This window comes from Zophobas morio, unplaced genomic scaffold (genome assembly GCF_036711695.1).
Source record: "Zophobas morio isolate AGI-343-1 ecotype UQ-CSIRO unplaced genomic scaffold, CSIRO_AGI_Zmor_V1 ptg000046l, whole genome shotgun sequence".
NCBI classification, from domain to species: Eukaryota; Metazoa; Arthropoda; class Insecta; order Coleoptera; family Tenebrionidae; genus Zophobas; species Zophobas morio.
In genome coordinates this window covers 7201726-7273151 of record NW_026972151.1, presented here as the reverse complement: position 1 = coordinate 7273151, position 71426 = coordinate 7201726, and the positions used below count along the sequence as shown (strand labels likewise).

The 71426-nt window shown below is 33.6% G+C and overlaps 8 protein-coding genes and 1 non-coding gene across 9 annotated transcripts; 3 read left to right on the top strand and 6 right to left on the bottom strand.

Annotated features, from left to right (window-relative positions):
• Nucleotides 1–2618: 2618 nt before the first annotated feature.
• Nucleotides 2619–4707, bottom strand: LOC135142259 (uncharacterized). Its single transcript, XM_064073941.1, has 2 exons — nucleotides 4097–4707; nucleotides 2619–4031 (listed from the first exon to the last, which is right to left on the bottom strand). Exons 1-2 carry the CDS (start codon nucleotides 4203–4205, stop codon nucleotides 3727–3729), a joined length of 414 nt encoding a protein of 137 aa, XP_063930011.1. The 5' UTR covers nucleotides 4206–4707; the 3' UTR covers nucleotides 2619–3726.
• A 1903-nt stretch (nucleotides 4708–6610) lies between these two features.
• Nucleotides 6611–8266, top strand: LOC135142196 (uncharacterized). Its single transcript, XM_064073868.1, has one exon. It carries the CDS (start codon nucleotides 6611–6613, stop codon nucleotides 8264–8266), a length of 1656 nt encoding a protein of 551 aa, XP_063929938.1.
• Nucleotides 8267–11792: 3526 nt separating this feature from the next.
• Nucleotides 11793–11876, bottom strand: Trnal-uaa (transfer RNA leucine (anticodon UAA)). The gene has a single exon. It is a non-coding gene; the product is annotated as a tRNA-Leu (tRNA).
• Nucleotides 11877–28901: 17025 nt separating this feature from the next.
• LOC135142237 (uncharacterized) lies at nucleotides 28902–30990 on the bottom strand. The gene is made up of 2 exons (XM_064073916.1): nucleotides 30380–30990; nucleotides 28902–30314 (listed from the first exon to the last, which is right to left on the bottom strand). Exons 1-2 carry the CDS (start codon nucleotides 30486–30488, stop codon nucleotides 30010–30012), a joined length of 414 nt encoding a protein of 137 aa, XP_063929986.1. The 5' UTR covers nucleotides 30489–30990; the 3' UTR covers nucleotides 28902–30009.
• A 1904-nt stretch (nucleotides 30991–32894) lies between these two features.
• LOC135142195 (uncharacterized) lies at nucleotides 32895–34130 on the top strand. The gene has a single exon (XM_064073867.1). The coding sequence runs from the start codon at nucleotides 32895–32897 to the stop codon at nucleotides 34128–34130; it is 1236 nt and encodes a 411-aa protein (XP_063929937.1).
• An 8819-nt stretch (nucleotides 34131–42949) lies between these two features.
• On the bottom strand, nucleotides 42950–44141 carry LOC135142194 (ras guanine nucleotide exchange factor P-like). Its single transcript, XM_064073866.1, has 3 exons — nucleotides 44079–44141; nucleotides 43538–43986; nucleotides 42950–43010 (listed from the first exon to the last, which is right to left on the bottom strand). The coding sequence occupies exons 1-3, from the start codon at nucleotides 44139–44141 to the stop codon at nucleotides 42950–42952; spliced, it is 573 nt and encodes a 190-aa protein (XP_063929936.1).
• A 6956-nt stretch (nucleotides 44142–51097) lies between these two features.
• Nucleotides 51098–52289, top strand: LOC135142193 (ras guanine nucleotide exchange factor P-like). The gene is made up of 3 exons (XM_064073865.1): nucleotides 51098–51160; nucleotides 51253–51701; nucleotides 52229–52289. The coding sequence occupies exons 1-3, from the start codon at nucleotides 51098–51100 to the stop codon at nucleotides 52287–52289; spliced, it is 573 nt and encodes a 190-aa protein (XP_063929935.1).
• Nucleotides 52290–58285: 5996 nt separating this feature from the next.
• Nucleotides 58286–60706, bottom strand: LOC135141996 (cytochrome P450 6j1-like). Its single transcript, XM_064073628.1, has 4 exons — nucleotides 59768–60706; nucleotides 59499–59711; nucleotides 59195–59446; nucleotides 58286–59141 (listed from the first exon to the last, which is right to left on the bottom strand). The coding sequence occupies exons 1-4, from the start codon at nucleotides 60615–60617 to the stop codon at nucleotides 58978–58980; spliced, it is 1479 nt and encodes a 492-aa protein (XP_063929698.1). The 5' UTR covers nucleotides 60618–60706; the 3' UTR covers nucleotides 58286–58977.
• A 7269-nt stretch (nucleotides 60707–67975) lies between these two features.
• On the bottom strand, nucleotides 67976–69622 carry LOC135141998 (uncharacterized). Its single transcript, XM_064073629.1, has 7 exons — nucleotides 69594–69622; nucleotides 69353–69543; nucleotides 68817–69301; nucleotides 68665–68764; nucleotides 68514–68621; nucleotides 68221–68376; nucleotides 67976–68165 (listed from the first exon to the last, which is right to left on the bottom strand). The coding sequence occupies exons 1-7, from the start codon at nucleotides 69598–69600 to the stop codon at nucleotides 68094–68096; spliced, it is 1119 nt and encodes a 372-aa protein (XP_063929699.1). The 5' UTR covers nucleotides 69601–69622; the 3' UTR covers nucleotides 67976–68093.
• Between the last annotated feature and the right edge of the window lie 1804 nt (nucleotides 69623–71426).

Below are 71426 nucleotides of genomic sequence, written 5' to 3'. Positions count from 1 at the left end.
TGAAATTGAGGGAGAAAAGGGCAAAAGTTTCTAGTGCCCAAACGGTAAGAGATACGGTATCGGTTGTATACATCAAAACCTTCTTATGGAACGAACGGATAAGTTTGCTCAAAAAAATCGATTCTGTCCACGTCAACCTTGATACAGGAGCCATTTTTAGTTTTTTCGAGGTCGCTACGTAAAAATTTTTTCAGGTCGAAAAAAAGACCATCGAAAAAGGATTCGAATAAGCCCAACATGCAACACTTAAAAAAAAAAAAAAAAAAAAAAAGCGAAATAGGTTATTGTCTTTATATTTATTGTCACATGACTACTACCATCACAACTAAGTACACTAAGACATTAAAGAAAAAATTTCAAGTTTCAAAAACCAACAAAAAAACATCAAAAACCATCAAAAAGCACTATTAAAAAAAGAGATATATGTATATATTTGCTGCTTCCACTACTTCTATCACTACAACAATTTGCTACCACTACAACAATTTGCTACCACTACAACACTAAACACTACTATATATACTATACCCTATACACTATACACTATACACTATATACACTATTCACTGTACAAAATTAATCCTATTTAATAAGTTTTTTACTTCTTCAGCACTGCTTTCACAATTTTTCAAGTTTTTGTTGAGATCATCGAGTTCTTTTTTGGCTTCCGCAAGAAGTCTTTGATAATCACACACTTTTTTCTCATATTGTTTGACGTTTTTTTCACACCTCGTCTTTTTTTTCAGGAGGTCGAACCTTTTCTTTTTATGGGTTCGTTCGGCCTCCCGACACTTCGAACGGAAAGACGCCAGAAGTTCCGGTGCCGTGGATGGCGACTGGAACTCATCCTCGCTGTCCACAGTTCGAGGTGTCGGGGGTGGTGTCCGGCGGATCGGTTGCCCTTCCTCCTCTTCCTGCTGTTGCTGCTGATGGTGCACTGATGGGGAGCGTACATCAGCATCAGGAACAGGAAGAGTTGCATTCGTCTCTTGTTGTTGTTGTTGCTGTTGCTCCTCAGGGGTTGCCTGCATGTTCTCACACAACGCCCTCAATAACTTCATGTTCTTTCCACCATTTTCCTCTTCGCCATCGAACATAGATGGCGTCAAGTCGATATCGAGAGGAGACGGCTGCTGGTAGGAACATGAGGGCTGTGGAGAACTGGGCTCTGGAGATCTTAATCGACTCATCTCCTCCTCCGAGAGCTCAGAGATAAGTCTCATAGGGGGTGGTGGTGATGATGGACGGCAATTATTATTATTGGGTGGCTACAAAATATATAAACATTACTTAGTTATTATTAAAAAGAGAAAAAGCAATCGCAATAATAATGCAAATATATAATAGATAAAAATAAAAAAAAAACCTACCTGAATGACGATATTTTCCAGAATATTAATTTTTGGTTTTTTTAAACTCAGGGAAAATTTCATTTTTATTGCAGGGACACTGTACACACACACAGAGAGAGAGAATAAAAATAACTAATGACAATTATAAGTAACTACTCTAAATATATAGGAAAAATAATGCAGAATATACAAAAAAATAAACAATGTAGAGGGGTTAAATGCCGAATCAGCAGTTTTTCATGTCCATATATGGACATTTTAAAGATTGATCCAAATCAGAGAAATGCAATTCAGCAATTTTTGAAGACGTGCTTTTCTCGGAAATTAAGAGTTCAAGGTTATGAAAAAACCTATTTCTGTGAGAAATGCAATTCGGCAATTCCATAAACACGTGCTCTTCACGGAACTTAAGAGTTCAAGGTCATGAAAAAACTATTTCCGTGAGAACTGCAATTCAGCAATCCAAGCCTCACTGTGATGAAGCACATGTATATAAGACGTATTGGTGTTCTATAAATTTGTCAGTTCAGTTCACACATCAGATATGTTTCCACTGAAAGAGAGTCTTTTGGTTTCTCGCGATCTTGATATAGATTCATTGAATGAAGAGAAACGTTGTATCATTCAAGCAATCGAAAGTTTGTTACGACAAAAATTTCCATTGTGCAGAAAATTCATGGCTGGTGGATGTGCCGCATTTCTATTGAACCGAACCTCTTCATATACGGACATTGATATTTATATAGAAAAAAATGAAAATATAGAAGAATGGGCTAAGGATAACTGCCAAGCTAACCGAATCTCTATTTACGTTTATCAATCCAAATGGCCTTGCTGTTATTTGAATTTTGAAGGTTTTCTATTTAACCTTATTTTTATTGAACCTCGTCCTCAAATTTCCTTGGAAGCCAGAATACTAAGAATTCTCAAATCTTTCGATTTAACGATATGCAAAGTGGCAATGTATTTTTCAAGTGGAGTAAATCCAGTACTTGTTGAATGGAAATTAACAGATGTGAATTTCGACAATGTTGAAAAAAAAGATCGCATCACCAAATATAAGAAAAGAATTGCGAAAAAGGAAGTACGATTTGAACCAAACAATTTAGCTATGTCAGCATATACTGTAGTGGTAGATCACGATGATTCCTGTGTTGCTGCTAATAATTTGAAAAATATTAAATAATTTATTGTTGTGTTAAATCGTAGTGCTGATGCTGTTAGAAAAAAAAAATTATAGAATATATGTGAAATAAAACTAATAAATGTAAATAATTGTTTTATTGAATCCGTACATTCATACATTTTCAAACATTTGTTGGATTATTGGGTTTGCTACAATGAGTGAAACATATTAACACTAAATAAAGTAACACACAAAATATAATTACAAAAATAATTGCTCCTGCAGAAGTAAATATCCAGATCCAGGGTTTTGCCAAACAATATTGTGTAGCATTTTCACCGCTAGAACTTTTGTATCCACTATAATCGTTAATAGTGGTGATATTTGGTGACTTGCATCGGCTTCTGTTTTTGAAGACAAATTCTAGTTGATACTGCAGTTGGCTGGAAACGGATACATTTTTTGAATAAAACATAACTAACTGATCATGTCCATCTTTAATTTCTATCATTTTTCTACAAGTACATTCTTTATTTCTAACCAGAGTTTGTAAATGTACATCTGTAACATTGCTATCAGTGAATAAATACAAATCTTTCTGTATTAAAATGGTCGATAAAATAAGTGTGCAGTTTAAGCCTAACATTGTTTGGATAGAATGAGTACTTTGTTGTTGCGAAGTAACCTATATATGTATTCAACAGCACCACCACCACCACCACCACAATTAGCACTAACGGCTCGCCAAATCCCAGCATGCTACTATTACGGTCATTATCGAGAATATGAGAAAAAGTGAAGCAGACCACACATGATCGTTTCTTAAACAAAAATCAAAGATTTCCTTTGAATTGTTACTACTGTTAATATTTTCGATTATTAACCATTGAGAAAATTGTCGATTTCCTTGTTCTGTTTTTATCTTGTAAGCCAAATAATTTTGCGTTGTGATATTTTTCGCATAGAAGAGATGATAACTGGTTTCGATTATATTGATCGGAGTCATTTTTTCCCAACATTCCTTTTCATACGTCTGAGTATACAGAAGAGTTATGTTTGGCGTGGTATAGATATATAAGTTGTTTTCAACAAGCGCACTTAATAGTACCATCACGTTGATAGGCAGAAACATTTTAGACTAGTTATGTTCTTGTATACACACACTCGAATAGCAAGCTTGTAGAGGTGGTAAGTCATGGTAGGGTGGTAGCGATAAACGGACCGAAACAAATTACTATAATTATTTTATTATTTTCTTCTAAAAACTGACTTATAATTATTGATTGCCGTTCTGTCCAGAAGCAGCTCCCTACTCATGGAGGGGACGTACGTTTGACTAATTTCATTATCCCAGTTGTCTGGGCATTCTATTATTGGCGGTGGTGGTGGTGCTCGTGGTGGTGGTGATGGTGGCGTATGGGATGCTCTGGAAGCAGCCTCACGAAGACATCTCTCCCGCTCCCAGGCCTCACGATGACAATTAAAAATATGGCGCTTCAATCGGCTCTCAAGAAGCCTATGGCTTCTGTCAAACGGGCATATGACAAATTGCTCTAAATAAAAAAAAAAAGAAAAAACAATTAGGATTTTTATTTAATAGTAATAAAGACAAGCTTACCCATTTTGTTGTTTATATATATTTTTCTTAAGTGTTGAGGACTGACTGTGATCTTCAATTTGTTGAGGACTGTTATAACTCTTGCGGGTGATCTCCCATTTATACACATTATCAATCCCCACTCTTGCTATTTTCCTCCACTTTTACTACAGATTACATTTTCTTAATTACGCTGAAGTTGATAATTTAGTTGTTTTTCTGAGCTTGCAAAAATACGCGTCTCATTTTTCGCTGATTTTTATTAAATTTGTTGAGTTGTGAGTTACAATCGGAAATTTCGTTCACATATAAATAAGAAGGTATTCCACAGAAAAATAAAGAAAAATAATAGTGCTCTTCTTTCTACTGTGATAAACAAGTTCGACAGCAAAAAAAAAAAAAAGAAATGCATCCGCAGGAAACAGTGACGGCTATATGTAAAGGCTCGCTTAAGCTAATTCATGAATATATTAGTAAAATCAAAACAATCGAAGAAATTAAAAATTTTTTAGTATATATAAATACCAGCATTAGAATAATTAGAAAAGCACTTAGATGTAAAATACATCGAGAAAATATTTTAGAAAATGCTAATTCCTTAGAAACAAGTCTAGCTTATTTAAAATTTTACCGCTTCAAGCTTTTAAATAAAAAAAAACAATTGTCTCTAAAAATTGGAGAAGGTTATTTTAAAAGAGACAAATTTAAACCTACGGCAAACGTAACCTGGCAAGACATAGAATCTTGTTTTGAACAAAGAATTCGTACAGGATTTATAATTAATCATCACATTAAAGATCCTCTTCAGTTTTTTCGACAATCTTTTAAATGTTTTATGTTTAGAATTAGAAAAGAGCTAAAAAACACGATGCTAAAAGTAAATGTAATTTTTTCGGCAAATTTTATTAAACCGCACTCTGGTGAAACAGACGTTAAAACATTCTCCACAAAAAATCAGCACATTGATGCATATACAGATTTAAAGCAATGGTACGAAGAGAACGTTGTTGATAAGATAATGAAGAAATTAGAAGAATTTGCGGAAAAGGACTCCGGTTGGGCGTTGTATGAGATTTTAGGATTGAAAATTAACATAAATAAATATGATCCAATCAAATTTGGTTACTCAACTTTCGTGTCCACACCAGCTTGCATTAAAAAAAACATGCAATAATTAATGTTCAAAATGATGATGAATATTGTTTTCTATGGGCAATAGTTTCAGCTTTATTCCCTACCGATAAAAATTCACATCGAAAATCGTCGTATCCACACTTCAAAAATGTGTTGAAATATGATAATTTAGACTTTCCAATCACAATTAAAGACATTCAAAAATTTGAAGAACTCAACAATCTTGCAATTAATTTGTACTGCATCGAGGAGAAAAAAGTTTTACCTTGTCGTTTAAGCACAAGGTTTTTAAATTCTAATAAAGTAATTAATTTGCTTATGCTACCTGCTGAAACACAAATACAAAATACAAAAAACGACAATGATCACTTTGAAGATCGTCAATTGCTCTATCATTTCGTATGGATCAAAAATTTGTCAGCTCTTTTAGCTAAGCAACTTTCCCTCCATAAATGTAAATTTTATATATGCGAAAGATGTTTAAATCATTTCACTACAGAGGAGTTACTCCAAAAACATAAAACTACATGTCAGAGTATTAATAAATATTCCATAAGATTGCCATCAGAAAACGAAAATTATTTGTATTTTCAAAATTATAGATATCAAGAGAAAGTACCTTTTACTATATACGCAGATCTCGAGAGTATTCTTCTTGATTATTCAAAAGACCACATGTCCACTACTTGTAAAACCAATCCTTATCAAAAACATGTTGCATACAGTGTTGCATACTATTTTCACTGTTCATATGATAATTCTCTTTCCAGATTTCGTTTGTATCGAGGTAAAGATTGCATCCAATGGTTTGTTCAAGAGTTAAATCAATTGTCTCATTTTTGTAACAACAAATTTCAAAACATTATATCTATGGAAAAATTAACTACACAAGAACGTGAGCAGTTTGAATCCTCACAAATATGTCATATATGTAAAAAAACATTTTCAGAAAATAACGTTAAAGTGCGCGATCATAATCACTTAACTGGAATGTATAGGGGCGCTGCACATCAGAATTGTAATTTAAATTATAAAGATATTTGTGTTATACCTGTGGTGTTTCATAATATGAGTGGATATGACGCACATTTTTTTATTAAAGAACTTTCAAATTCAATAAAAGGTGACATTAAATTGCTTCCCATCAATAAAGAAAGATATATTTCATTTACTAAATTTGTCGATGATACAAAAGTTAGTTTACGATTTATTGATTCTTTCAGATTTATGCCCTACAGTTTAGACAAGCTTTCTTCCAATTTAGATAATTCACAAAAAATTATTACTCAGACAAATTGTAATAATATGGAAGAATTTTATTTGTTAAACAGAAAAGGAGTGTTCCCTTATGATTATATAAATTCCTGGGAGAAACTCCTTGAAACAAAACTTCCCGAAAAAATGGATTTTTATAGCCGCTTATACGAACAAGATATTAAAGATGAAGATTATTCTCACGCTATCAAAGTTTGGAATACTTTCAATATTCGTACATTAGGAGAATATTCCGATTTATATTTAAAAACAGATGTGCTTCTTCTATCCGACGTATTCGAAGCATTTCGAACTACGTGTTTAAATACTTATCAACTTGATCCCTTACATTATTATACTGCACCAGGCTTAACATTTGATGCCATGTTAAAAACGACAAAAATTAAACTAGAACTCTTAACGGATATAGATAAAGTCCTTTTTGTCGAGAGAGGTATTAGAGGTGGAGTTTCCCAGTGTTCTAATAGATACGGTAAAGCCAATAATAAGTACATGAATAAAGACGAATATGATCCTTCACAAGATAGTACCTATTTAATGTATTTTGATGTTAATAACCTTTACGGAGCGGCAATGTCTCAATGTTTACCGTATGGGAAATTTGAATTTGTAGAAAATTTCAATATTTCAGATATCTTAGATACTTCTGATAATTCCACAACTGGTTATATTATTGAATGCGATTTGGATTATCCAGTAGATTTGCATGAAATACATAGCGATTTACCTTTAGCTCCAGAGCACATGATACCTCCCATTTCAAGGTCTAAACTTAAAAAGTTGTTATTGACTTTATATCCTAAGAAAAATTATATTATACATTATAGGAATTTAAAAATGTATATAAAATTTGGTATGAAAATAAAATGTGTACATCGTGTTCTTAAATTCGAACAGTCTGCGTGGTTAAAGGAATATATAGACTTAAATACAAGGCTTAGACAGCAAGCGAAGAACGATTTTGAAAAAGATTTTTTTAAATTAATGATTAACGCTATTTATGGTAAATGCATGGAAAATGTTCGAAAACATAGGGATATTCGATTGGTCAGTAAATGGGAGGGACGATGGGGAGTTCGTTCTCTTATTTCTAAACCAAATTTTCACAGTTCCGTTGTATTTGATGATGATTCAGCTATCATCGAAATGAGTAAATTAGAGGTGTTTTTAAATAAACCAATTTATCTCGGTTTTTGTATTTTAGATATTTCTAAAACTTTTCTCTATGAATTCCACTATGGTTATATTAAGGAAACATTTAACAATAATGCAAAGTTGCTTTACACCGACACTGACAGTCTAATTTACGAATTTCATGTAGGTGATATATACGAATATATTAAGAAAGATTCTCATCGGTTTGATACTTCAGACTATGATTTGTATAATGTTTATGGTATAGAACAAAAAAATAAAAAAGTGCCAGGTTTGATGAAAGATGAAAATAACGGTAAGATTATGTTAGAATTTGTGGGTCTCAGATCGAAAATGTATGCATATAGAGTTGCAAAGGATGATTTTAATAAAAAAGTAATTAAGAAATCCAAAGGTAGTACGAAAGCTTCACTTAAAACAATAACGTTCGAAAATTATAAAGAATGCTTATTTAATAGCCGAAATTACGAAAAGTCCCAAAATCTCATCAAATCAAAACATCATATTGTTTACACAATAAAACAGGAGAAAATAGTTCTCAGCCATAATGATGATAAGAGAATTGTTGCAAGATCTGCAACGGATACGCGACCTTGGGGATATCATATTTCGCCACCAGAAATGTGAAGAGTGGGGAATTATAATATAAAAGCAGTTTAAGTTAGCTGATGATTTATTCGATGTTGGTGATTTCACATTACTACAATGTCTGACTTGAGACAATTTGTTGATTTGCAAGCATTTTGTGCATCCGAAAATGTGTATAAAATTTATCTTCGCGCCGCTGCGAATGATAGGACAAAATTAAATTTGTTCCTTTACATTATTGAAAAAGCAGAATTTATTGTACCGGATGAAGTATTTAAATGGATTGCTGAAAATGAAGTTGGTTTTTTTACTCTTGACATATGTGTACTCCTACAAAAGAAACAATCTCTTGACAGTTATATTGATGCATTTCTAAATATATGTGAAAGAGACAACATTGAAAATTTAAATTATGCTTCTTTGGAGTTTTTAATGACCACCAACTACCTTGATAATTCACTAGTTTATAAATCTTTTATTTATAAATTGTTAAGTGATCATCGCTGGCAGAATCTGGGGGATATCTTCTATCCTGTTGAAAATATCCAGAAAAATTACCGACGGATCGAGCAATGTGTTGACGAATTTATGTGTCGAGCTGCATATTTGGCAAATCACAAAGCACTCACTACATTCTTTGAGGCTCTAACGATAATCAATTACGATTCCTTCACATTTAAGCCCTCTGAAAATCAGGAGCACAAAAGAATTTTCACCTGGCTCAAAAAGAACATTGTCAAAGGCGAAGCTAATCCTGAATTACCATTAGGATGGACCGAAGGACCAGATGCAGCAAGATGGCCCTCAATTAAATTAGAGGATTATAAGAAAACTTTAGATGTAATTTTTGGTTGTCATAAATAAAATACACAAAAATGGTTGTAAATTATTTTTAATGGAATCGAAACTTCAAAAGTTCCATTTTCTTTAATTATATTCGAATCTTTTTTAGGAAACCATCCAGCATTCTCTAGAGCTACGCTTTCATTACTGTTATACGTTACATATCCTTTCATGGTGGACGCTAACCCTGGGTTTCTAATACTATCCACAACGACTCCAGCAATTTCATATCTTATTTGATTAAACAACAAAAGAACGCCATTATTTACAAATTTGATTTCTGGTTTCTGTACAATTTCATCGATTTCATTTTTCACAATAATCTTACCCTCTATATGCAATGTACTCAAATGAGGAAAAGTGTATAAATCTTGATGTTCAATTGGAATTCTTATTTCATCATCATAGTTATATGAACTGTTAGAATAAGGCAAGTGTGTATGTCTTTCTCCATAATAAATTGAATGATCATATGCAGCTTTTTCGTTTACGTTTAATATTTCAAAATTCATTGCTGTTTTTTATACTGGATAAAAATATTATTTCAAAACCGTTAATCCTAGAGATTCAAGAAATCTACGATTCCCTAATGTTAAACGTTTGATCCTTGTAGAAGGACTGACTGATTTTCTTTTCATCGTCCTATTTATATATACCGAATTTCGGTTTTTTAGATTTTCATTAAAAATAATACCCATCACGTGAGCTTCTTAAGATGCAAACGTACACCCACCTCTTCACCTCTAAAACTAACAATATTTCCTTCTTGATCTGTTATTTTAACGATTATCTCATCTATTTGTTTCGTATTAATTGGTAGATATATAACATTTAATGGTCGCTCCACTATTTTGTAACCGGGAGGTACTGTTGGAAAAAATTGATGTATTACGTGAACGGGATTTCCGTTCTTATATGAACCAGTTACTATATTACAATAAACGCAAAGAGCATTCACTTTTAAAATTTTTGCTGGAAAATCTGATATATGAGTTTTATGCGCTTTCAGAATGTTGTTCTTAAATCCTAATAAACTTCCTAAGGAATCCTTTCTTGAAAAATTTATATCAAGGGTACATTTAAGTTCCGATTTTAATGTATTATTATTTCCTCTGATTATTAAGTTTGGTGTTGACATTTTAAATTTCTTTATTCTATTTCCGTATTCGTCAGTTTGGTATTGAAAATAATGTTCCATATAGTTTTTGATTTCTTTATTTAAATACGACTCAATGTCTTCTATTTCATAAGAACCCTCGGGAATTTCTATATAATGCTCTTTTTTGTCTGGTGTAAAAAAATAAAATTTGTTATTATTGTTATCGATATTTGGAAAAGAATTCCAAGTAACCAAACTTTCTAATCCTAAAGCATAGTTATAATCTTCCAAGATAATTGGTGGATAGTATCTGCTCGAAAGTACAGAACTGTTTCCATCCAATGAAAATACGTTCGACATCGTAGTACTTGCTTCAACGACACTATCAATTGAACTAAAACGCTCCAACTTCGAACAATTTTATTTGTAACAGTTATATAGAAATCGTAGACATAAATGTCCACAATTAATAGTTTTAAAAGTCTGTAAAGCTTGATGATTATATACTATATTACAGGAACCGTTGCTCTGTAAATATTTGATCAGTTCAAGAGGTGGCCTCAAATCTCCATAACTATCGAAGTATATAGCTTCATTTCGAGTTTTTTTATAAGCTGTCCAATGTGTTCCAGAACCTTCCTTATTGTCTAGATTTAATATACCACACTCATTAAGGTGCACTTTATTTGGAAGCGAATCTTTCATAAAAACTCCTCTGAAGCGAGGAATTTTCAAACGCTTTACATATTTGCAAATGTCGATGTTGGTGAGAGCATGTTTTGGAAGATTTATCGGGAGTTCTTTTGAAATTTTGATGGGGCTAAAAAAAGACCATATCCTCTTTTATATGGTTTCAAATATAATCCACTCCCTGACTTTCCTACAGCTATCGACTCCATTTTCTGATTGTGTCTTTGGTTTTCTTTCAACTGTTCTTTAGCTGATTTAGCATCGTTAACAGCTTTTGCAACGGCTGCTGCACCACCACCTAAAGATCCCAGAGCGCCTAAAGCGGCAAATATTGGTAGTAGCGGTAAAAATCCACCACTTTTCGGTATGGGTATTATACATCTGTGACGAAGAGGTCTCACTCTCTTTTTTCCTTTTGATGATTTTACTGCTCTCATGGCCACTTTTACAGCATCCTTCATATTCTTAAATTTCTTATTTTTTAAAGCAAGCCTGGCGGATTTTCTTAAAACGTTAAAATTCAAGGCCTTTCCACGTCTAATAGTTTTTCTTTTGATTCGACAACCCATACCAAGTTTTATTTTAGCTTTCATAGCAGCCGCAACACCTAAGGCAGCAGCTTTTTCCCCGAAAGATGCGTCCGAAGAACGTAGTCTAAGTTTTGCTTTATCTAATAGAACTTTATCGGCTTTATGTCGATTTTCCAAATCTTTATGTTCACTGTAAGCTATATCGTGAAATTTGCAAGCTTCGTCTAATTGATTTCGACCTTTATCTCCTCTTGCTAATCGTTTTTCTAATTTAGTTCCTGGTCCACAAAAGTTATAACCCAATTGGTTGTATGAAATATTTCCTCAATAAATGACGTAATATTAAATTGTGTTTCATTTAAACGCAAAACAAAACTGTAGAACTGCATATAAAAAAAAAAACTGTCAGGTGTGGGATTCGAACCCACGCTCTCTTTCGAGAATCAGAGCTTAAATCTGACGCCTTAAACCGCTCGGCCAACCTGACTACGGACATAGAGTCAGATCGATCGAGCACAAGGCGATGACAAAGCAAGGTCAACGCCGAGGTCAGTCACGTTCATACACAAAGAGTCAATTGTCGACCAAAAAGATCAATGACCGCTCGAACAAAAGTTGTGGGGCTCCTAGCTCGGGTTGACCTCATTTGACCTGAGCCAGGAGCCCCACTATATAACTACTTTTGGTGGCTCAGAACCATCAAAAAACGTTGAAATATAGTTCAAATTCAATAAAAATCGACAAAAATACAGTTTCTAGCTAAAATTTGATGGTTTCGTTGCACTTTCCGAGCCCGTAGGGTATCTGAGTGGCTTAAAAGTACAAGAAAACACTTCAAAAGTGACGTTTCTGAAGAATTTTAACAGTTTTCTTGTATCTACGAACGCCAGAATGCATAAAATTGACCTAAACGTCTCCTTTTCCTATTCTGAGTCGATTCTGCATGCTTTAAGTGTGTTTGGTGGCTCAGAACCATCAAAAAACGTTGAAATATAGTTCAAATTCAATAAAAATCGACAAAAATACAGTTTCTAGCTAAAATTTGATGGTTTCGTTGCACTTTCCGAGCCCATAGGGTATCTGAGTGGCTTAAAAGTACAAGAAAACACTTCAAAAGTGACGTTTCTGAAGAATTTTAACAGTTTTCTTGTATCTACGAACGCCAGAATGCATAAAATTGACCTAAACGTCTCCTTTTCCTATTCTGAGTCGATTCTGCATGCTTTAAGTGTGTTTGGTGGCTCAGAACCATCAAAAAACGTTGAAATATAGTTCAAATTCAATAAAAATCGACAAAAATACAGTTTCTAGCTAAAATTTGATGGTTTCGTTGCACTTTCCGAGCCCGTAGGGTATCTGAGTGGCTTAAAAGTACAAGAAAACACTTCAAAAGTGACGTTTCTGAAGAATTTTAACAGTTTTCTTGTATCTACGAACGCCAGAATGCATAAAATTGACCTAAACGTCTCCTTTTCCTATTCTGAGTCGATTCTGCATGCTTTAAGTGTGTTTGGTGGCTCAGAACCATCAAAAAACGTTGAAATATAGTTCAAATTCAATAAAAATCGACAAAAATACAGTTTCTAGCTAAAATTTGATGGTTTCGTTGCACTTTCCGAGCCCGTAGGGTATCTGAGTGGCTTAAAAGTACAAGAAAACACTTCAAAAGTGACGTTTCTGAAGAATTTTAACAGTTTTCTTGTATCTACGAACGCCAGAATGCATAAAATTGACCTAAACGTCTCCTTTTCCTATTCTGAGTCGATTCTGCATGCTTTAAGTGTGTTTGGTGGCTCAGAACCATCAAAAAACGTTGAAATATAGTTCAAATTCAATAAAAATCGACAAAAATACAGTTTCTAGCTAAAATTTGATGGTTTCGTTGCACTTTGCGAGCCCGTAGGGTATCTGAGTGGCTTAAAAGTACAAGAAAACACTTCAAAAGTGACGTTTCTGAAGAATTTTAACAGTTTTCTTGTATCTACGAACGCCAGAATGCATAAAATTGACCTAAACGTCTCCTTTTCCTATTCTGAGTCGATTCTGCATGCTTTAAGTGTGTTTGGTGGCTCAGAACCATCAAAAAACGTTGAAATATAGTTCAAATTCAATAAAAATCGACAAAAATACAGTTTCTAGCTAAAATTTGATGGTTTCGTTGCACTTTCCGAGCCCGTAGGGTATCTGAGTGGCTTAAAAGTACAAGAAAACACTTCAAAAGTGACGTTTCTGAAGAATTTTAACAGTTTTCTTGTATCTACGAACGCCAGAATGCATAAAATTGACCTAAACGTCTCCTTTTCCTATTCTGAGTCGATTCTGCATGCTTTAAGTGTGTTTGGTGGCTCAGAACCATCAAAAAACGTTGAAATATAGTTCAAATTCAATAAAAATCGACAAAAATACAGTTTCTAGCTAAAATTTGATGGTTTCGTTGCACTTTCCGAGCCCGTTGGGTATCTGAGTGGCTTAAAAGTACAAGAAAACACTTCAAAAGTGACGTTTCTGAAGAATTTTAACAGTTTTCTTGTATCTACGAACGCCAGAATGCATAAAATTGACCTAAACCTCTCCTTTTCCTATTCTGAGTCGATTCTGCATGCTTTAAGTGTGTTTGGTGGCTCAGAACCATCAAAAAACGTTGAAATATAGTTCAAATTCAATAAAAATCGACAAAAATACAGTTTCTAGCTAAAATTTGATGGTTTCGTTGCACTTTCCGAGCCCGTAGGGTATCTGAGTGGCTTAAAAGTACAAGAAAACACTTCAAAAGTGACGTTTCTGAAGAATTTTAACAGTTTTCTTGTATCTACGAACGCCAGAATGCATAAAATTGACCTAAACGTCTCCTTTTCCTATTCTGAGTCGATTCTGCATGCTTTAAGTGTGTTTGGTGGCTCAGAACCATCAAAAAACGTTGAAATATAGTTCAAATTCAATAAAAATCGACAAAAATACAGTTTCTAGCTAAAATTTGATGGTTTCGTTGCACTTTCCGAGCCCGTAGGGTATCTGAGTGGCTTAAAAGTACAAGAAAACACTTCAAAAGTGACGTTTCTGAAGAATTTTAACAGTTTTCTTGTATCTACGAACGCCAGAATGCATAAAATTGACCTAAACGTCTCCTTTTCCTATTCTGAGTCGATTCTGCATGCTTTAAGTGTGTTTGGTGGCTCAGAACCATCAAAAAACGTTGAAATATAGTTCAAATTCAATAAAAATCGACAAAAATACAGTTTCTAGCTAAAATTTTATGGTTTCGTTGCACTTTCCGAGCCCGTTGGGTATCTGAGTGGCTTAAAAGTACAAGAAAACACTTCAAAAGTGACGTTTCTGAAGAATTTTAACAGTTTTCTTGTATCTACGAACGCCAGAATGCATAAAATTGACCTAAACGTCTCCTTTTCCTATTCTGAGTCGATTCTGCATGCTTTAAGTGTGTTTGGTGGCTCAGAACCATCAAAAAACGTTGAAATATAGTTCAAATTCAATAAAAATCGACAAAAATACAGTTTCTAGCTAAAATTTGATGGTTTCGTTGCACTTTCCGAGCCCGTAGGGTATCTGAGTGGCTTAAAAGTACAAGAAAACACTTCAAAAGTGACGTTTCTGAAGAATTTTAACAGTTTTCTTGTATCTACGAACGCCAGAATGCATAAAATTGACCTAAACGTCTCCTTTTCCTATTCTGAGTCGATTCTGCATGCTTTAAGTGTGTTTGGTGGCTCAGAACCATCAAAAAACGTTGAAATATAGTTCAAATTCAATAAAAATCGACAAAAATACAGTTTCTAGCTAAAATTTGATGGTTTCGTTGCACTTTCCGAGCCCGTAGGGTATCTGAGTGGCTTAAAAGTACAAGAAAACACTTCAAAAGTGACGTTTCTGAAGAATTTTAACAGTTTTCTTGTATCTACGAACGCCAGAATGCATAAAATTGACCTAAACGTCTCCTTTTCCTATTCTGAGTCGATTCTGCATGCTTTAAGTGTGTTTGGTGGCTCAGAACCATCAAAAAACGTTGAAATATAGTTCAAATTCAATAAAAATCGACAAAAATACCGTTTCTAGCTAAAATTTGATGGTTTCGTTGCACTTTCCGAGCCCGTAGGGTATCTGAGTGGCTTAAAAGTACAAGAAAACACTTCAAAAGTGACGTTTCTGAAGAATTTTAACAGTTTTCTTGTATCTACGAACGCCAGAATGCATAAAATTGACCTAAACGTCTCCTTTTCCTATTCTGAGTCGATTCTGCATGCTTTAAGTGTGTTTGGTGGCTCAGAACCATCAAAAAACGTTGAAATATAGTTCAAATTCAATAAAAATCGACAAAAATACAGTTTCTAGCTAAAATTTGATGGTTTCGTTGCACTTTCCGAGCCCGTAGGGTATCTGAGTGGCTTAAAAGTACAAGAAAACACTTCAAAAGTGACGTTTCTGAAGAATTTTAACAGTTTTCTTGTATCTACGAACGCCAGAATGCATAAAATTGACCTAAACGTCTCCTTTTCCTATTCTGAGTCGATTCTGCATGCTTTAAGTGTGTTTGGTGGCTCAGAACCATCAAAAAACGTTGAAATATAGTTCAAATTCAATAAAAATCGACAAAAATGCAGTTTCTAGCTAAAATTTGATGGTTTCGTTGCACTTTCCGAGCCCGTAGGGTATCTGAGTGGCTTAAAAGTACAAGAAAACACTTCAAAAGTGACGTTTCTGAAGAATTTTAACAGTTTTCTTGTATCTACGAACGCCAGAATGCATAAAATTGACCTAAACGTCTCCTTTTCCTATTCTGAGTCGATTCTGCATGCTTTAAGTGTGTTTGGTGGCTCAGAACCATCAAAAAACGTTGAAATATAGTTCAAATTCAATAAAAATCGACAAAAATACAGTTTCTAGCTAAAATTTGATGGTTTCGTTGCACTTTCCGAGCCCGTAGGGTATCTGAGTGGCTTAAAAGTACAAGAAAACACTTCAAAAGTGACGTTTCTGAAGAATTTTAACAGTTTTCTTGTATCTACGAACGCCAGAATGCATAAAATTGACCTAAACGTCTCCTTTTCCTATTCTGAGTCGATTCTGCATGCTTTAAGTGTGTTTGGTGGCTCAGAACCATCAAAAAACGTTGAAATATAGTTCAAATTCAATAAAAATCGACAAAAATACAGTTTCTAGCTAAAATTTGATGGTTTCGTTGCACTTTCCGAACCCGTAGGGTATCTGAGTGGCTTAAAAGTACAAGAAAACACTTCAAAAGTGACGTTTCTGAAGAATTTTAACAGTTTTCTTGTATCTACGAACGCCAGAATGCATAAAATTGACCTAAACGTCTCCTTTTCCTATTCTGAGTCGATTCTGCATGCTTTAAGTGTGTTTGGTGGCTCAGAACCATCAAAAAACGTTGAAATATAGTTCAAATTCAATAAAAATCGACAAAAATACAGTTTCTAGCTAAAATTTGATGGTTTCGTTGCACTTTCTGAGCCCGTAGGGTATCTGAGTGGTTTAAAAGTACAAGAAAACACTTCAAAAGTGACGTTTCTGAAGAATTTTAACAGTTTTCTTGTATCTACGAACGCCAGAATGCATAAAATTGACCTAAACGTCTCCTTTTCCTATTCTGAGTCGATTCTGCATGCTTTAAGTGTGTTTGGTGGCTCAGAACCATCAAAAAACGTTGAAATATAGTTCAAATTCAATAAAAATCGACAAAAATACAGTTTCTAGCTAAAATTTGATGGTTTCGTTGCACTTTCCGAGCCCGTAGGGTATCTGAGTGGCTTAAAAGTACAAGAAAACACTTCAAAAGTGACGTTTCTGAAGAATTTTAACAGTTTTCTTGTATCTACGAACGCCAGAATGCATAAAATTGACCTAAACGTCTCCTTTTCCTATTCTGAGTCGATTCTGCATGCTTTAAGTGTGTTTGGTGGCTCAGAACCATCAAAAAACGTTGAAATATAGTTCAAATTCAATAAAAATCGACAAAAATACAGTTTCTAGCTAAAATTTGATGGTTTCGTTGCACTTTCCGAGCCCGTAGGGTATCTGAGTGGCTTAAAAGTACAAGAAAACACTTCAAAAGTGACGTTTCTGAAGAATTTTAACAGTTTTCTTGTATCTACGAACGCCAGAATGCATAAAATTGACCTAAACGTCTCCTTTTCCTATTCTGAGTCGATTCTGCATGCTTTAAGTGTGTTTGGTGGCTCAGAACCATCAAAAAACGTTGAAATATAGTTCAAATTCAATAAAAATCGACAAAAATACAGTTTCTAGCTAAAATTTGATGGTTTCGTTGCACTTTCCGAGCCCGTAGGGTATCTGAGTGGCTTAAAAGTACAAGAAAACACTTCAAAAGTGACGTTTCTGAAGAATTTTAACAGTTTTCTTGTATCTACGAACGCCAGAATGCATAAAATTGACCTAAACGTCTCCTTTTCCTATTCTGAGTCGATTCTGCATGCTTTAAGTGTGTTTGGTGGCTCAGAACCATCAAAAAACGTTGAAATATAGTTCAAATTCAATAAAAATCGACAAAAATACAGTTTCTAGCTAAAATTTGATGGTTTCGTTGCACTTTCCGAGCCCATAGGGTATCTGAGTGGCTTAAAAGTACAAGAAAACACTTCAAAAGTGACGTTTCTGAAGAATTTTAACAGTTTTCTTGTATCTACGAACGCCAGAATGCATAAAATTGACCTAAACGTCTCCTTTTCCTATTCTGAGTCGATTCTGCATGCTTTAAGTGTGTTTGGTGGCTCAGAACCATCAAAAAACGTTGAAATATAGTTCAAATTCAATAAAAATCGACAAAAATACAGTTTCTAGCTAAAATTTGATGGTTTCGTTGCACTTTCCGAGCCCGTAGGGTATCTGAGTGGCTTAAAAGTACAAGAAAACACTTCAAAAGTGACGTTTCTGAAGAATTTTAACAGTTTTCTTGTATCTACGAACGCCAGAATGCATAAAATTGACCTAAACGTCTCCTTTTCCTATTCTGAGTCGATTCTGCATGCTTTAAGTGTGTTTGGTGGCTCAGAACCATCAAAAAACGTTGAAATATAGTTCAAATTCAATAAAAATCGACAAAAATACAGTTTCTAGCTAAAATTTGATGGTTTCGTTGCACTTTCCGAGCCCGTAGGGTATCTGAGTGGCTTAAAAGTACAAGAAAACACTTCAAAAGTGACGTTTCTGAAGAATTTTAACAGTTTTCTTGTATCTACGAACGCCAGAATGCATAAAATTGACCTAAACGTCTCCTTTTCCTATTCTGAGTCGATTCTGCATGCTTTAAGTGTGTTTGGTGGCTCAGAACCATCAAAAAACGTTGAAATATAGTTCAAATTCAATAAAAATCGACAAAAATACAGTTTCTAGCTAAAATTTGATGGTTTCGTTGCACTTTCCGAGCCCGTAGGGTATCTGAGTGGCTTAAAAGTACAAGAAAACACTTCAAAAGTGACGTTTCTGAAGAATTTTAACAGTTTTCTTGTATCTACGAACGCCAGAATGCATAAAATTGACCTAAACGTCTCCTTTTCCTATTCTGAGTCGATTCTGCATGCTTTAAGTGTGTTTGGTGGCTCAGAACCATCAAAAAACGTTGAAATATAGTTCAAATTCAATAAAAATCGACAAAAATACAGTTTCTCGCTAAAATTTGATGGTTTCGTTGCACTTTCCGAGCCCGTAGGGTATCTGAGTGGCTTAAAAGTACAAGAAAACACTTCAAAAGTGACGTTTCTGAAGAATTTTAACAGTTTTCTTGTATCTACGAACGCCAGAATGCATAAAATTGACCTAAACGTCTCCTTTTCCTATTCTGAGTCGATTCTGCATGCTTTAAGTGTGTTTGGTGGCTCAGAACCATCAAAAAACGTTGAAATATAGTTCAAATTCAATAAAAATCGACAAAAATACAGTTTCTAGCTAAAATTTGATGGTTTCGTTGCACTTTCCGAGCCCGTAGGGTATCTGAGTGGCTTAAAAGTACAAGAAAACACTTCAAAAGTGACGTTTCTGAAGAATTTTAACAGTTTTCTTGTATCTACGAACGCCAGAATGCATAAAATTGACCTAAACGTCTCCTTTTCCTATTCTGAGTCGATTCTGCATGCTTTAAGTGTGTTTGGTGGCTCAGAACCATCAAAAAACGTTGAAATATAGTTCAAATTCAATAGAAATCGACAAAAATACAGTTTCTAGCTAAAATTTTATGGTTTCGTTGCACTTTCCGCGCCCGTAGGGTATCTGAGTGGCTTAAAAGTACAAGAAAACACTTCAAAAGTGACGTTTCTGAAGAATTTTAACAGTTTTCTTGTATCTACGAACGCCAGAATGCATAAAATTGACCTAAACGTCTCCTTTTCCTATTCTGAGTCGATTCTGCATGCTTTAAGTGTGTTTGGTGGCTCAGAACCATCAAAAAACGTTGAAATATAGTTCAAATTCAATAAAAATCGACAAAAATACAGTTTCTAGCTAAAATTTCATGGTTTCGTTGCACTTTCCGAGCCCGTAGGGTATCTGAGTGGCTTAAAAGTACAAGAAAACACTTCAAAAGTGACGTTTCTGAAGAATTTTAACAGTTTTCTTGTATCTACGAACGCCAGAATGCATAAAATTGACCTAAACGTCTCCTTTTCCTATTCTGAGTCGATTCTGCATGCTTTAAGTGTGTTTGGTGGCTCAGAACCATCAAAAAACGTTGAAATATAGTTCAAATTCAATAAAAATCGACAAAAATACAGTTTCTAGCTAAAATTTGATGGTTTCGTTGCACTTTCCGAGCCCGTAGGGTATCTGAGTGGCTTAAAAGTACAAGAAAACACTTCAAAAGTGACGTTTCTGAAGAATTTTAACAGTTTTCTTGTATCTACGAACGCCAGAATGCATAAAATTGACCTAAACGTCTCCTTTTCCTATTCTGAGTCGATTCTGCATGCTTTAATTGTGTTTGGTGGCTCAGAACCATCAAAAAACGTTGAAATATAGTTCAAATTCAATAAAAATCGACAAAAATACAGTTTCTAGCTAAAATTTGATGGTTTCGTTGCACTTTCCGAGCCCGTAGGGTATCTGAGTGGCTTAAAAGTACAAGAAAACACTTCAAAAGTGACGTTTCTGAAGAATTTTAACAGTTTTCTTGTATCTACGAACGCCAGAATGCATAAAATGGACCTAAACGTCTCCTTTTCCTATTCTGAGTCGATTCTGCATGCTTTAAGTGTGTTTGGTGGCTCAGAACCATCAAAAAACGTTGAAATATAGTTCAAATTCAATAAAAATCGACAAAAATACAGTTTCTAGCTAAAATTTGATGGTTTCGTTGCACTTTCCGAGCCCGTAGGGTATCTGAGTGGCTTAAAAGTACAAGAAAACACTTCAAAAGTGACGTTTCTGAAGAATTTTAACAGTTTTCTTGTATCTACGAACGCCAGAATGCATAAAATTGACCTAAACGTCTCCTTTTCCTATTCTGAGTCGATTCTGCATGCTTTAAGTGTGTTTGGTGGCTCAGAACCATCAAAAAACGTTGAAATACAGTTCAAATTCAATAAAAATCGACAAAAATACAGTTTCTAGCTAAAATTTGATGGTTTCGTTGCACTTTCCGAGCCCGTAGGGTATCTGAGTGGCTTAAAAGTACAAGAAAACACTTCAAAAGTGACGTTTCTGAAGAATTTTAACAGTTTTCTTGTATCTACGAACGCCAGAATGCATAAAATTGACCTAAACGTCTCCTTTTCCTATTCTGAGTCGATTCTGCATGCTTTAAGTGTGTTTGGTGGCTCAGAACCATCAAAAAACGTTGAAATATAGTTCAAATTCAATAAAAATCGACAAAAATACAGTTTCAAGCTAAAATTTGATGGTTTCGTTGCACTTTCCGAGCCCGTAGGGTATCTGAGTGGCTTAAAAGTACAAGAAAACACTTCAAAAGTGACGTTTCTGAAGAATTTTAACAGTTTTCTTGTATCTACGAACGCCAGAATGCATAAAATTGACCTAAACGTCTCCTTTTCCTATTCTGAGTCGATTCTGCATGCTTTAAGTGTGTTTGGTGGCTCAGAACCATCAAAAAACGTTGAAATATAGTTCAAATTCAATAAAAATCGACAAAAATACAGTTTCTAGCTAAAATTTGATGGTTTCGTTGCACTTTCCGAGCCCGTAGGGTATCTGAGTGGCTTAAAAGTACAAGAAAACACTTCAAAAGTGACGTTTCTGAAGAATTTTAACAGTTTTCTTGTATCTACGCACGCCAGAATGCATAAAATTGACCTAAACGTCTCCTTTTCCTATTCTGAGTCGATTCTGCATGCTTTAAGTGTGTTTGGTGGCTCAGAACCATCAAAAAACGTTGAAATATAGTTCAAATTCAATAAAAATCGACAAAAATACAGTTTCTAGCTAAAATTTGATGGTTTCGTTGCACTTTCCGAGCCCGTAGGGTATCTGAGTGGCTTAAAAGTACAAGAAAACACTTCAAAAGTGACGTTTCTGAAGAATTTTAACAGTTTTCTTGTATCTACGAACGCCAGAATGCATAAAATTGACCTAAACGTCTCCTTTTCCTATACTGAGTCGATTCTGCATGCTTTAAGTGTGTTTGGTGGCTCAGAACCATCAAAAAACGTTGAAATATAGTTCAAATTCAATAAAAATCGACAAAAATACAGTTTCTAGCTAAAATTTGATGGTTTCGTTGCACTTTCCGAGCCCGTAGGGTATCTGAGTGGCTTAAAAGTACAAGAAAACACTTCAAAAGTGACGTTTCTGAAGAATTTTAACAGTTTTCTTGTATCTACGAACGCCAGAATGCATAAAATTGACCTAAACGTCTCCTTTTCCTATTCTGAGTCGATTCTGCATGCTTTAAGTGTGTTTGGTGGCTCAGAACCATCAAAAAACGTTGAAATATAGTTCAAATTCAATAAAAATCGACAAAAATACAGTTTCTAGCTAAAATTTGATGGTTTCGTTGCACTTTCCGAGCCCGTAGGGTATCTGAGTGGCTTAAAAGTACAAGAAAACACTTCAAAAGTGACGTTTCTGAAGAATTTTAACAGTTTTCTTGTATCTACGAACGCCAGAATGCATAAAATTGACCTAAACGTCTCCTTTTCCTATTCTGAGTCGATTCTGCATGCTTTAAGTGTGTTTGGTGGCTCAGAACCATCAAAAAACGTTGAAATATAGTTCAAATTCAATAAAAATCGACAAAAATACAGTTTCTAGCTAAAATTTGATGGTTTCGTTGCACTTTCCGAGCCCGTAGGGTATCTGAGTGGCTTAAAAGTACAAGAAAACACTTCAAAAGTGACGTTTCTGAAGAATTTTAACAGTTTTCTTGTATCTACGAACGCCAGAATGCATAAAATTGACCTAAACGTCTCCTTTTCCTATTCTGAGTCGATTCTGCATGCTTTAAGTGTGTTTGGTGGCTCAGAACCATCAAAAAACGTTGAAATATAGTTCAAATTCAATAAAAATCGACAAAAATACAGTTTCCAGCTAAAATTTGATGGTTTCGTTGCACTTTCCGAGCCCGTAGGGTATCTGAGTGGCTTAAAAGTACAAGAAAACACTTCAAAAGTGACGTTTCTGAAAAATTTTAACAGTTTTCTTGTATCTACGAACGCCAGAATGCATAAAATTGACCTAAACGTCTCCTTTTCCTATTCTGAGTCGATTCTGCATGCTTTAAGTGTGTTTGGTGGCTCAGAACCAACAAAAAACGTTGAAATATAGTTCAAATTCAATAAAAATCGACAAAAATACAGTTTCTAGCTAAAATTTGATGGTTTCGTTGCACTTTCCGAGCCCGTAGGGTATCTGAGTGGCTTAAAAGTACAAGAAAACACTTCAAAAGTGACGTTTCTGAAGAATTTTAACAGTTTTCTTGTATCTACGAACGCCAGAATGCATAAAATTGACCTAAACGTCTCCTTTTCCTATTCTGAGTCGATTCTGCATGCTTTAAGTGTGTTTGGTAGTAGTTATATAGTGGGGCTGCTGGCTCAGGTCAAATGAGGTCAACCCGAGCTAGGAGCCCCACAACTTTTGATCGAGCGGTCATTGATCTTTTTGGTCGACAACTGACCTGGGCGTTCATTGACTCTTTGTGGCTGCAGGTGGCTGACATGTGCGTTGACCTTGCTTTTGCTCGGTCAAGCTGACGCAGCGATCCCCTTCCTATCTCGAGCAGGCTCGAGTAATACCCCACCATCTCTTTTGCGGTTATATAAACGTCGATTTACTTGTCAGTGATTTATTTAGTATTGTGCCTTCAATTGTTGAACAGATTGTAAATTTAAAATGTCGTCTTTTATTTCTGGTTTGAATAAAGAATCACAATTACAAGCTTTTGTGAGTGCAAAAACTTTAGAAGAAAACAAAAAGTTTTTAATTAAAAGTTTTAGTAAAAATCCTACAAAATACGGGGACAAAATATTTGTGCAACTGGAAGATTGCAGGACAATACTACCCGAGCGCTTTACTGAAAAATTCGACGATTCAGTAATCGACGATCTGAACAGAAAAATTGCCAACGGCTGGAAGTTGCATTTCGTCAACAAAGGACCGATCGGTCAAACAGTCAATATAGAATTCATTGAAGGATGAAGATAATGAAAAATAAGAAATATAATCTAAATATCGTTAAAACTTTGCATCGGAGATTAGATTTACATTTGGAACGTATTCGTTCCATAAAAGAAGCAATTAAGTTGTATGAAATAAGAAAAGGACTTAATAATCTTAAGCTGTAGAATTAATGATTTTAATAAATTATAATTAATCACTTACTGTGTTTTATTTCACCATCCTCGTACAAAATATTATTTTATGGTGAATCGTCATGAATAAAAGACGTGTGTGCTTCGATAATATACCTGTTATTTTCTTAATAAATGATAAAGAAAACCGAATTAATACTTGGTTATATGATGTTAGAAGATTTCAAATGAATGTGGAACGTTTCGAAATACAAATAAAACCGTTAATCGAAAAAATGATGGAGAAGAAGCGAAAATTTAGAGAAACAATCGAAAAGTTAGATTCACAATTGAAAATTATTCAACAAAGAAAATCAGTTAAATAACTTCTTCGAAAATTGGAATAATTCAAATTATATTATTATATTGTAATAAATATTGTTTATTTCGTTTGGTGTGTTATTTTCACCAGTCCCATATAAAATTATTTAATTGCGATTAACCGTCACGAATAAAAGCCGTGTTTCTTCCGACAAAATTCCGTTTAAAATGGTCACTTAGGTTATTCATAACAGACAAAAAAATTATTTGTTTTGGGTCGAAAATAGGCCCAGACTACATAAACTTTTACCCAAACGACAAATAATAAACCGAACCACGCCCGTAATAATTTAAAATAAAATTTCAGCTGTCCGAAGCAAGTTTCTGTTGATTTAAGCTTATTTGCACTCGGAATCTTGTACATTACAAATAATTACGGATCAATCTAACGTAAAAATAATGATGCGAAACACGTCCGTAATTATTAGAATAAAATATCAAATGTCGGAAGGCGAGAGTGTGTTGTTTAAAATTAAAAAATGTCACTTACATCGTCGAAAACAGACAGTAAAATTATCCGTTCTTTCTCGAAAACATGCATACACACACATATCACAAAAACCACCATTTAGTGTCCACAACAAAGCAAGAAAACCACTTATTTTCCGATATAATTACGAATATTTTCACCTTAAAATTTGTAAACCGAAACGCGTCGTCGTCCGTCATTATAACAATATTCTTTCGCATCAGCAGATTCCTTCGGAACCACACGTTATTTTCTCATTAGACAGGGACGTATTCGGAAATATTTAAAAATAAGGAATTATCGCTTCAGGGTGCCATACAGCAGAAAGTTTGTTCACAAAAAAAGAAAAACGCATCTCTATAAACTAATGACACAATTTGTGTAAAAATAAATGAGGGTAAGGGGTGTAATAATTGTTTAAATATAAAAAAAATGTTTAACTCGAAAACGGTAAGAGATAGGAGGTTCGTGCAAAGAACAAAAAAGTTTCTAAAATACGAAACACATGCACCTATCTTGACGGTTTTTAGTTTGAGTTTAGGATTTCGGAGAAAAGGGCAAAAGTTTGTGGTGACCAAACGGAATTAGTTAAAAATTTGTTTTTTGTGTCAAATTATTTTCGGATGAATAATCGATAGGTCCATATAATTAAATATGTGAAAATTTGAGTTTGGGGCGCAACAATTTTTGTCAAAAAAGGTTGTCAAAATTCGAAAAAAAGTTTTCCTTGAGCAGTAGGAAAGTAAATTAGAAGTTTTGGTGAAAAAAAAAATTTAAAAAATTCAAAGAATCCAAAGAAAAATTAAAACAAAAAAAATCTCAAAAAAAAAATCCAAATTTAGAAAAGTTTGTTTTTTCACAAAAACAAATGCATATTCATGAAGTACTATCTAATCGTGTGTAAAAATGATCATGACTCATAGGTGTATCTACCGTTTAAATAGAAAAAATTTTTGTTACTCGAAAATGGTAAGAGATAGGAGGTTCGTGTATAGGGCAGAAAAGATTGACAAAAACAAATAATATCGACAGCCGTCAACGGTTTTTCGCTAACTTTTGATATGACTGTGAAAAGGGCAAAAGTTTGTGGCGCCCAAACGGTAAAACTTAAAAAATAGATTTTTGTACCAAAATATTTCCGAATGAACGGTCTATAGGTCTACGTAGCAAAAAAAGTATTTTCATCTACCGTTTACTAGTAATAACGAAAAAACCTTATAGCTCCTAAGGGGTAAGAGGTAGCATGTCGGTACAAGGGAACGGAAAAAAGCTAAAAAAATTAAGACACACGTTGAGCAAAAAAAATTTCGAAAAAAGTTGAAATTGAGGGAGAAAAGGGCAAAAGTTTCTAGTGCCCAAACGGTAAGAGATACGGTATCGGTTGTATACATCAAAACCTTCTTATGGAACGAACGGATAAGTTTGCTCAAAAAAATCGATTCTGTCCACGTCAACCTTGATACAGGAGCCATTTTTAGTTTTTTCGAGGTCGCTACGTAAAAATTTTTTCAGGTCGAAAAAAAGACCATCGAAAAAGGATTCGAATAAGCCCAACATGCAACACTTAAAAAAAAAAAAAAAAAAAAAAAGCGAAATAGGTTATTGTCTTTATATTTATTGTCACATGACTACTACCATCACAACTAAGTACACTAAGACATTAAAGAAAAAATTTCAAGTTTCAAAAACCAACAAAAAAACATCAAAAACCATCAAAAAGCACTATTAAAAAAAGAGATATATGTATATATTTGCTGCTTCCACTACTTCTATCACTACAACAATTTGCTACCACTACAACAATTTGCTACCACTACAACACTAAACACTACTATATATACTATACCCTATACACTATACACTATACACTATATACACTATTCACTGTACAAAATTAATCCTATTTAATAAGTTTTTTACTTCTTCAGCACTGCTTTCACAATTTTTCAAGTTTTTGTTGAGATCATCGAGTTCTTTTTTGGCTTCCGCAAGAAGTCTTTGATAATCACACACTTTTTTCTCATATTGTTTGAAGTTTTTTTCACACCTCGTCTTTTTTTTCAGGAGGTCGAACCTTTTCTTTTTATGGGTTCGTTCGGCCTCCCGACACTTCGAACGGAAAGACGCCAGAAGTTCCGGTGCCGTGGATGGCGACTGGAACTCATCCTCGCTGTCCACAGTTCGAGGTGTCGGGGGTGGTGTCCGGCGGATCGGTTGCCCTTCCTCCTCTTCCTGCTGTTGCTGCTGATGGTGCACTGATGGGGAGCGTACATCAGCATCAGGAACAGGAAGAGTTGCATTCGTCTCTTGTTGTTGTTGTTGCTGTTGCTCCTCAGGGGTTGCCTGCATGTTCTCACACAACGCCCTCAATAACTTCATGTTCTTTCCACCATTTTCCTCTTCGCCATCGAACATAGATGGCGTCAAGTCGATATCGAGAGGAGACGGCTGCTGGTAGGAACATGAGGGCTGTGGAGAACTGGGCTCTGGAGATCTTAATCGACTCATCTCCTCCTCCGAGAGCTCAGAGATAAGTCTCATAGGGGGTGGTGGTGATGATGGACGGCAATTATTATTATTGGGTGGCTACAAAATATATAAACATTACTTAGTTATTATTAAAAAGAGAAAAAGCAATCGCAATAATAATGCAAATATATAATAGATAAAAATAAAAAAAAAACCTACCTGAATGACGATATTTTCCAGAATATTAATTTTTGGTTTTTTTAAACTCAGGGAAAATTTCATTTTTATTGCAGGGACACTGTACACACACACAGAGAGAGAGAATAAAAATAACTAATGACAATTATAAGTAACTACTCTAAATATATAGGAAAAATAATGCAGAATATACAAAAAAATAAACAATGTAGAGGGGTTAAATGCCGAATCAGCAGTTTTTCATGTCCATATATGGACATTTTAAAGATTGATCCAAATCAGAGAAATGCAATTCAGCAATTTTTGAAGACGTGCTTTTCTCGGAAATTAAGAGTTCAAGGTTATGAAAAAACCTATTTCTGTGAGAAATGCAATTCGGCAATTCCATAAACACGTGCTCTTCACGGAACTTAAGAGTTCAAGGTCATGAAAAAACTATTTCCGTGAGAACTGCAATTCAGCAATCCAAGCCTCACTGTGATGAAGCACATGTATATAAGACGTATTGGTGTTCTATAAATTTGTCAGTTCAGTTCACACATCAGATATGTTTCCACTGAAAGAGAGTCATTTGGTTTCTCGCGATCTTGATATAGATTCATTGAATGAAGAGAAACGTTGTATCATTCAAGCAATCGAAAGTTTGTTACGACAAAAATTTCCATTGTGCAGAAAATTCATGGCTGGTGGATGTGCCGCATTTCTATTGAACCGAACCTCTTCATATACGGACATTGATATTTATATAGAAAAAAATGAAAATATAGAAGAATGGGCTAAGGATAACTGCCAAGCTAACCGAATCTCTATTTACGTTTATCAATCCAAATGGCCTTGCTGTTATTTGAATTTTGAAGGTTTTCTATTTAACCTTATTTTTATTGAACCTCGTCCTCAAATTTCCTTGGAAGCCAGAATACTAAGAATTCTCAAATCTTTCGATTTAACGATATGCAAAGTGGCAATGTATTTTTCAAGTGGAGTAAATCCAGTACTTGTTGAATGGAAATTAACAGATGTGAATTTCGACAATGTTGAAAAAAAAGATCGCATCACCAAATATAAGAAAAGAATTGCGAAAAAGGAAGTACGATTTGAACCAAACAATTTAGCTATGTCAGCATATACTGTAGTGGTAGATCACGATGATTCCTGTGTTGCTGCTAATAATTTGAAAAATATTAAATAATTTATTGTTGTGTTAAATCGTAGTGCTGATGCTGTTAGAAAAAAAAAAATTATAGAATATATGTGAAATAAAACTAATAAATGTAAATAATTGTTTTATTGAATCCGTACATTCATACATTTTCAAACATTTGTTGGATTATTGGGTTTGCTACAATGAGTGAAACATATTAACACTAAATAAAGTAACACACAAAATATAATTACAAAAATAATTGCTCCTGCAGAAGTAAATATCCAGATCCAGGGTTTTGCCAAACAATATTGTGTAGCATTTTCACCGCTAGAACTTTTGTATCCACTATAATCGTTAATAGTGGTGATATTTGGTGACTTGCATCGGCTTCTGTTTTTGAAGACAAATTCTAGTTGATACTGCAGTTGGCTGGAAACGGATACATTTTTTGAATAAAACATAACTAACTGATCATGTCCATCTTTAATTTCTATCATTTTTCTACAAGTACATTCTTTATTTCTAACCAGAGTTTGTAAATGTACATCTGTAACATTGCTATCAGTGAATAAATACAAATCTTTCTGTATTAAAATGGTCGATAAAATAAGTGTGCAGTTTAAGCCTAACATTGTTTGGATAGAATGAGTACTTTGTTGTTGCGAAGTAACCTATATATGTATTCAACAGCACCACCACCACCACCACCACAATTAGCACTAACGGCTCGCCAAATCCCAGCATGCTACTATTACGGTCATTATCGAGAATATGAGAAAAAGTGAAGCAGACCACACATGATCGTTTCTTAAACAAAAATCAAAGATTTCCTTTGAATTGTTACTACTGTTAATATTTTCGATTATTAACCATTGAGAAAATTGTCGATTTCCTTGTTCTGTTTTTATCTTGTAAGCCAAATAATTTTGCGTTGTGATATTTTTCGCATAGAAGAGATGATAACTGGTTTCGATTATATTGATCGGAGTCATTTTTTCCCAACATTCCTTTTCATACGTCTGAATATACAGAAGAGTTATGTTTGGCGTGGTATAGATATATAAGTTGTTTTCAACAAGCGCACTTAATAGTACCATCACGTTGATAGGCAGAAACATTTTAGACTAGTTATGTTCTTGTATACACACACTCGAATAGCAAGCTTGTAGAGGTGGTAAGTCATGGTAGGGTGGTAGCGATAAACGGACCGAAACAAATTACTATAATTATTTTATTATTTTCTTCTAAAAACTGACTTATAATTATTGATTGCCGTTCTGTCCAGAAGCAGCTCCCTACTCATGGAGGGGACGTACGTTTGACTAATTTCATTATCCCAGTTGTCTGGGCATTCTATTATTGGCGGTGGTGGTGGTGCTCGTGGTGGTGGTGATGGTGGCGTATGGGATGCTCTGGAAGCAGCCTCACGAAGACATCTCTCCCGCTCCCAGGCCTCACGATGACAATTAAAAATATGGCGCTTCAATCGGCTCTCAAGAAGCCTATGGCTTCTGTCAAACGGGCATATGACAAATTGCTCTAAATAAAAAAAAAAAGAAAAAACAATTAGGATTTTTATTTAATAGTAATAAAGACAAGCTTACCCATTTTGTTGTTTATATATATTTTTCTTAAGTGTTGAGGACTGACTGTGATCTTCAATTTGTTGAGGACTGTTATAACTCTTGCGGGTGATCTCCCATTTATACACATTATCAATCCCCACTCTTGCTATTTTCCTCCACTTTTACTACAGATTACATTTTCTTAATTACGCTGAAGTTGATAATTTAGTTGTTTTTCTGAGCTTGCAAAAATACGCGTCTCATTTTTCGCTGATTTTTATTAAATTTGTTGAGTTGTGAGTTACAATCGGAAATTTCGTTCACATATAAATAAGAAGGTATTCCACAGAAAAATAAAGAAAAATAATAGTGCTCTTCTTTCTACTGTGATAAACAAGTTCGACAGCAAAAAAAAAAAAAAGAAATGCATCCGCAGGAAACAGTGACGGCTATATGTAAAGGCTCGCTTAAGCTAATTCATGAATATATTAGTAAAATCAAAACAATCGAAGAAATTAAAAATTTTTTAGTATATATAAATACCAGCATTAGAATAATTAGAAAAGCACTTAGATGTAAAATACATCGAGAAAATATTTTAGAAAATGCTAATTCCTTAGAAACAAGTCTAGCTTATTTAAAATTTTACCGCTTCAAGCTTTTAAATAAAAAAAAACAATTGTCTCTAAAAATTGGAGAAGGTTATTTTAAAAGAGACAAATTTAAACCTACGGCAAACGTAACCTGGCAAGACATAGAATCTTGTTTTGAACAAAGAATTCGTACAGGATTTATAATTAATCATCACATTAAAGATCCTCTTCAGTTTTTTCGACAATCTTTTAAATGTTTTATGTTTAGAATTAGAAAAGAGCTAAAAAACACGATGCTAAAAGTAAATGTAATTTTTTCGGCAAATTTTATTAAACCGCACTCTGGTGAAACAGACGTTAAAACATTCTCCACAAAAAATCAGCACATTGATGCATATACAGATTTAAAGCAATGGTACGAAGAGAACGTTGTTGATAAGATAATGAAGAAATTAGAAGAATTTGCGGAAAAGGACTCCGGTTGGGCGTTGTATGAGATTTTAGGATTGAAAATTAACATAAATAAATATGATCCAATCAAATTTGGTTACTCAACTTTCGTGTCCACACCAGCTTGCATTAAAAAAAAACATGCAATAATTAATGTTCAAAATGATGATGAATATTGTTTTCTATGGGCAATAGTTTCAGCTTTATTCCCTACCGATAAAAATTCACATCGAAAATCGTCGTATCCACACTTCAAAAATGTGTTGAAATATGATAATTTAGACTTTCCAATCACAATTAAAGACATTCAAAAATTTGAAGAACTCAACAATCTTGCAATTAATTTGTACTGCATCGAGGAGAAAAAAGTTTTACCTTGTCGTTTAAGCAAAAGGTTTTTAAATTCTAATAAAGTAATTAATTTGCTTATGCTACCTGCTGAAACACAAATACAAAATACAAAAAACGACAATGATCACTTTGAAGATCGTCAATTGCTCTATCATTTCGTATGGATCAAAAATTTGTCAGCTCTTTTAGCTAAGCAACTTTCCCTCCATAAATGTAAATTTTATATATGCGAAAGATGTTTAAATCATTTCACTACAGAGGAGTTACTCCAAAAACATAAAACTACATGTCAGAGTATTAATAAATATTCCATAAGATTGCCATCAGAAAACGAAAATTATTTGTATTTTCAAAATTATAGATATCAAGAGAAAGTACCTTTTACTATATACGCAGATCTCGAGAGTATTCTTCTTGATTATTCAAAAGACCACATGTCCACTACTTGTAAAACCAATCCTTATCAAAAACATGTTGCATACAGTGTTGCATACTATTTTCACTGTTCATATGATAATTCTCTTTCCAGATTTCGTTTGTATCGAGGTAAAGATTGCATCCAATGGTTTGTTCAAGAGTTAAATCAATTGTCTCATTTTTGTAACAACAAATTTCAAAACATTATATCTATGGAAAAATTAACTACACAAGAACGTGAGCAGTTTGAATCCTCACAAATATGTCATATATGTAAAAAAACATTTTCAGAAAATAACGTTAAAGTGCGCGATCATAATCACTTAACTGGAATGTATAGGGGCGCTGCACATCAGAATTGTAATTTAAATTATAAAGATATTTGTGTTATACCTGTGGTGTTTCATAATATGAGTGGATATGACGCACATTTTTTTATTAAAGAACTTTCAAATTCAATAAAAGGTGACATTAAATTGCTTCCCATCAATAAAGAAAGATATATTTCATTTACTAAATTTGTCGATGATACAAAAGTTAGTTTACGATTTATTGATTCTTTCAGATTTATGCCCTACAGTTTAGACAAGCTTTCTTCCAATTTAGATAATTCACAAAAAATTATTACTCAGACAAATTGTAATAATATGGAAGAATTTTATTTGTTAAACAGAAAAGGAGTGTTCCCTTATGATTATATAAATTCCTGGGAGAAACTCCTTGAAACAAAACTTCCCGAAAAAATGGATTTTTATAGCCGCTTATACGAACAAGATATTAAAGATGAAGATTATTCTCACGCTATCAAAGTTTGGAATACTTTCAATATTCGTACATTAGGAGAATATTCCGATTTATATTTAAAAACAGATGTGCTTCTTCTATCCGACGTATTCGAAGCATTTCGAACTACGTGTTTAAATACTTATCAACTTGATCCCTTACATTATTATACTGCACCAGGCTTAACATTTGATGCCATGTTAAAAACGACAAAAATTAAACTAGAACTCTTAACGGATATAGATAAAGTCCTTTTTGTCGAGAGAGGTATTAGAGGTGGAGTTTCCCAGTGTTCTAATAGATACGGTAAAGCCAATAATAAGTACATGAATAAAGACGAATATGATCCTTCACAAGATAGTACCTATTTAATGTATTTTGATGTTAATAACCTTTACGGAGCGGCAATGTCTCAATGTTTACCGTATGGGAAATTTGAATTTGTAGAAAATTTCAATATTTCAGATATCTTAGATACTTCTGATAATTCCACAACTGGTTATATTATTGAATGCGATTTGGATTATCCAGTAGATTTGCATGAAATACATAGCGATTTACCTTTAGCTCCAGAGCACATGATACCTCCCATTTCAAGGTCTAAACTTAAAAAGTTGTTATTGACTTTATATCCTAAGAAAAATTATATTATACATTATAGGAATTTAAAAATGTATATAAAATTTGGTATGAAAATAAAATGTGTACATCGTGTTCTTAAATTCGAACAGTCTGCGTGGTTAAAGGAATATATAGACTTAAATACAAGGCTTAGACAGCAAGCGAAGAACGATTTTGAAAAAGATTTTTTTAAATTAATGATTAACGCTATTTATGGTAAATGCATGGAAAATGTTCGAAAACATAGGGATATTCGATTGGTCAGTAAATGGGAGGGACGATGGGGAGTTCGTTCTCTTATTTCTAAACCAAATTTTCACAGTTCCGTTGTATTTGATGATGATTCAGCTATCATCGAAATGAGTAAATTAGAGGTGTTTTTAAATAAACCAATTTATCTCGGTTTTTGTATTTTAGATATTTCTAAAACTTTTCTCTATGAATTCCACTATGGTTATATTAAGGAAACATTTAACAATAATGCAAAGTTGCTTTACACCGACACTGACAGTCTAATTTACGAATTTCATGTAGGTGATATATACGAATATATTAAGAAAGATTCTTCGGTTTGATACTTCAGACTATGATTTGTATAATGTTTATGGTATAGAACAAAAAAATAAAAAAGTGCCAGGTTTGATGAAAGATGAAAATAACGGTAAGATTATGTTAGAATTTGTGGGTCTCAGATCGAAAATGTATGCATATAGAGTTGCAAAGGATGATTTTAATAAAAAGGTAGTTAAGAAATCCAAAGGTAGTACGAAAGCTTCACTTAAAACAATAACATTCGAAAATTATAAAGAATGCTTATTTAATAGCCGAAATTACGAAAAGTCCCAAAATCTCATCAAATCAAAACATCATATTGTTTACACAATAAAACAGGAGAAAATAGTTCTCAGCCATAATGATGATAAGAGAATTGTTACAAGATTTGCAACGGATACGCGACCTTGGGGATATCATATTTCGCCACCAGAAATGTGAAGAGTGGGGAATTATAATATAAAAGCAGTTTAAGTTAGCTGATGATTTATTCGATGTTGGTGATTTCACATTACTACAATGTCTGACTTGAGACAGTTTGTTGATTTGCAAGCATTTTGTGCATCCGAAAATGTGTATAAAATTTATCTTCGCGCCGCTGCGAATGATAGGACAAAATTAAATTTGTTCCTTTACATTATTGAAAAAGCCGAATTTATTGTACCGGATGAAGTATTTAAATGGATTGCTGAAAATGAAGTTGTTTTTTTTACTCTTGACATATGTGTACTCCTACAAAAGAAACAATCTCTTGACAGTTATATTGATGCATTTCTAAATATATGTGAAAGAGACAACATTGAAAATTTAAATTATGCTTCTTTGGAGTTTTTAATGACCACCAACTACCTTGATAATTCACTAGTTTATAAATCTTTTATTTATAAATTATTAAGTGATCATCGCTGGCAGAATCTGGGGGATATCTTCTATCCTGTTGAAAATATCCAGAAAAATTACCGACGGATCGAGCAATGTGTTGACGAATTTATGTGTCGAGCTGCATATTTGGCAAATCACAAAGCACTCACTACATTCTTTGAGGCTCTAACGATAATCAATTACGATTCCTTCACATTTAAACCCTCTGAAAATCAGGAGCACAAAAGAATTTTCACCTGGCTCAAAAAGAACATTGTCAAAGGTGAAGCTAATCCTGAATTACCATTAGGATGGACCGAAGGACCAGATGCAGCAAGATGGCCCTCAATTAAATTAGATGATTATAAGAAAACTTTAGATGTAATTTTTGGTTGTCATAAATAAAATACACAAAAATGGTTGTATATGTAGTTTTATTTACCCCTCAAACATAATACATTAATTTTAAATACAGTAACATTTTAAATTATTCACAACACTCTGACGACATCTTGTGCAGGAATGTATTTTACCATTCGGTCGTGAAGAATAAGACAGTAGGCTGTGGTGTCTGCTGGAATACCTGCGGTCGTTTCAAACCACAACGTAATTGTAACGGGGCCTCTCTTCAAAGCTTCCGTTTGTTTAGAACAGTCGATTACTACTATGGGTGTCTTTTCTTTAAATTCATCCTTATCGAATAATGGCTCGCTAGTTTTGGATAAGAACGATGTCTGGAACTCTTTAAACATATCATAGAGAATTGCATAACGATTATTTGTGAAATCAACATTCAAGTTGTCGTAGGGATACATGGTATCGTTAAGATACAATTTGACATCTCTCAGATTACAATGATCAAATTGACTGTAGTTTTTCTTCAATTGATTTTTTCTTCCCTGTTGCAATGCAAAAAGTATGTACTGAGGTTTTTCTAAGGAAGTTTTAATAGTCCAAGTATTAGTTATCGATTGAACTGGTGGCGCAAATTCATGTAATTCTTTACTTCTAAACATAATATCCAATTCCCTGTTGCTTCTTACAATATCGATCAAGGCGATCCTTTCGGCATCGGACACGGACAAGTGATGCATTTTCCAGCATATTTTACTAAGTTCTACTTTAATTTTGTATTTATCATTTGAAGAAATTAAAGCATTTACATCGGTATTAGAACGAACTAAAACAAGCTCTTGTCTTACATTCAAAATAGCCTTTTTGAAATCTTCGCAAAAGCCAAAAATTATTTTTAATGGAATCGAAACTTCAAAAGTTCCATTTTCTTTAATTATATTCGAATCTTTTTTAGGAAACCATCCAGCATTCTCTAGAGCTACGCTTTCATTACTGTTATACGTTACATATCCTTTCATGGTGGACGCTAACCCTGGGTTTCTAATACTATCCACAACGACTCCAGCAATTTCATATCTTATTTGATTAAACAACAAAAGAACGCCATTATTTACAAATTTGATTTCTGGTTTCTGTACAATTTCATCGATTTCATTTTTCACAATAATCTTACCCTCTATATGCAATGTACTCAAATGAGGAAAAGTGTATAAATCTTGATGTTCAATTGGAATTCTTATTTCATCATCATAGTTATATGAACTGTTAGAATAAGGCAAGTGTGTATGTCTTTCTCCATAATAAATTGAATGATCATATGCAGCTTTTTCGTTTACGTGTAATATTTCAAAATTCATTGCTGTTTTTTATACTGGATAAAAATATTATTTCAAAACCGTTAATCCTAGAGATTCAAGAAATCTACGATTCCCTAATGTTAAACGTTTGATCCTTGTAGAAGGACTGACTGATTTTCTTTTCATCGTTCTATTTATATATACCGAATTTCGGTTTTTTAGATTTTCATTAAAAATAATACCCATCACGTGAGCTTCTTAAGATGCAAACGTACACCCACCTCTTCACCTCTAAAACTAACAATATTTCCTTCTTGATCTGTTATTTTAACGATTATCTCATCTATTTGTTTCGTATTAATTGGTAGATATATAACATTTAATGGTCGCTCCACTATTTTGTAACCGGGAGGTACTGTTGGAAAAAATTGATGTATTACGTGAACGGGATTTCCGTTCTTATATGAACCAGTTACTATATTACAATAAACGCAAAGAGCATTCACTTTTAAAATTTTTGCTGGAAAATCTGATATATGAGTTTTATGCGCTTTCAGAATGTTGTTCTTAAATCCTAATAAACTTCCTAAGGAATCCTTTCTTGAAAAATTTATATCAAGGGTACATTTAAGTTCCGATTTTAATGTATTATTATTTCCTCTGATTATTAAGTTTGGTGTTGACATTTTAAATTTCTTTATTCTATTTCCGTATTCGTCAGTTTGGTATTGAAAATAATGTTCCATATAGTTTTTGATTTCTTTATTTAAATACGACTCAATGTCTTCTATTTCATAAGAACCCTCGGGAATTTCTATATAATGCTCTTTTTTGTCTGGTGTAAAAAAATAAAATTTGTTATTATTGTTATCGATATTTGGAAAAGAATTCCAAGTAACCAAACTTTCTAATCCTAAAGCATAGTTATAATCTTCCAAGATAATTGGTGGATAGTATCTGCTCGAAAGTACAGAACTGTTTCCATCCAATGAAAATACGTTCGACATCGTAGTACTTGCTTCAACGACACTATCAATTGAACTAAAACGCTCCAACTTCGAACAATTTTATTTGTAACAGTTATATAGAAATCGAGACATAAATGTCCACAATTAATAGTTTTAAAAGTCTGTAAAGCTTGATGATTATATACTATATTACAGGAACCGTTGCTCTGTAAATATTTGATCAGTTCAAGAGGTGGCCTCAAATCTCCATAACTATCGAAGTATATAGCTTCATTTCGAGTTTTTTTATAAGCTGTCCAATGTGTTCCAGAACCTTCCTTATTGTCTAGATTTAATATACCACACTCATTAAGGTGCACTTTATTTGGAAGCGAATCTTTCATAAAAACTCCTCTGAAGCGAGGAATTTTCAAACGCTTTACATATTTGCAAATGTCGATGTTGGTGAGAGCATGTTTTGGAAGATTTATCGGGAGTTCTTTTGAAATTTTGATGGGGCTAAAAAAAGACCATATCCTCTTTTATATGGTTTCAAATATAATCCACTCCCTGACTTTCCTACAGCTATCGACTCCATTTTCTGATTGTGTCTTTGGTTTTCTTTCAACTGTTCTTTAGCTGATTTAGCATCGTTAACAGCTTTTGCAACGGCTGCTGCACCACCACCTAAAGATCCCAGAGCGCCTAAAGCGGCAAATATTGGTAGTAGCGGTAAAAATCCACCACTTTTCGGTATGGGTATTATACGTCTGTGACGAAGAGGTCTCACTCTCTTTTTTCCTTTTGATGATTTTACTGCTCTCATGGCCACTTTTACAGCATCCTTCATATTCTTAAATTTCTTATTTTTTAAAGCAAGCCTGGCGGATTTTCTTAAAACGTTAAAATTCAAGGCCTTTCCACGTCTAATAGTTTTTCTTTTGATTCGACAACCCATACCAAGTTTTATTTTAGCTTTCATAGCAGCCGCAACACCTAAGGCAGCAGCTTTTTCCCCGAAAGATGCGTCCGAAGAACGTAGTCTAAGTTTTGCTTTATCTAATAGAACTTTATCGGCTTTATGTCGATTTTCCAAATCTTTATGTTCACTAGTAGTTATATAGTGGGGGTTCTAGACCAGGTCAAATGAGGTCAAACTGGTCCAGCTCCCCCATTACTTTTCATCGAGCGGTCATTGACCTTTCATTTGTTGTCGAGCTTGTCGGTGCACGTGGCTGACCTTGCCAGCTGGTCCAGCTCCCCCATTACTTTTCATCGGGCGATCATTGACCTAGTCGTTGCTCGACCTTGGTCGTTTATTGCCCTCGTTCATCTCGAGATCTATCCCCTCTTTTCGTTTAGGTCGGGGAGGGATCTCGGACGCAATCTCGCATCCCCACTTCCGTTTTATACTTGTATAAAAGTCGATGGATTCGTGTGTAAGAATTAATTAGTTTTTTGAATTCAATTATTTAACACTTAGAAATGTCATCTTTCATTTCTACCTTGAATAAAGAGTCTCACTTGCAAGCTTTTGTGAGTGCGAAAACTTTAGAAGAAAATAAAAAATTTTTAACAAAAAATTTTAGTAAACTGTCTACAAAGTACGGTGACAAGATATTTGTGCAACTTGAAGAGTCTAGAACGATTCTTCCACAGAGATTTACCGAAAAATTCACCGACTCAGTGATCAGCGATCTGAACCAGAAGATCGTGAACGGCTTGAAATTGTACTTGGTAAATAGAGGTCCGATCGGTCGAACCATCAATATCGAATTTATCGAAGAATGAAGAAGGCATTGGTTCATGTGGAAAACAAATCAAGTGCAGTTAGACTGCTTCGTTGTAGATTAGAATTACATTTAAAACGAATTAGTTATTTAAAAGAAGCAATTAAAATGTATGAAATAAGAACTAAATTGAATAATCTTAAGCTGTAATAGAAATTATAATAAATATTATTTAATTCGTTCGGTGTATTATTTTCCCCAGTCTCATGTAAAAAATATTTGATTGCAAACTGTCATGAATAACAGACGTGTTTGTTTCGACAAAGTTCCGGTTATTTTCTTAATAAATGATAAAGAAAGCCGAATTAATACTTGGTTATACGATGTTAAAAGATTTCAAATGAATGTGGAACGTTTCGAATTGCAAATAAAGCCCTTAATCGAAAAAATGATGGAGAAGAAGCGAAAATTTAGAGAAACAATCGAAAAATTGGATTCAGAATTGAAAATTATTCAGCAAAGAAAATCAGTTAAATAACTGTGCACATTGCGGTTAAACCACTGCGTCGTAAATTAGATTTAAATTTAAAACTTATTAGTTTCTTAAAATGTATAAAATACGAACTAGTTTGTATAATCTTAAGCTGTAATTGAAATTATAATAAATATTGTTTATTTCGTTTGGTGTATTATTTTCCCCAGTCTCATCTAAAATTATTTAATTGGGAATAACAGCAACGAATAAAAGCCGTGTTTGCTCCGACAAAACTCCTGTTATTTTCTTAATAAATAAATGTTCATCAGCAACTTTCTGCCGATTTAAGCTTATTTGTCAGTGATTATTAGAATAAAATCTCAAATGTCAGAAGGCGAGTGTGTTGTTAAAAATTAAAAAAATTGTTACTTACGACATTGAAAACAGGCAATAAAATCATCCGTTCTCCCTCGAAAACATTCAAATACACGCACACTTCACAGAAGCCACCATTTAGTTCAACAAAACCACCTTTTTCCCAAATCTTTTCACGGTAAAATTCATAAACCGAAACACGCCGCCCGTCATTATTACAACACAGAATGAAATAACGCGATGCTGTTTCAGCAAATTCTTACGGAACTGGACGCTCTTATCTTCAATAGACAGGGACGTATTCGGAAATATTAAAAAAAAAGAATTATCGCTTGAGGGTGCCAAAGGGCAGAAAGTTTGTTAAAAAAATAAAAATGCATCCCTATAAACTAATGACACATTTGTGTAAAAATAAATGTGGGTTGGAGGTGCAATAATTGTTTAAATATAAAAAAAAAATGTTTTACTCGAAGACGGTAAGAGATACGAGGTTCGTGCAAAGAACAAAAAAGTTCCTAAAATACGAAACACATGCACCTGTGTCGACGGTTTTTAGTTTGAGTTTAGCATTTCGGAGAAAAGGGCAAAAGTTTGTGGTGACCAAACGGAATTAGTTAAAAATTTGTTTTTTGTGTCAAAATATTTTTGGATGAATAATCAATAGGTCCATGTAATTAAATATGTGAAAATTTGAGTTTGGGGCGCAACAATTTTTGTCAAAAAAGGTTGTCAAAATTCGAAAAAAAGTTTTCCTTGAGCAGTAGGAAAGTAAATTAGAAGTTTTGGTGAAAAAAAAAATTTAAAAAATTCAAAGAATCCAAAGAAAAATTAAAACAAAAAAAATCTCAAAAAAAAAATCCAAATTTTGAAAAGTTTGTTTTTCCACAAAATCAAATGCATATTCATGAAGTACTATCTAATCGTGTGTAAAAATGATTATGACTCATAGGTGTATCTACCGTTTAAATAGAAAAAATTTTTGTTACTCGAAAATGGTAAGAGATAGGAGGTTCGTGTATAGAGCAAAAAAGATTGACAAAAACAAATAATATCGACAGCCGTCGACGGTTTTTCGCTAACTTTTGACATGACTGTGAAAAGGGCAAAAGTTTGTGGCGCCCAAACGGTAAAACTTAAAAAATATATTTTTGTACCAAAATATTTCTGAGTGAACAGTCTATAGGTCCACTTAGCAAAATAAATATTTTTTGCTACCGTTTAGTAGTAATAACGAAAAAACGTCATAGTTCGTAAGCGGTAAGAGGTAGCATGTCGGCTCAGGGGAACGGGGAAATGCTAAAAAAATTAAGGCATATGTTGAACAAAAAAAATTTTGAAAAAAGTTGAAAATAAGGGAGAAAAGGGCAAAAGTTTCTAGTGTCCAAATGGTAAGAAATAGAATATCGGTTGCATACAGCAAAACCTTCTTCTGGAACGAACGCATAAGTTTGTTCAAAAAAATCGATTCTGTCCACGTCAACCTTGATACAGGAGCCATTTTTAGTTTTTTCGAGGTCGCTACGTAAAACTTTTTTCAGGTCGAAAAAAAGACCATCGAAAAAGGATTCGAATAAGCCCAACATGCAACACTTAAAAAAAAAAAAAAAAAAAAAAAAAAAGCGAAATAGGTTATTCTTTATATTTATTGTTATATGACTACTACCATCACAACTAAATATACTAAGACAGTAAAAAAAAAAATTCCAGTTAACCGAAAACCGCTTTTTGTTGAATTTTATATGAAAACAACAAAAGATCATTAAAAAAAAAAAAACGAAAACCTATAAACAGCCATCAAAAATCAATAAAAAAAAGAAAAACATCAAAAACAAATAAAAAACCAAAAAACTATCAAAAACCAACAAAAAACCATCAAAAAGCACTATTAAAAAAAAGATATATATATATATATATATTGATACTTCTACTACTTCTAAATTTGTATATGTTAGCCTATGCTGTGGTGGTGGATCATGATGAGTCATATCGTGCTGCTGGACAAATAATTTAAAACGTATTAAATAACTTGTTGTTGTATTAAATCGTAGTTGCTAAATCTTTCTGAATTAGTGAAACTCTTGCATTTTCGATAAGAGAAAAACAACTGAATCGTCAACTTGAAATAAAAATTAGAGAGGGAAAAAGAGTAAAAGAAGGGATTAATTTCGTATATAAATTCAAGACTATATGAAAGATGTGATTATAACTGATTAACTAGTATCAAGAGAATTAACCAATAGATATCTAGGGACATGGGTAAGGTTATATTTTTATTACAGTATGTAAATTTCATATATTTTTTTTTGTTTTGTTTAGAGGATTTTATAGTTTGCCCATACGATAGGAGCCATCGAATGCTAGAGGGGAGACTCCAGAGGCATATATTTAGGTGTCATAGGGAGGCTTGGGAAAGGGAGCGACAGCTCCGCGAAGCTGCACTTCCCAAAGCATCACCACCGATACCATCTCAACCATCAAAATGGTTCAATTCTGAACCCCCAAAAGTAACATCACTCGAAAATTGGGACGACGACGCCAGTGGGACGTACGTTCCATCGTTGAAGGATGACTTGATGCTCGACAAGACATCAATAAATTTTTATAACGCTGTGTTCGGCAAAAATAAACAAAAATAATTTTTTGTTTTTGTCTGTCTCTACTCGTTAATTTGTACCACCCTACCAGAACTTACCATCTCTACAAGCTACCTCTCTAAATACTAACAGCGATACCATTCCCAAGGAGAACATGGACTTTTGTTTAAGAAATGCTCGTGTATGGTTTGTCACAATATTCCTGATATTATCGATACATCGATCCCACTACAGTATAAACAAGAATTTGTCTTAAGAAACAAAAGCCGCTGCAAGTCACCTAATTACACCATTATTGACGATTATAGTGGTTCCAAAAATTTTAGCGAAAATGCTACAGGATATTGTTTGGCAAAACCATTGATTTGGATATATACTGCCCAACATGCAACACTTAAAAAAAAAAAAAAACAAGCGAAATAAAATACTTATATTATTTATTGATATATAAATATTACTATTACAATACAAGCACCACTATCACTACTAATTCTACTACTAAAACATTTCAACACTTTTAACGCTACTAACACTACTACTGACACTATGAGATTATATACATTTTATTTTTACATATAGTTTCTTTAATTTGTCGGATTTTTGAATACTTTTTTTCATTTCGTTTTCTGCACCCCGCAATTCACTTTGTTCTTCCACTAACTGTCTTTGGAGAGTTGCAATTTGATTTGCTAATTTTTTAATGTTTTTTTTGCACTTTTTTTGTTTTTGCACTAGTTCCCTTTGTCGCGTATTATGTCTGTCCTGCGCTGCCCTACACTTCCACTTAAAATTATACAATAATGTAGATGCATTGTCTTCGTCTTCGAATTCATCACCCGAATCATCAGGTGCAGCAGGATGAGGTGTATCAGGGGCAGGTGTTGGTTGAGACGTCGGTGGTGATGGTGATTTGCGGACCGGTTGTTGCTGCTCCTCCTGCTGCTGTTGCTGCTGCTCCTGCTCCTGCTCCTGCTGCTCTTGCTGCTCTCTCTGCCTCTGTTCGTCTTCCTCCGTAACTCCGTAAACATTACGAAGGAAAGACAAGCTTTTTCCGTGCGCCTCTAACCCCTCAAACAGTGAGGGCGTCATAGAGACGCACGGCTCCTCCAGCCCTGATATATCTAGCTGGGAAGGTGTCTGGGAGTCTTCCACAGCGGAAGTGGAGGCGTCCTCACTTTTTGTTTTTAGTTTTTCAATTTCTTCCTCAGGTAGATCTGCAAGTCTACGCAGTTTGGGCAAAGGCGGCTGAAAATAAAATAAATACTTATAAACATTTCTACATTTTATGAATATAAAAACATTTTTTTTTTTAAATTAATCAAAAATAAAAAACCTACCTGTATCACTACATCCTGGAGGATGTTAATTTTTGGTTTCTTGAGACTCAAGGAATACTTCATTTTTTTTTTTTTTTTTCAACAATTAGCACTTAACACTAACAGACACAGAATTAAGACAAACAATTACGAGTTCCTATGCAAAATATATAGGAAAAATAATGCAGAATATGCAGAAAATAAATGGCGAAGAAGGGTGAAATGTCAAATCAGCAGTTTTACATGTCCATATATGGTCATTTAAAGATTGATTGCAATGAAGTAGGAGGGTGAAATGTCAAATCAGCAGTTTTTTCATGTCCATATATGGTCATTTAATAATTTATTGCAATTCAGCAATTCTTCAAACTATTTCCGTGTGAATTGCAATTCAGCAATTTTTTGATATTTGGTATATAAAAGTAACTTTTGTAAGCATGTGAGTACAGTTCACACATCAGATATGTTCTCATTAAAAAACACAAGTTTCATTTCTCGCAATCTTGATATATCTTCACTGAATGAAGAAAAACGTCGTATCATTCAAACAGTTGAAAGTTTGTTACATCAAAAATTTCGGTCGTCCAGAACTTTCATGGCTGGGGGATGTGCAGCGTTTCTCTTAGGTCGGACGTCTTCTTATACAGACATCGATATTTACGTCGAAGCAGATGAAAATACACAAAAATGGGCTAAGGATAACTGCGCAGACAATCACATGTCTAAATATGACTATCTTTATCAGTCCAAGTGGCCCTGCTGCTATTTGAAGTTTGATGGATTTATATTTAATATTATTTTTGTTGAACCTCGTCTTCAATTTTCGTTGGAAGCCAGAATTCTATGTATCCTTAAATCGTTCGACTTAACCGCGTGCAAAGTGGCAATACACTTTTCAAGTGGAATAAATCCTGTTCTTGTAGAATGGAAATTAACTGACCTGAACTTCGATAATGTCAAGAAAAAGGATCGCATCATTAAGTATAAGAAAAGAATTGAGAAAAATGAAAAGGAACAACGATTCGATCCCAACAGTTTGTCTATGTTGGCCTATACCGTCGTGGTAGATCATGATGACTCATATCGTGCTGCTGGACAAATACTTTGAAAGATATTTATATAACTTAATATTGTTATGCTGAATCATTGTAGTGTTGATTCCGTTAGATAAATATGTAAGAGGATATTAAATAAAACTCACAAACGTAACTAATTGTTTTATTGAACCAATATGTTTATACATTTTCAAACATTTATTGAACTATTGCATTTGCTACAGTGAGTGAAACAAATTAGTACTAAATAAAGAAACACACACACGCACAATTATTTTTGTGTGTCTTGACATGTTTCCGTTTGCCGCCTTCGAAACGATGATATATTTTTTTTAATATTTTCTGAATACGTCTCTGGCAGCGTGCGAGATCCAATGCATCGCAAGCTTTTTCGCTCTCCGTCATCTAACACCTTATTGTAATAATTTCGAAGGAATGCGGACATGTTTACGTTATTGTGGATTAATTCTGGGCGTAATTCAACGATTTCGAAACGAAATTGATATATGGCAACGATTTCATTATTTTGTACATTAATTACTGCATGTTTTTTTTTATATATATATATATATAAAATCTGGTGTGGATACAAAAGTTGAATATCCGAATTTAATTGGGTCGTATTTATTTATGTTAATTTTCAATCCCAAAATTTCATACAACGCCCAACCGGAATCCTTTTCTGCAAATTTCTCTAATTTTTTCATGATTTTATCAATGACGTTTTCTTCGTACCATTCTTTTAAATTTGTGTTTTGATCAATGTGTTATTTTTTGTTGAAAATGTTTTAATGTCTGTTTCACTAGAGTGCGGTTGAATAAAATTTGCCGAAAAAATTACATTTACCTTAAGCATTGAGTTTTTCACTTCTTTTTTAATTCTAAACATAAAGCATTTAAAAGATTGTTGAAAAAAAAACTGAAGAGGATCTTTAACATGGTGGTTACTTATAAATCCTGTACGAATTCGTTGTTGAAAGCAGGATTCGACATCTTGCCATGTTACATTAGTCACCGATTTAAATTTGTTGGTTTTAATATAGCCTTCACCAGTTTTTATAGATAATAATTGTTTTTTCTTATTTAAAAGCTTTAGGTGATAAAATTTCAAATACGTCAAGCTTGTTCCTAAGGAATTTGCGTTTTCCAATATATTTTCTCAGGGGATTTTACATTTGAGTGCTTTTCTAATTATTATTATACTGTTATAACTAAAAAAATGTTTAGTTTCTTTGATTGTTTTGATTTTACTTAAGTATTCATGAATTAGCTTAAGAGAGTTTTTACATATAACCCTCACTGATTCTTGTGATTTCATTTTTTGTCGTGAAACTTGCTCACCACAGCAGAAAAAAAAAAAAAAGAACACTACTATGACCCGTGGAGTATATTGTATTGAATTGTAGCGTTGATGCTCTTAGATTAACATGTTGAAGTAAGTATATTAAATAAAACAATCTAGTAGCTAGTTGTTTTATCGAATCATACATTTGTTGTAGATTAACATGGTGAAGGATATTAAATAAAACAATCAAAAGTAGCTAATTGTTTTATTGAATCATACATTTGTTGGAGTATTTTATTTGCTAAAATAACTGAAACAAATTAATCCTAAATAAAGGAACACACAAAATACGATTACAAAAATAATTGCTCCTATCGAAGTAAATATCCATAGGGGAAGTTCAGCCTCCCAGAGTTTTCGCTCCCTCTCCCAGGCATCCCGATGACAGTTGAAAATATGTTTTCTCAACCTCTTCTCTAACAGCCTGTGGCTAGGATCATAAGGACAAATGATAAATTTTTCTACACAGAAAAAAAAAAAGTTTTTAAAACTTTACATACTACAACAAAAATGTATAAGCTTACCCATTTCTGCTGTTAAGTATTAACTTATGTACTTGCAAGAAACTTATTAATTCGTTCTTGTGTGTGTGTGATCTTTAATTTATACACCATATTAATCCCCACCCTTGCTTTTTTCCTTCCATTTTTGTTAAGGCTTTCTTAAAAAAATCACAGTACATAATTTTTGCATTACAACAGGGAAGAAAAAATCAATTGAAGAAAAACTACAGTCAATATGATCATTGTAATCTGAGAGATGTAAAATTGTACCTTAATGATACCATGTATCCCTACAAAAACATGAATGTTGATTTCACAAATAATCGGTATGCAATTGTCTATGATATGTTTAAAGAATTCCAGACATCGTTCTTATCCAAACAAACCAGCGAACTTCGATAAGGATGAAATGAAAAATACATCCCTGCACAAGATGTCGTCAGAGTGATGTAAATAATTTCATCTGTTATTGTATTATGTTTGGGGGTAAATAAAACTACATATAACCCATTTTTGTGTATTTTATTCATGGTTACCAGAAATTACATGTAAAGTTTTCTTATAATCATCTAACTTAATCGAGGGCCATTTTGTTGAATCCGGTCCCTCTGTCCATCCTAATGGTATTTCAGGATTGGCTTCTCCTTTGACAATGTTCTTTTTGATCCAGTTGAAAATTCTTCGGTGCTCCTGATTTTGAGAAGGTTGAAATGCGAAAGAATCGTAATTTATTATTTCTAAAGACTCATAGAAAGTACTGAGCGCTTTATGGTTTGCCAAATACGCAGCCCGACACATAAATTCATCCACGCACTGGTCGATCCTTCGATAATTTTTCCGGATATTCTCAACAGGATAGAATATATCTCCAAGATTCTGCCAGCGATTATCACTCAATAATTTATAAATAAAACATTTATACGTTAGAGTATTGTCCAAATAGTTGGTGGTCATCAAAAACTCCAAAGCAGCATAATTTAAATTTTCAATTTGGTCTCTTTCGCATACACGTAGAAATGCATCAATGTAACCATCGACACATTGCTTTCTTTGTAGCAGAATACAAATGTCAAGTGTATAAAAGTCACTTTCACTTTCGGCAATCCATTTAAACACTTCGTCCGGTACAATAAAATCTTTTTTATCGATGAGATGAAGGAATAAATTTAATTTCGTTCGATCACTCGCAGCGGCTTTAAGATATGTTTTGTACACGCTTTCGGATGCACAAAATGCTTGTAAATCAACAAATTGTCTCAAGTCAGACATTGTTGTAATCATAAAATAACCAACATCAGTGAAATTTAATTGCTTATATATGACAATTCCCACTTTTTTTAAATTACGTGCGAAATATGATATCCCCAAGGTTTCGTATCCGTTGCGAATCTTATGACAATTCTTTTGTCATCATTGGGGCTGAGAACTACTTTTTCTTGTTTTACTGTGTAAACAGTATGATGTTTGGACTTGATGAGTCTTTGGGATTTTTCGTAACTTCGATTATTAAATAAACAATCTTTGTAATTTTCAAACGTTATTGTTTTAAGTGATGCTTTTGTACTACCTTTGGATTTCTTAACTAATTTTTTATTGAAATCATAACTTGCAGTTCTAGATGCGTACATTTTAGATCTGAGACCCACAAATTCTAGCATAATCTTACCGTTATTTTCATCTTTCTTATTTTTAAGTTCTATATCATAAATATTATATAAATCATAGTCAGAAGTATCAAATCTATGTGAATCATTCATTAATTCACATATAAACAAAAAACTAGTCAACGGGTCATAGTAGTGTTCTTTTTTTTTTTTTCTGCTGTGGTGAGCAAGTTTCACGACAAAAAATGAAATCACAAGAATCAGTGAGGGTTATATGTAAAAACTCTCTTAAGCTAATTCATGAATACTTAAGTAAAATCAAAACAATCAAAGAAACTAAACATTTTTTTAGTTATAACAGTATAATAATAATTAGAAAAGCACTCAAATGTAAAATCCCCTGAGAAAATATATTGGAAAACGCAAATTCCTTAGGAACAAGCTTGACGTATTTGAAATTTTATCACCTAAAGCTTTTAAATAAGAAAAAACAATTATTATCTATAAAAACTGGTGAAGGCTATATTAAAACCAACAAATTTAAATCGGTGACTAATGTAACATGGCAAGATGTCGAATCCTGCTTTCAACAACGAATTCGTACAGGATTTATAAGTAACCACCATGTTAAAGATCCTCTTCAGTTTTTTTTTCAACAATCTTTTAAATGCTTTATGTTTAGAATTAAAAAAGAAGTGAAAAACTCAATGCTTAAGGTAAATGTAATTTTTTCGGCAAATTTTATTCAACCGCACTCTAGTGAAACAGACATTAAAACATTTTCAACAAAAAATAACACATTGATCAAAACACAAATTTAAAAGAATGGTACGAAGAAAACGTCATTGATAAAATCATGAAAAAATTAGAGAAATTTGCAGAAAAGGATTCCGGTTGGGCGTTGTATGAAATTTTGGGATTGAAAATTAACATAAATAAATACGACCCAATTAAATTCGGATATTCAACTTTTGTATCCACACCAGATTTTATATATATATATATAAAAAAAAAACATGCAGTAATTAATGTACAAAATAATGAAATCGTTGCCATATATCAATTTCGTTTCGAAATCGTTGAATTACGCCCAGAATTAATCCACAATAACGTAAACATGTCCGCATTCCTTCGAAATTATTACAATAAGGTGTTAGATGACGGAGAGCGAAAAAGCTTGCGATGCATTGGATCTCGCACGCTGCCAGAGACGTATTCAGAAAATATTAAAAAAAATATATCATCGTTTCGAAGGCGGCAAACGGAAACATGTCAAGACACACAAAAATAATTGTGCGTGTGTGTGTTTCTTTATTTAGTACTAATTTGTTTCACTCACTGTAGCAAATGCAATAGTTCAATAAATGTTTGAAAATGTATAAACATATTGGTTCAATAAAACAATTAGTTACGTTTGTGAGTTTTATTTAATATCCTCTTACATATTTATCTAACGGAATCAACACTACAATGATTCAGCATAACAATATTAAGTTATATAAATATCTTTCAAAGTATTTGTCCAGCAGCACGATATGAGTCATCATGATCTACCACGACGGTATAGGCCAACATAGACAAACTGTTGGGATCGAATCGTTGTTCCTTTTCATTTTTCTCAATTCTTTTCTTATACTTAATGATGCGATCCTTTTTCTTGACATTATCGAAGTTCAGGTCAGTTAATTTCCATTCTACAAGAACAGGATTTATTCCACTTGAAAAGTGTATTGCCACTTTGCACGCGGTTAAGTCGAACGATTTAAGGATACATAGAATTCTGGCTTCCAACGAAAATTGAAGACGAGGTTCAACAAAAATAATATTAAATATAAATCCATCAAACTTCAAATAGCAGCAGGGCCACTTGGACTGATAAAGATAGTCATATTTAGACATGTGATTGTCTGCGCAGTTATCCTTAGCCCATTTTTGTGTATTTTCATCTGCTTCGACGTAAATATCGATGTCTGTATAAGAAGACGTCCGACCTAAGAGAAACGCTGCACATCCCCCAGCCATGAAAGTTCTGGACGACCGAAATTTTTGATGTAACAAACTTTCAACTGTTTGAATGATACGACGTTTTTCTTCATTCAGTGAAGATATATCAAGATTGCGAGAAATGAAACTTGTGTTTTTTAATGAGAACATATCTGATGTGTGAACTGTACTCACATGCTTACAAAAGTTACTTTTATATACCAAATATCAAAAAATTGCTGAATTGCAATTCACACGGAAATAGTTTGAAGAATTGCTGAATTGCAATAAATTATTAAATGACCATATATGGACATGAAAAAACTGCTGATTTGACATTTCACCCTCCTACTTCATTGCAATCAATCTTTAAATGACCATATATGGACATGTAAAACTGCTGATTTGACATTTCACCCTTCTTCGCCATTTATTTTCTGCATATTCTGCATTATTTTTCCTATATATTTTGCATAGGAACTCGTAATTGTTTGTCTTAATTCTGTGTCTGTTAGTGTTAAGTGCTAATTGTTGAAAAAAAAAAAAAAAAATGAAGTATTCCTTGAGTCTCAAGAAACCAAAAATTAACATCCTCCAGGATGTAGTGATACAGGTAGGTTTTTTATTTTTGATTAATTTAAAAAAAAAAATGTTTTTATATTCATAAAATGTAGAAATGTTTATAAGTATTTATTTTATTTTCAGCCGCCTTTGCCCAAACTGCGTAGACTTGCAGATCTACCTGAGGAAGAAATTGAAAAACTAAAAACAAAAAGTGAGGACGCCTCCACTTCCGCTGTGGAAGACTCCCAGACACCTTCCCAGCTAGATATATCAGGGCTGGAGGAGCCGTGCGTCTCTATGACGCCCTCACTGTTTGAGGGGTTAGAGGCGCACGGAAAAAGCTTGTCTTTCCTTCGTAATGTTTACGGAGTTACGGAGGAAGACGAACAGAGGCAGAGAGAGCAGCAAGAGCAGCAGGAGCAGGAGCAGGAGCAGCAGCAACAGCAGCAGGAGGAGCAGCAACAACCGGTCCGCAAATCACCATCACCACCGACGTCTCAACCAACACCTGCCCCTGATACACCTCATCCTGCTGCACCTGATGATTCGGGTGATGAATTCGAAGACGAAGACAATGCATCTACATTATTGTATAATTTTAAGTGGAAGTGTAGGGCAGCGCAGGACAGACATAATACGCGACAAAGGGAACTAGTGCAAAAACAAAAAAAGTGCAAAAAAAACATTAAAAAATTAGCAAATCAAATTGCAACTCTCCAAAGACAGTTAGTGGAAGAACAAAGTGAATTGCGGGGTGCAGAAAACGAAATGAAAAAAAGTATTCAAAAATCCGACAAATTAAAGAAACTATATGTAAAAATAAAATGTATATAATCTCATAGTGTCAGTAGTAGTGTTAGTAGCGTTAAAAGTGTTGAAATGTTTTAGTAGTAGAATTAGTAGTGATAGTGGTGCTTGTATTGTAATAGTAATATTTATATATCAATAAATAATATAAGTATTTTATTTCGCTTGTTTTTTTTTTTTTTTAAGTGTTGCATGTTGGGCAGTATATATCCAAATCAATGGTTTTGCCAAACAATATCCTGTAGCATTTTCGCTAAAATTTTTGGAACCACTATAATCGTCAATAATGGTGTAATTAGGTGACTTGCAGCGGCTTTTGTTTCTTAAGACAAATTCTTGTTTATACTGTAGTGGGATCGATGTATCGATAATATCAGGAATATTGTGACAAACCATACACGAGCATTTCTTAAACAAAAGTCCATGTTCTCCTTGGGAATGGTATCGCTGTTAGTATTTAGAGAGGTAGCTTGTAGAGATGGTAAGTTCTGGTAGGGTGGTACAAATTAACGAGTAGAGACAGACAAAAACAAAAAATTATTTTTGTTTATTTTTGCCGAACACAGCGTTATAAAAATTTATTGATGTCTTGTCGAGCATCAAGTCATCCTTCAACGATGGAACGTACGTCCCACTGGCGTCGTCGTCCCAATTTTCGAGTGATGTTACTTTTGGGGGTTCAGAATTGAACCATTTTGATGGTTGAGATGGTATCGGTGGTGATGCTTTGGGAAGTGCAGCTTCGCGGAGCTGTCGCTCCCTTTCCCAAGCCTCCCTATGACACCTAAATATATGCCTCTGGAGTCTCCCCTCTAGCATTCGATGGCTCCTATCGTATGGGCAAACTATAAAATCCTCTAAACAAAACAAAAAAAAATATATGAAATTTACATACTGTAATAAAAATATAACCTTACCCATGTCCCTAGATATCTATTGGTTAATTCTCTTGATACTAGTTAATCAGTTATAATCACATCTTTCATATAGTCTTGAATTTATATACGAAATTAATCCCTTCTTTTACTCTTTTTCCCTCTCTAATTTTTATTTCAAGTTGACGATTCAGTTGTTTTTCTCTTATCGAAAATGCAAGAGTTTCACTAATTCAGAAAGATTTAGCAACTACGATTTAATACAACAACAAGTTATTTAATACGTTTTAAATTATTTGTCCAGCAGCACGATATGACTCATCATGATCCACCACCACAGCATAGGCTAACATATACAAATTTAGAAGTAGTAGAAGTATCAATATATATATATATATATATCTTTTTTTTAATAGTGCTTTTTGATGGTTTTTTGTTGGTTTTTGATAGTTTTTTGGTTTTTTATTTGTTTTTGATGTTTTTCTTTTTTTTATTGATTTTTGATGGCTGTTTATAGGTTTTCGTTTTTTTTTTTTTAATGATCTTTTGTTGTTTTCATATAAAATTCAACAAAAAGCGGTTTTCGGTTAACTGGAATTTTTTTTTTTACTGTCTTAGTATATTTAGTTGTGATGGTAGTAGTCATATAACAATAAATATAAAGAATAACCTATTTCGCTTTTTTTTTTTTTTTTTTTTTTTTTTTAAGTGTTGCATGTTGGGCTTATTCGAATCCTTTTTCGATGGTCTTTTTTTCGACCTGAAAAAAGTTTTACGTAGCGACCTCGAAAAAACTAAAAATGGCTCCTGTATCAAGGTTGACGTGGACAGAATCGATTTTTTTGAACAAACTTATGCGTTCGTTCCAGAAGAAGGTTTTGCTGTATGCAACCGATATTCTATTTCTTACCATTTGGACACTAGAAACTTTTGCCCTTTTCTCCCTTATTTTCAACTTTTTTCAAAATTTTTTTTGTTCAACATATGCCTTAATTTTTTTAGCATTTCCCCGTTCCCCTGAGCCGACATGCTACCTCTTACCGCTTACGAACTATGACGTTTTTTCGTTATTACTACTAAACGGTAGCAAAAAATATTTATTTTGCTAAGTGGACCTATAGACTGTTCACTCAGAAATATTTTGGTACAAAAATATATTTTTTAAGTTTTACCGTTTGGGCGCCACAAACTTTTGCCCTTTTCACAGTCATGTCAAAAGTTAGCGAAAAACCGTCGACGGCTGTCGATATTATTTGTTTTTGTCAATCTTTTTTGCTCTATACACGAACCTCCTATCTCTTACCATTTTCGAGTAACAAAAATTTTTTCTATTTAAACGGTAGATACACCTATGAGTCATAATCATTTTTACACACGATTAGATAGTACTTCATGAATATGCATTTGATTTTGTGGAAAAACAAACTTTTCAAAATTTGGATTTTTTTTTTGAGATTTTTTTTGTTTTAATTTTTCTTTGGATTCTTTGAATTTTTTAAATTTTTTTTTTCACCAAAACTTCTAATTTACTTTCCTACTGCTCAAGGAAAACTTTTTTTCGAATTTTGACAACCTTTTTTGACAAAAATTGTTGCGCCCCAAACTCAAATTTTCACATATTTAATTACATGGACCTATTGATTATTCATCCAAAAATATTTTGACACAAAAAACAAATTTTTAACTAATTCCGTTTGGTCACCACAAACTTTTGCCCTTTTCTCCGAAATGCTAAACTCAAACTAAAAACCGTCGACACAGGTGCATGTGTTTCGTATTTTAGGAACTTTTTTGTTCTTTGCACGAACCTCGTATCTCTTACCGTCTTCGAGTAAAACATTTTTTTTTTATATTTAAACAATTATTGCACCTCCAACCCACATTTATTTTTACACAAATGTGTCATTAGTTTATAGGGATGCATTTTTATTTTTTTAACAAACTTTCTGCCCTTTGGCACCCTCAAGCGATAATTCTTTTTTTTTAATATTTCCGAATACGTCCCTGTCTATTGAAGATAAGAGCGTCCAGTTCCGTAAGAATTTGCTGAAACAGCATCGCGTTATTTCATTCTGTGTTGTAATAATGACGGGCGGCGTGTTTCGGTTTATGAATTTTACCGTGAAAAGATTTGGGAAAAAGGTGGTTTTGTTGAACTAAATGGTGGCTTCTGTGAAGTGTGCGTGTATTTGAATGTTTTCGAGGGAGAACGGATGATTTTATTGCCTGTTTTCAATGTCGTAAGTAACAATTTTTTTAATTTTTAACAACACACTCGCCTTCTGACATTTGAGATTTTATTCTAATAATCACTGACAAATAAGCTTAAATCGGCAGAAAGTTGCTGATGAACATTTATTTATTAAGAAAATAACAGGAGTTTTGTCGGAGCAAACACGGCTTTTATTCGTTGCTGTTATTCCCAATTAAATAATTTTAGATGAGACTGGGGAAAATAATACACCAAACGAAATAAACAATATTTATTATAATTTCAATTACAGCTTAAGATTATACAAACTAGTTCGTATTTTATACATTTTAAGAAACTAATAAGTTTTAAATTTAAATCTAATTTACGACGCAGTGGTTTAACCGCAATGTGCACAGTTATTTAACTGATTTTCTTTGCTGAATAATTTTCAATTCTGAATCCAATTTTTCGATTGTTTCTCTAAATTTTCGCTTCTTCTCCATCATTTTTTCGATTAAGGGCTTTATTTGCAATTCGAAACGTTCCACATTCATTTGAAATCTTTTAACATCGTATAACCAAGTATTAATTCGGCTTTCTTTATCATTTATTAAGAAAATAACCGGAACTTTGTCGAAACAAACACGTCTGTTATTCATGACAGTTTGCAATCAAATATTTTTTACATGAGACTGGGGAAAATAATACACCGAACGAATTAAATAATATTTATTATAATTTCTATTACAGCTTAAGATTATTCAATTTAGTTCTTATTTCATACATTTTAATTGCTTCTTTTAAATAACTAATTCGTTTTAAATGTAATTCTAATCTACGACGAAGCAGTCTAACTGCACTTGATTTGTTTTCCACATGAACCAATGCCTTCTTCATTCTTCGATAAATTCGATATTGATGGTTCGACCGATCGGACCTCTATTTACCAAGTACAATTTCAAGCCGTTCACGATCTTCTGGTTCAGATCGCTGATCACTGAGTCGGTGAATTTTTCGGTAAATCTCTGTGGAAGTATCGTTCTAGACTCTTCAAGTTGCACAAATATCTTGTCACCGTACTTTGTAGACAGTTTACTAAAATTTTTTGTTAAAAATTTTTTATTTTCTTCTAAAGTTTTCGCACTCACAAAAGCTTGCAAGTGAGACTCTTTATTCAAGGTAGAAATGAAAGATGACATTTCTAAGTGTTAAATAATTGAATTCAAAAAACTAATTAATTCTTACACACGAATCCATCGACTTTTATACAAGTATAAAACGGAAGTGGGGATGCGAGATTGCGTCCGAGATCCCTCCCCGACCTAAACGAAAAGAGGGGATAGATCTCGAGATGAACGAGGGCAATAAACGACCAAGGTCGAGCAACGACTAGGTCAATGATCGCCCGATGAAAAGTAATGGGGGAGCTGGACCAGCTGGCAAGGTCAGTCACGTGCACCGACAAGCTCGACAACAAATGAAAGGTCAATGACCGCTCGATGAAAAGTAATGGGGGAGCTGGACCAGTTTGACCTCATTTGACCTGGTCTAGAACCCCCACTATATAACTACTGAAATATGACGGCCCATCCTGAACGAAATAATCGACTTCGAATCGAGCCAAAAATTGATAAGTTTGAACGATCACCAAAAACATTGCACTTAGTTTGGACAAAAATAGTACAAACTGCAAACATTTTAAATGGTACACATCGATCACTAAAAACCGGCAAATCTTCATGTAATCTTCATCTACAAACACTCGGTTATTTAAATGTGCATTTTAATTACGGAAATCTTACAATTCATCTTGTATCACAACAGCGACTGCTTTTACTGTCAGAAAAAAATCCACACTGAACAGAAATACGTGAAAGTTAAACCGTAACTAAGATCATATGGGTTATTTCAATTCAAAAACTTTTTCCATCTAATATTAAGCAGTGTAATGGGGGTTAAAGCGTAGCGATAGTTTTTTAACAAACTAAACAATAAAACGTACAAGACTAACAAAAAACGATTTCTCATTAGGCGTAAAACATCACATATAAATCTGCATGGCAATTATTTTACTATTTGAAAGTTGAAGGGAACTTACAAGAAAGGAGAGAATCTAACCACAAGGAAAACTGCAGATTAATAATTTTAGACAGAAAAGAACGTAGCGTCGAACTTTTATTTTGTATATTTATTCTGTCAATGTTTTCTTTTTCGATTTTCCCATTGCATTTTTAATTTGTTGGATTGAATTTTGTAGCAAATCTTTTGCGAATTTTGTGTGATATTAACTTCTAGGTGGTTCTCTATACATACTCGTATGTCTATAAATCTATGCGACAAATCTTCATGTAATCTTCGTCTACAAACACTGGGTTATTCAAATTTGTCCTTTAATTACGGAAATCTTTCAATGCATCTTGTATCACAACAGCCACTCGATGGTAGAAGAAAATCCATACTGAACAGAAATACGTGGATGATAATTCTTAGAACAATATCGGGTCTTCCATCTATTATTAACCAGTGTAATGGCGGTCAAAGTGGAATCGATAGTTTTCTATATGTCTAAGCAATAAAACAAATACAATTAACAGAAAATGGCTTCTCATTACCCGTAAAACATCAAATATAAATCTGCATACGAATTTTTTACTAATTGAAAGTTGAACGAAGCTTACAAGAAAGTGCAGAATCTAACCACGAGGAAAACTGCAGAATAATAGTTTTAGTCGGAAGATTTTTTTTATTCTCTCTATTATTTATTTGTCGATTTTTTTATTGAATTTTATTGATGCTGCTTCCATATAGTTATAGCTTTTGACTGGTTCGATTTTTCGTCCATTCCGTTCCATTTTGTGGCCTTGTTCTTTCGCCGCATTATCATCGTTTTTATTTGTCTATAGGTACTTACATCTACATCTTCTCTAGTTCGTTTTGATATTCGATTTGAGTTTGTTACAAATCTTGTGTGAATTTTGTGTGTGCTCTAAACTACTTATTAGGTGGTTCTCTACACACAGATCTTTCTTCGTTTTCGTTTTCTGTCTGTTCCCCGTATTTCCACTCAGCTCAACAAAGTGTAGACAGTTTTTCTGACTATTTTTCTAACAACTTTGTAGATCACGTAGAACGTAATTGCAGTAGGCATATAACAGTGAAACATAATATTGATATACCGTCCTAAACGATGGAATATTTTCAGCAATTAAAAAATTAATTAATTAATTGCTAAACCTTTATTATACATCTTTAATTTATTACTTAATAATATTACAGATCAATTAACAAGTATCGTCAAATAACCATTGTCTCCAATTTTTCTAAGAATTTTGAGATTCTTCTTTTTAATCACATACAGTCCTGTATAAAACCTTAAATATATCTCAATTCCAACATGGCTTTGTTGGTCTAAGGTCAGTTTTTTCACATTTGTTACAGTTTACAAAATATGTTGTGGAAAAACTTAATAAAAGGGGTCAAGTAGCTGTGATCTATTCAGATCTTTGGAAAGCATTTGACCGGGTTTGCCCTAAACATTAATTGAAAACTTGGCGAAAGTTGTTTCGACAGGACTTCCCTTGCTCCCGCAGTGCAAATTTAAAAAATTGATTTAACGAATTTGTATTTAGTAAAATAATTATAAGAGCTATTTTATAAAATTTAGGATTATAAATGTTTTTGAGATGTCATGACATTGAAACGGCGATTGCGCAAATTTTACCTTTATATATTAACTTTTTTCACAGGCGCCCAGAACAATAAAATTAATTCATATTGTGCAAGTTTTACTTCATACGTATTTTGCATTGAACATGTATTAATAATAATAAAAATGTCACATAAATATAATTATTTGACGTTTGGAAATAAACCTCTTTATTTATATAATATGTATCAACATTAAATATACTGTCATCATTAAACTCACATTTTAATAAAAAGAACATACTTATATACAGAAAAAAAACCTATTTCTGTCAGGTCAGTAGACTACAATCTTGTAACATTTAGATGAAGATTACCTTTGTTCATTATAAAGGGTATACCATTATCTAATTCAAGGGGTACTTTTGTGGTCTCTGATACATCGAAAGCAAAATCCTTCAAGCAGTAAACCAAAGCTAGTTTGCTTACCAAAAGTGCGAACCTTTGTCCTATAACCACAAATATTGTGTACAAACTCATTTCCTCTATTTCTACTACATACCAATGCAACTTCTTGGACCATCCCCAAAAGGTAAATATGTATAAGGTAATATATTATTCTTATTTTCCGGACTGAATCTCTCAGGATCAAATTTTTCCGGATCAGGATAATATTCCGGGTCGTAATGTAATCCAACAACCGGAATTAATACAGAAACATTCTTGTCAATAGTTAACCCGGTGTCTTCAAAATTGTAAGTTCCTTCACATCCTCTGTCCAAGAAAATAGTAAGGGGATATTTTCTCAAAGCCTCTAAAAGCACAAGGTGTAGACATTGATTAAAGTTACTTAAAAAATAATAAACCATTTAAAACCATATCGAGGTACGTCATTTCTTGAATCGCTTCGTACGTGAAGCTACCATGTTTGTCAAAAGTTTCTCTAACTTCTTGGCGCAGTCGGTCTTGAACATCTTTGTTTAGTGATAATTCATACAAAGCGAAAGCTAACGTCAAAGAGGTCGTTTCATTTCCAGCGGTGAAGAATTGGATAGCTTGTGCAGCCATCTTTAGGTCATCTATAAAGTAAACCTCGATAAAATGATAACCCGACTATTTACGTCACACGACATACCAAATTTATAATTTTCATTAAAACTCTCGTTCTGCTTCAAATTGTTGAGCAAATCAATCAAATCATTCCGCAAAATCCCTCTCTTCTTACGCTCTTTCAGAGTGTTGTTAAATACATCAATCAAATAGCTGGAGGCCCCTTTGTCAAGCAGGCTCAACCGAAAAATGTCGACCAATTTAGGCGCGAAAAAATAACTAAACACTACGAAATTTCGAATCAGCGACTTAAAATCTCCCAGTTTTGTGGCAACCTCCAATATCTCCGACTTCTCGTTCTTAAGACAGTACGCATTGATGCCGAAAGCACACGACGAAATAATATCCACAGCATATTTTTTCATTACGTCTCTAATTTCGATTTTATCGCCGCTGTGTTTCTCCACACAAGCGGCCAAATCAGAAGCACATTCTTGAATTAGCGGCAGCATCAGCTTCATTTTTCCTGAAGTGAAAACCGGGGAAAGTTTGGTGCGCAGGTTTTTCCATTCCTGGTCGCGTGAAGCGAAAAGGCCGTGGTACGTCAGAGCGTCTGCTTTTTCGTTGGAGGCGATTTGGTGGTTTACGAACTTGTCGAAATCTTTTACTAACACTTTTTTGATCAGTTGTGGGTCTCTGACGACGAGGTGTGGGCGGTTAAAGATGTAGATTCCGCAGTACGGGGTTTTGAAGTTGTCGTATATTTCACGAATTCGGTAGAAAAGGTGTTGTTGTTTTGTCACTATCTTGTAGAAACTTCCAAAAATGAAAACTGGTTTTTCGAAGGGGACGTTTTTGGATTTCCAGTAGCCATAGTTTTTTGTTAAGAGGTAGTAGAACAAGAGTAAAAAGCACGCTAAGTAAATGAAAATCATATGTAACAAATACAACTTAGACGATAATGTTTAGGGTTTTCGTGTTATACCCACAGTGGATCACTTATCAGTCGTTATTATAAACTGAACTTGAAAATTAAATTTTTGTATTTATATGTAGCTCATTATCATAAGATACGTAATTTGTTTTGTAAACACTTCATTTGGGTTTACGCTGTGTGGAATGATAGATAATATTAAATTTACTAGTCATTATATGTGACTTTCTCTTTTTAGAAAAAAACTGCACACCTTGTGATACCCAGTAAACACAGTTGTGACATTAACGTGACAGCTATATACTCACAAGAGAACAATGAGTACATCGCGTGATTATGTCTTAACGATATACCTGGAACGTAAGCTATGTAACATCACAGTGGAATACTCATGCTATGTAACCAACACGTAATGTTGACTACATTTATTACATATCTCATTATTATGTCGGAGCAACATAGCTTACATATAAGCGTTTAAACATCACACTGTGGTACTCCTGTTATATAACTAACACTTAATGTTAACTGCATTTACTAGATATCTCATTATTGTGTCGCAGCGATATAGTTGGCAGGTAAGCCTTGTAACATCACAATGGTGTAATACGGTTATGTAACCAACATGTAATGTTAACTGTAGACTAGATATCTGATTAATATATATACATGCTTCGGAATGTTATTTTTATTCGTTAATTATGTAAAGTGCTTTTCAGTTCATTTTACAAAATGGCATGTCAAATCGAAAATTAACGTTTCTGACAGGGCAACACCAAAAAACATTTAAAAACATACATATCGAGTATTATATAGCTCTATTTTATATTTATTATTTATGTTTGTGTTGCAAGTAAATAGTATATTCATAAACAAAAGATGCTGAGTCTTAAAAAAAGAAATTTCTTCCCTGTCTTAAATCTTGCACAAGCGAGATGACGCCAATAGTGAGTTGCTCTTAATTTTTTTTTTTTTCATATTATATTTCCTGTAATTATATTTATTTATAATTTTATTTTTATACGTCCATAACGACCTGCGCTTTATAAAACAGAACAAGAGACTTAATGCACATAGTTTATGATCAGAATTAAAAAATGTCCCATCTAACAGGTAATACGAATTAAGACTAGTAATGAGACATTATTTTTTAACCTCTGCCTATGAGTCACTGCCAAACAGGAACAATTATACATACACAGAATTTTGAAATTAGCTCGAAAAATAAAATCATATATTTCATCATTTTATTAATTCTAATGCAAAATATGTTGATCGGCAACAAAAGCAACACAAAAAAAATCGAAATTAAAAAACGAATCTATTTCAAGGTGAGCGATATCGTTCTAAAATAAAAATGAATTAAATAATTTCTTCACTTTGATCGTAAGGAAAATAAATAATAATTTGAATACGAAACAATAATTGGTCATCGAGTTTTGTATATTGACTTTCGTACTCAGTTGTAGGTATATCTGTTTAACATTAAATTTTCAAAAGTTTGGACTTTTCCAATGTAATCTTGGGCTCTAAAATAAACTGGGAATGTATAATGTATAATTATAATTGAGTATTTTCGTGGTTGATCTTTAAATTATTATTTTCTCAAAAAATTCACTTCATTTCATATCCAATATGTAGCTAACTGAAAACTGATAATAAAGTAGTAGATATGACAAAATAGTGTAGACTATTTTTAATTTCGGTAATAGAGTGTATGTATAATACCAATACATCGGGTATGTTTCTGTTTTTGTCTTCGTTGGACACCACTGTATTTACAGTATTTACGCAGGTATAGAATTCCGCCCCTAAAATCCCACGTAGGGCATCCTTTGTCCACGTAAATACAATGTCTAGAATGAAGACAGAAACAGAAAAATGTCAGATGTGGCAATTCACATACAGTTTTACAACACCTTATCAAAATTTAAAAAAAACACTATGGTATTTTTTGAAATTTATTGTTAAAGATTATATGGTCAATTAGTTGTGGGTCGTCGTATTCCTTAAAAAGTGGCCTTCGTCAGTGAGTTCGTAATGCTTAATTAATAATTATATTCAGAGCGAAAAATACAACGGCTTTATTAGAAATACACCAAAGACAAGTTTTTTCATTCTAATAATTTCTAATAATTATTTCTGTAAATTTGTTCACTCTTGAAGTGTTATTTTGCAAGTACCTGCTTGGAAAATTATAAATAGAACATCTGGGGTTGATGTAGGGAAGACCCAACGACACAAACAAAGTCATAAAAATTCTTTGTCCATTGTCCCTGAAACGGGACAAGGTTTTGAAGAGTTCATTCGTCGAATTTTGATTTTATAAAGACGTTTATAAAGCGATGATGGGTACCAAAAAAATTAGAGAATGTTCAATTTTTAATTTTATTAAATTTATTTCATCTAATGAAAAAATAACGCTCAACTTCTGCATTTACTATCCACCAGATGTTTGGGGGGTGCGATCCCTTTTTTCAGTATTTATGTTTATTGCACTTCACACTCACAGTGAAGCTTTCGAATTCCATTTGGTCATTTGGTTCACAACTACCGAACCTTTTTCGTGGATCCGTAACTCACTTCATTTTTAATGCAGTTTTGTGAAAATTTCTGCCATTCAGTGTGGGTTGAATTTACACTAGGTAAGTTAATATAATTCTAATGAAGTAATCATTTTAATTTTTACGTGCTTCTGTTGTGTTTGATAACTGTACGTAAATAACAAAAACAGTTTTTTCAGATAAGCTGGAAATTCCACCATTAATCGCTGAAGAAACTCCCGCTAATTTTGAAGAACTTACGGTCATTGTTTTTGAAAGTGAGGCGCTTTGCCATAAAATGTTGCAAAGGTATGTTACTGCAATTTTTTATGAACTAGGTGCTAATGAACATAATTTTACTCTAGACTTGAAACAAATACAAAAAATATGTGCGAAACAAAAGAAATTCTAAAGGAAACGAGTGAACAAATCTCCAACCTGAAAACGTCATCAAAACTGACAAATCAAAAAGAAAACAGTAATAGAAGATATGCCGCCAAGACCACAGCTAAACAAATTTTGAGGAATTAGAAGATTATCTTTGCATACTGCAACAAACAGGTTTCTTTGTGAGTTAAAAAAATACAATAAATTTATATGTAATATCCGTTCACAAAACTCCCGCACTGTCGGAATGACATTCTGTTGGTATGAGAAATAATCCTCTAAAAGATTTTTAAGTTTATATGATTACCGCCTTGAATTTCAAATTTTCAAAATTAATGAATGAAAAATCAAATGTTTATTAACTATTTTACCTTTTGATTTGCTGAAGTGTTGAATGTGTTTAAAGAACTTGTCAGTAATTCAAACAAATTGTACCGCCAGAAGCGTAGAAATGGAAGTAAGGTCAAAAATATATATTATTCAAAAAAAGCTTTCGTTATCGTTCCTGTGTCATACTCTTTCTTTACTTGAACTGATAAAAATCTTCAGTTAAAGTGCTTTTGACATTTTTATTTGACAAGTTATTTTTAGTTACTAATTTGTCACTAGATTGCAATTTTGCAACATATTGTACAGGTTTTTCGCATCTCACCACTGAGTACACTCAGGTCATTTTTTCCAAATCTGACACTGACAGTGCGGGAGTTTTGCGAACGGATATTACTTACATATAACATAATATTGGATATTATATACAGCTAGATGTCTGTAATACTATAACACTTTTTATGAACCTGCTAAACATGACACATTTCGCTTAATACGTTACATATACAGTGGGTTTCAGAAAAGTCTTATACGTTATACATACGCGGTGACTTCCAAATAGATTCGGAAAAAAAATCCTTTAATTGTCACACGGATTCAAGGTAATTAAATTTCCAGTTTCAAGAAACAAATACGGAATATCTAATTAAATGTCAATGATGCGGCAATGATTTATTCAGTTTCCATTGTGACTAAATTTTTTCTTTGTTTTTGCTGTGTATTGCTTAGATGAAAACAAATGGCACTGAATGAGGTGTAGATATTGATATTTTTCCCCCTGAATTAGGACTAGATAAAAGAAGTTACTTAAAATTTTCTCTACTTCGTGATGTTGTGGTTTTATTTTCCGAACTTATTTCAGAGTCACTCGGTATATACACATAAAAATATACACACTTTTTCTTATTTCAGGAACTGCTATTGTCACAGATAGGTGGTAATGGGAAAAACAACAATGTGGGGCGTGCAATAAAAAATATATTTTTCGCCGAATTTGCTGTAGCTTGTTCGTTCAGTAGGAAAATTCCAGAATGGCTGAGACAAAAACAATGAATATCACGAAAGGTTTTTTTTGCAATAAATATAATTATTACAATTTTTATTTTTGAAGAAATTACAATGAAGATCCATTCCCCAATAGAAAAAGAGTGGCTACGACATTCTAGTCAACCCCTGCAGAAAGAAAAAACAACGACAGTTTATAGTTTCTGTGTCTTTTTGTGAGTGTAAACTATATTGTATTATTTTCAAAATAGGAAATCATAGATATATTTATTTATTTATATTATGAATTCATATTACTTTTTGTATTTTATTGCTTACTACATATTACATTTTTTCAAACACTGAATTAAATAATAATTTACTGAATTAAGTTCTGTAGCTCTAAATTTTACCCTCCATATCCATATCCCTAAATGATACATATAAATGGTAGCTAGACTTTTTGAAATGCCTATTCATATCGCATAGATTATGTTAATAAGATATACTGAGAGTCATATGTTTACGATGTTGCGATATATACGTAACGTCTATGTCCATTTAATACGTTATACTGGCGTTTAAAATAAAACGTAACTGATACATCGAAATATAGAGAATCTAGCGACGTACTAACGCAACGTTATGACGATGTTCCAGCGAGCACGTCTCTAGTCTGAAACAATGTGGATGTCACCAGTATGTTACAGGCATGGGTGATTGTTGATTACATTACATAGCACAGGAAAAGCAAATGTACGCAGTATGAAATGTAACAGCTAACGTGATCGTAGACAGAGTTAAGTGGCGTTAACATCGCTACGACGTAACTGTGTTTACTGGGGTGTAGAAAATTCCAAAGATTTAAAGATACTCTACAAATATATTCGTAATAGGCTCACCGGACCTGTTAGAAATCCACAACTTCGTAACGAGAATGGCGTTGTAGTAGCTGAACAACACCTCTATTATCTACACCCAAAGTCAATTTTGCTCTTAGTGATATAGCGTTCCCGGAGGAATTAATTAATATCAAGTTGAGTAAACTTAAATCAACCACCTCACCTGGACCAGATGGGATTACTCCGACAGTTCTTAATAAATGTGCTGAGACCGTGTGCATACCTTTGAAGATTTTAATGACACAATTTTTTCAAAACAGTCAACTTCCTGAAGATTGGAGACTGACCACTGTAAAGCCGATTTTTAAAAAAGGCGATAAATTTCAAACTGTGGACTACAGATCAATTAGTCTCACGGCGGTCATAGCCAAAGTCATGGAATCTATTATTTCCGATGAGATAAGAAAGCTTCTGCTTGCGAACAACGTCCTTCTTGCTGAACAGCACAGATTTGTCCCAAAAAAGTCTGTGTCCACTAATCATTTTTGCGCCGTATCAGATTGGTCCAAAAATTTTGACCGTGGTGTTGCTACCGACGTTGTGTATTTTGATTTTTGTAAAGCTTTTGACAAAGTTCCAATAACAAATCTTCTGTCAAAACTTTGACACTATGGCATTACAGGACTGTTACTAGAATGGATTAAAGGATTTTTAACTAATCGAAGTTTCAGAGTTAAAATCGGTGCATCACTGAGTGATCTGACAGCTGTGGAGAGTGGAGTGCCGCAGGGTTCGGTGCTGGGTCCGTTGCTCTTTATAACGTATATTACGGATTTAAAAACAGAAATCCAGTCAAGGTGTTTCTTCTACGCTGATGACTTAAAAATTTACAATGACAGTCCCACGAATTGCAGTATTTTGAGTAAAGATATTTTAATAGTGAATCAGTGGTCCAAGAAGTGGCTCCTCCCAATAAATAAGCAGAAATGTTCAGTGCTACATATAGGACCGAATAACAGCAAATATGTTTACTCAATGGATGGAGTAGTATTAACCTGTACTAATTCCCAATAGGATCTAAGTGTAATAGTAAACTCAGAACTGACATGGAGTGATCACATCGTGAGTGTTATTAAAAAAGCAAATTCCTTTGGGTATTTACTACAAAGATCTTTTATAAAACCAAGTGTAAGCACCACGTTAAAGTTGTATAAAAATTTTGTAAGACCAGTACTCGAGTTTGCAAATAACGTTTGGTGGCTTGTGCTCATTGAAGATCAAAATCGTTTGGAATCAGTACAACAAAGAATGATTCGTCTTCCCTATGGTAATGACCTTAATGACCCTTTCCGACCGTCTTATTCTGAGCGTCTTATCATAATGTCGCTACCCACATTGAAGGACAGAAGAATTCGAGGGATGTAATTTTCACCTTCAAATCGTTGAGGCTCGAGAATCCATTGATACAGGATTTATTTACCTTATGCCCAATTTCCAGAACTAGAGGTCATTGCTTCAAACTGAAAAAAGAGAACTTTCGCACAACTATAAGACAGCATTTCGTAACAAACAGAGTGTTTTACACTTGGAACAAGTTCCCGGAGGAAGTCGTCCAGAGTCCTAATGTTAATGTTTTTAAAGCTAGATTTCACAGTTTATAGATTGTTCACATATTGTTATAATTGTACAGTTCCGTGGGCATAACAGGGCTTGCCCTCTGCCCTTTATCTTTTATTAATAATAATAATAATATAATGAGACTGATCACAAACAAGACAGTAAAAGTGGTATGGGAAGTGGTGACAATACAAAAGAGGAGAAGAGGAAGACCGAGAAGAGACGTGGTATGATATGGCAAGGGGAAAAGAGATGAAGTAAACTGAAATATGAAGCAAAAAATAGAAGCAAGACCAACAATAACTTCTACACCCACGGTCAATGCTATCAAGTCAAATGTCAATGATCTGGCAACCCGACTGAATTTAAAATAATAGTGGTGAAACCGTGTATGCTCTAAAGTATATGCCTACTTAGTCTTCGGAAATCATTACCCTGTGACAAAGCAAAAAGTAAAAAGAAATGAAGATGAACCATAAACTCTACACCCACGGTCAATGCTGTCAAATTAAATGTCAACTAACTGTCAACCCGACTGAATTTAAAATGATAGTGGTGAAACAATCCATGCTCTAAAGTATATTCCTACTTAGTTTTTGGAAATAATTACCAGGCCCGCTTCAATTAAACTTTTATTGTGCGTCCATTACGTATCGATAACTGCTCAGGAAAATAGTTACTAAAATACAAACAATTATTTAACAAAGTTTTAAGCAACTATAGCTACAAATAAGTTGAAAGTCAGTTAGTCCCAAAATTCGAGATAAAAACGCCCATTCAGAAACTGCCCGACTTTGATTTATGCAGTCTCTCCATCACGGAAATCATAGAGAAAAAAGTTTTTGCCATCTGCAACCAAACAATTTAATCTTCGCTGGTATGTTCAATTACGTGATATACTCACCTGGACCCCCATTTCGTAGTTAACGGAAATATTTTCGGAAAATTTTATTTTAATCGGTTTCGACAAAGATATCAGCAGCATCAAATACATTTTCTTGTTGAATTCGTCCCAGACGTACCACTCGACTTCAACTAAAGCGTTGAATATTTCAGTCTTCTACAAAATTGTTAAATTTCAAAAAATCAAATTTTGACACCAGCCAGAGAAACGTTACAGTCGAATTAAAATGAAATAGATTAATCAATTAAGCAAAAAAGTTTAAAACTTCTGGCCAGTGTATTTTCTGTTCTTACATAATCTTCGATAGCTTGGCCACCCCATGCAGTTCCCAATAGTGCAGTAAACGACATAATTGTGATGGCGCAGATACGAAAGTACTGATCCCTTAGGGAACCCTCAAACTAATTTGGTTTTCACTTAAAAAAAAAAAAACTGTGATTTTACCCAAAAATAAAAGACAACGATGCTCATCATGAGCGCAGAACCCATGATTTTCAGCGGCAAAACTATAAACTGCATTCGTTTTGCTGCCTCCCAGGCACTACTGAGAATTTTCACTTTTTCATCAGAAAGTGCTCATTTTTAACAATACTTACTTCTCGCTGAATGAAAACGAATTTAGCAAACTTTTCAAATTTCTGGTGATTTCGTTCTGGTTCGTTGCTTTTGTAGCATTAATTTTTTTTATTTGTTGCTGGTACCTCTGAACTTGAAGATTAACAATTTGAAATGAGTACAATATGTTGAAGCAAGCTATAGTCGCGCCCACGTACGTTAAGGGCATAGCTAAACACCTGTAAAGAAATTTAAAAAAATTGCTCCATTTTGGCAGGTACATGTTTGCTAGTTTGAAAAGAAAGAAAAAATCATCGTCGTCTTTGGTTGGAATCATTAACGAAATTGCCACTAGTACGGAAGTCATCGTAGTCCAGACCACATAGATGAAGAAGTAGAAGGCACTTTTTCTTGCTCTTTTTGGAACGGATTTGATGATGTTTTGCGAAGTGTTTTGCTCCACGCTTTCTGCTATCGATTCTACTGTCTCTGTTACCAAAGGTTGTGCTAATAGACAGGTTAGTACCTATAATCACATAAATCACGTTGTAAATAGGCAAAGTTTTGGACGTTTTACATATAGTCCGATGAAATATGACGGCCCATCCTGAACGAAATAATCGACTTCGAATCGAGCCAAAAATTGATAAGTTTGAACGATCACCAAAAACATTGCACTTAGTTTGGACAAAAGTACTACAAACTGCAAACATTTTAAATGGTACACATCGATGACTAAAAACCGACAAATTTTCATGTAATCTTCGTCTACAAACACACGGTTATTTAAATGTGCATTTTAATTACGGAAATCTTACAATTCATCTTGTATCACAACAACCACTCGATGGAAGAAGAAAATCTACACTGAACAGAAATACGTGGATGATAAACCTTAGTTAGAATAATATCGGTTTTTGAAATGCATAAACTTCTTGCATCTATTATTAACCAGTTTAATGGCGGTTAAAGTGTAATCGATAGTTTTCAAAGCAATAAAACAAATACGATTAACAGAAAATGGTTTCTCATTATCCAAAACGTCAAATATAAATCTGCATACGAATTTTTTACTATTTAAATGTTGAACGAAGCTTACAACAAAGTGCAGAATCTAACCACAAGGAAAAGTGCAGATTAATAATTTTAGTCGGAAGATTTTTTTTATTCTCTCTATTATTTCTTTGTCGATTTCCCCATTGCATTTTATTGATGTTCCCAGATAATTATAGCTTTTGACTGGTTCGATTTTTTGTCCATTCCGTTCTATTTTGTGGCATTTCTCTTTCGCCACATTATCATCGTTTTTGTTTGTCTATATGTACTAACATGTACATCTTCTCTACTTCGTTTTGGTATTCGATTAGAGTTTGTTACAAATCTTGTGTGAATTTTGTGTGTGGTCTTAACTATTAGGTGGTTCTCTACACATAGATCTATACATCTTTCTCGTATTTGCATTCAGCTCAACAAAGTGTAGACGGTTTTTCTGACTATTTTTCTAACAACTTTGTAGATCACGTAGAAGGTAATTGCAGTAGGCATATAACAGTAAACCATAATATTGATATACCCTCCAAAACGATGGAAAATTTTCAGCAATTAAAAAATTAATTAGTTAATTGATAAACCTTCATTATACATCTTTAATGTATTACTTAATACTTTACAGATCAATTAACAAGTATCCTCAAATAACCATTGTCTCCAATTTTTTTAAGATTTTTGAGATTGTTCCTTTTAATCACATACAGCCCTCTATAAAGACTTAATTATATTACGAGTCTCGTTCTTCGAGATTACATCGTAGTACCGCTACTTTGACTAGATCCAACCACAAGCTTTAGAGAATAAATTTAAAATTTCGGCTTCCCGTCGCCTGCTCCTACGCCGCACCCTAGCGGCTAATCGTCATAACGTTTTTTGTGCTAGAATAAACCACATGTTTGAGGATGTAATTCTATCAAGAAATGAATTGTTTATTCTAGAATTATTGTCCTTTATTGTCTTTCGGACAAAGATTACACATGGGGAAAAAACGCAGCAGAGAAAGAGATGAGGAGAGCAAGTGCGAGAAGCGGATTAAGAGGTTAGAAAGAGTGGTGCAGTGTCTGACGGACACATTTATAAAATCACTCGACAAAGGTAAATTAAATTATATTATTAGAAATTATCTAATAAATAACACGACGTCAGGACTCTATAGGATGAGACCTTGACGGTCGTCCAGGCTGGTGAATTTTGCACGTAGGAGGCAATAACAACCAGTGCATTAAATTTTCATCTGGCATTAGGGCAAAAATTAAGTAATTAATTTTCCTTGCAGATGGAAATCAGGTTGACCCTGGTAATGAAAATGAATCCGTCAATCCCCTAGTCGGGGATCCCGGGTTCAAAGAGTCAGTCAGGTGTACCTCGGACTCAGACAAGATCCTCGAGGAGATCGCGCAGATGCAGGCTGAGGAAGAGGGCCTAGTAGTAAAGGATGATGCCCAGTCTACTGAGGCAGCTGAGTCTAAGAAGCTAAATAACGAGGTGGAACTGCTTCTAGGAGATGATCCAGGGGCTAAGAAAAAAGATCAAGTAGAGCTGCATGAGAGCTTGGTGTCGCGTTGGGCATCTTGGCTGTCTGACGGATTGCCGAAAGAGAT

Bases quoted from the DNA above. Each gene is read 5' to 3' on its own strand.
- LOC135142237 (XM_064073916.1), bottom strand. From the start codon at position 30,488: ATGTGTATAAATGGGAGATCACCCGCAAGAGTTATAACAGTCCTCAAC. The intron at 30,315-30,379 runs GTAAGCTTGTCT...TTTTTTATTTAG, and splicing joins ATATATAAACAACAAAATGG to AGCAATTTGTCATATGCCCG.
- LOC135142195 (XM_064073867.1), top strand. From the start codon at position 32,895: ATGGATTTTTATAGCCGCTTATACGAACAAGATATTAAAGATGAAGAT.
- LOC135141996 (XM_064073628.1), bottom strand. From the start codon at position 60,617: ATGATTTTCATTTACTTAGCGTGCTTTTTACTCTTGTTCTACTACCTC. The intron at 59,447-59,498 runs GTTTATTATTTT...TTGTGCTTTTAG, and splicing joins CCTCGATATGGTTTTAAATG to AGGCTTTGAGAAAATATCCC. The intron at 59,142-59,194 runs GTATGTAGTAGA...TTGTGGTTATAG, and splicing joins TGGTCCAAGAAGTTGCATTG to GACAAAGGTTCGCACTTTTG.
- LOC135142196 (XM_064073868.1), top strand. From the start codon at position 6,611: ATGGATTTTTATAGCCGCTTATACGAACAAGATATTAAAGATGAAGAT.
- LOC135141998 (XM_064073629.1), bottom strand. The intron at 68,765-68,816 runs GTAAGTATTGTT...GAAAATTCTCAG, and splicing joins TCGTTTTCATTCAGCGAGAA to TAGTGCCTGGGAGGCAGCAA. The intron at 68,622-68,664 runs GTAAAATCACAG...AAACCAAATTAG, and splicing joins TCGTTGTCTTTTATTTTTGG to TTTGAGGGTTCCCTAAGGGA.
- LOC135142193 (XM_064073865.1), top strand. From the start codon at position 51,098: ATGAAGTATTCCTTGAGTCTCAAGAAACCAAAAATTAACATCCTCCAG. The intron at 51,161-51,252 runs GTAGGTTTTTTA...TTTTATTTTCAG, and splicing joins TCCAGGATGTAGTGATACAG to CCGCCTTTGCCCAAACTGCG. The intron at 51,702-52,228 runs GTATAATTTTAA...GGTGACTTGCAG, and splicing joins GACAATGCATCTACATTATT to CGGCTTTTGTTTCTTAAGAC.
- LOC135142259 (XM_064073941.1), bottom strand. From the start codon at position 4,205: ATGTGTATAAATGGGAGATCACCCGCAAGAGTTATAACAGTCCTCAAC. The intron at 4,032-4,096 runs GTAAGCTTGTCT...TTTTTTATTTAG, and splicing joins ATATATAAACAACAAAATGG to AGCAATTTGTCATATGCCCG.
- LOC135142194 (XM_064073866.1), bottom strand. From the start codon at position 44,141: ATGAAGTATTCCTTGAGTCTCAAGAAACCAAAAATTAACATCCTCCAG. The intron at 43,987-44,078 runs GTAGGTTTTTTA...TTTTATTTTCAG, and splicing joins TCCAGGATGTAGTGATACAG to CCGCCTTTGCCCAAACTGCG. The intron at 43,011-43,537 runs GTATAATTTTAA...GGTGACTTGCAG, and splicing joins GACAATGCATCTACATTATT to CGGCTTTTGTTTCTTAAGAC.